The sequence below is a fragment of the Amblyomma americanum genome, chromosome 9, assembly GCF_052857255.1.
Source record: "Amblyomma americanum isolate KBUSLIRL-KWMA chromosome 9, ASM5285725v1, whole genome shotgun sequence".
NCBI lineage: Eukaryota > Metazoa > Arthropoda > Arachnida > Ixodida > Ixodidae > Amblyomma > Amblyomma americanum.
This window is the reverse complement of record NC_135505.1, coordinates 101,008,123-101,069,070: the sequence shown is the minus strand read 5'-3', so window position 1 is coordinate 101,069,070 and position 60,948 is coordinate 101,008,123. Positions and strand designations below refer to the sequence as shown.

The following is a 60,948-nucleotide window of genomic DNA, read 5'->3' as shown; positions in this document are numbered from 1 at the left end:
ACTCATCATAGCACGTCATAGTCTAGCAAAACCTGCACTTGATGCTTTTATGAAACAAGTTCATAGGAATAAGCCGAAGAAATAATAGCGGCCATTGTACAGTTTCGCGTCGATTGAGAAACTTCCAAGAAGCTGCAAGGCGGTGGGAGAGCGATGCTGAATGCAGTGAATGCTAGTTTATTTAGAATTGAGAAAGACAGAAAATTGGTTTCTTTCAAGGAAAGGAAATGTGCAGTAACTGTGTCACATATATCGGTGGACACCCGAACCGCGGCGTAAGGGAAGGGATAAAGGAGGGAGTGAAAGAAGACTGGAAGAAAGAGGTGCCGTAGTAGAGGTCTCCGGAATAATTTAGACCACCTGAGGATCTTTGGCATACTGGCTGACATTGGACAGCACACGGGAGCCTTCTGCGTTTCGCCGCCATTGAAACGCGGCCGCCGCGGTCGGGTTCGAACCCGGGTACTCCGGCTCTGTAGACAGAGCCACCGCGGCGCGTTGCAGAGTTTAATCGCTCTTCAACATCTTGGGGATGCTGGGTGCGCCGACAACGGTATCATAGTTTCAGTCGTTCATAACAGTGTATCATTCAGATCCATGATTATGAAAGCAACACTACGTGAGCATTACAGGCACTACACTACAGTTGGCTAGCACGTCGAAATGCCGCCATGCGTGCACGACGCTCCTTTTTGCAGTATCGTTAGAGTGCAGGGAAGTGTCGAAGGGTGCCCTCAAAAACATATTTCGCGCCAACGATGAAAAAAAAAAAAATCTCTGTGCAATGCCTCCTGAAGAACATGCCAGAAGTGTCAGGGGTTTTTCTGCCCGCCGTAGAGCGCGCGTCCGCCGTACGGCGGCGCTGTCAGATGACCCTCTAGATGACCCTCAATGTAGGACTGAAGCGAGATGAACAATCAGGGGGGAATTTTTACTCAGAAAAGCAATTGGAAGCAGCAGCCAAACAAATCGAGAAAGTAATTTTTGAGGATAGTGAAACAGAATGGACTTATACCAAATTAACTCGATTACTGGAGCTAGAGCTAGCTAAGGTGCGAGTAAAGCTAAAAGGGAAAAGATGCAAACCCAAGAGTTGGTGGGATGAGGAGGTCAAGAGGGCAATAGAAAAGCGCCAGGAAGCGTCCAGGGAGCACAGATATTCCAAGAAGAAGGGGGAACCAAAAACCGGAATTAGACAGAAAATAAGATACCTTCATAAAGTGTAGAAGGGACGCATCCTATTTGATTAATGAGAAAATTAGAAGAAAGGGCGCCCAATGGATGTCAAAAGTAAATAAAAAGGATAGAAAAGCAGTCCAAAAATTCTGGAAACATCTAAATGCAATGAGTAATAAGACTAGGCTAGAACAAAGGTTTATTGTCACAGATGAGGGTATTCGACTAGAAGGGGATGAAGCAATAAAACACATAGGAACAAGGATGACGGAAAAATTTACAGCAAAGCACGTGGTACATAATTTATCGAAGGAGGATAGACCGGTTACAGCAATAGCTTCACTTGAGCAAGGAGAGTGGGAAAGGGCAGAAAAGAAGGTTCCTAGAGGCACATCAACAGGACCAGATGGTATCCCGATTATGTTGATAAAGAAGTTAGGACCAAAATCCAAGTAAACATTAATACAGGTAGTGAACAAAATGATAGTGGATGAGAAAGTCCCCGATGAATGACGATTAAGTAGAATGAACATGATATATAAGGGAAAGGGGGACAAAGCAGACGTAAGTAACTATGGTCCCATAACAGTGACATCTGTGGTTTACAGGGTGGTGATGCAGATTATAAAGTATAGACTGCAGGCTTGGGTGGAGAACGAGGGGGTGTTAGCTAGGGAACTACAGAATGGGTTCCGGAAACAAAGGAGGTTGGAGGACAATCTATTTTCATTGACACAGTGTATAGAAATTGCGGAAAAGGAACACAGGCCCTTATGGCTAGCATTTCTGGATATTAGGGGAGCCTATGACAACGTTACTCAGTAGCATTTGTGGGACATACTGGGCACATTGGATGTGGAAAATGGAATAATTAATCTTTTAAAAGATATATATATAGTGGCAAAAGAGTGCTCATAAAATGGGAAAAAATGTATCAGGGCCTGTAGAGATACAGCGGGCGCTTAGGCAAGGATGTCCTCTGTCCCCTTTGTTGTTCATGTTGTACCTGCAAGGGTTGGAGACCAAGCTAGAGGGGAGCGGGCTGGGCTTCAACCTGTCTTTTTTCAAGCAAGGGGAATGGATTAAACAGACATTACCGGGACTAATATACGCGGATGATATAGTGATAATGGCTGACAACAAGGAAGACCTGCAGAAGTTGTTAGACATATGCAGTACAGAGGGATATAGATTAGGCTTCAAGTATAGTAAGGAAAAATCTGCAGTCATGATATTTAATGAAGAGGGCGGCGAGCATAGAATACAGGAGTTCGTGCTAAAAGTAGTGAATGAGTACAAGTATCTTGGGGTGTGAATAAATAACAGTGCTGAGTATCTGACAGAGCATGAAAAATATGTAATCAATAAAGCTAGTAGGAATGCAGCTGTCATGAAAAATAGGACACTTTGGAATTACCATAGTTATGAGGTGGTAAGAGGGATCTGGAAAGGGGTGATGGTCCCTAGCCTGACCTTCGGTAATGCGGTCCTGTGTATGAGGCCAGATGTTCAAAGAAGGCTAGAAATTAAACAACGGGGAGTAGGGAGGTTAGCTTAGGGAGCACATGGCAATACACCAAATCAGGGGGTACAGGGTGATATGGGATGGGCGTCTTTCGAGAGCAGAGGGGCTAGCAGTAAGATAGCATTTGAGGAACGATTGAGAAAGATGGAGGAAAAGCAGTGGGCTAGGAAAGTTTTCAGATGCCTGTATATAAAGAATGTTGACACGAAGTGGAGAAAGCGAACTAGAAAATTGACCAGCAAATATCTGGGCAGTAGTAAGGGGGCAAATCAGCAATTATCGGTTAAGAAAAAGGCTAAAGAAACAGAGAGAGCTCTGTGGAAAACAGGAATGCTGACGAAATCGGCACTGGGAACATACCGGACCTTTAAACAGGAAATTGTCAAAGAAAATATCTTTGATAATTGTAGGGGAAGCTCTTTGTTGTTTGAGGCCAGGATGGAGTTTTGCTGACTAAGACGTATAGAGTCAGGTACCATGAGATAGACACTTTGTGCATTGCGTGCGGAGAGGAGGAGGAAACGGCTGAAAACTTGATACATATCTGCAAAGGACTTCACCCTACAGAGGAAAGCAGCGGGGCTGACTTACCCAAGGCATTGGGGTTTAGGGAAAGTGGATTTTAAGAGGTTAGAAGTAACCAAGCGAAGGTTATCTGATTGGTGGCTAAAAGCAAGACAGGAATAAAATTTCACAAGACATGGCTAGGTGGCTTGAGCCGCACGATTTAAAGGGTTCAGCCGTATCCATCCATCCATCCATCCATCCATCCTAGCTGGTTCCATCCTTTAGTTAGTAGAAGACAGGTAGTTAGTATTCCTTTATAGGTGATTGGCTTTAGCGGTAGGCAGAATTTTATTTGAGCACGTGGTTGCAAGTGTTTTTTTTTTCTTCTCTAGCATTTTGTGGTAGGAATAATGGAGTGTTGCTAAGATGGTCAAGCAACTGAAGGTTAAATGCAAGGAATGTGAGACGTTGGTGAATCTGAAAGAAACGCGGTTCGAATCTGTAGAGGAAGCCGAAGGCGCAAATTTTATGTGCAAAGGCTGCGTATTAGGTGCACGCCTGGACAGGGCTGACGAAGTAAACACCAGCTTAGAGCTACGTATGGATGCCCTAGAAAAAGAGCTGCAGGTAGAGAGGGCAGAGAAGCGCAAACTCCAAGAGCAGCTTAGTGAGTTGTTGAACGCAAAAATGGCTGACACCGCCAAGCGAAGTGACATTGGCGGACATTCCAGCGCCAGCCATGTGGATGGGGCCTGCGCTGGCATGGACAGCGATAAGGAGTTAGGTCAGGCGGGTTCAGACAGGGACAGCTACGCACACGTGGCAGCTAGGAAGTCTGTTGGAGATGGAGAGAAGGGGAACAAGATAACTTCCAGGAATGAGGTCGCAGCCACAGATAAGAGGCGGCATAATAAACCGGAAGTTAGGATGGAAGAAGCGAGTACCCAAGTACTTATCGGTGGTGACTCAAATATGAGTAGGTGTTAAAGAACTATAATGGAGCGTGTAAAGGGTGATAAGCGGGTAGCAGTCGGGGCATTCCCAGGCAGGAAAATGGACGCAGTACTGAGCGAAACAAAAAAACGAACTTTCTAAGAATGCTGAAGAGCGCAATTTGGTAGTGATAGCGGCGGGACTAAATGATGTCTTGAATGGGGAAGCCGCAAAAGTAGCGGAAAGATTAGCGGAGGGAGTTGATGATTTAAGGGCGATAGCACAGCAAGTCCAGATCGTGGTGTGCACAGTGCTGGAAGTGCAAGGACGGAACGGAGAAATTGCCAAGGACGTTGTGGCTGTTAAACGGGATATATGGAAGTTAAGCGAGGAGAAAGGCTTTGAAGTGGCAGACATAAACAGGGAAGTGCATAGAGCATACTTTGGCGGAGGCTTTACACAAGATGGCATCCACTTTAATAGAAGGCTAGCTAGGAGCCGAGATCGGGTGGCGCCTGGCAGGCCGGGCAGTAGCTTTTTTAGGTGGTCCACTGCGGATCAAGGCATAGGGGTAGGTAGAAGCAAAGTAGAAAGTGTAGCAATGAAGGCTGACGCCAATAAAATGACCACTAGGAGGTCCAGGAAGAAAACTACAAAAAAGAAACACTAGGATCAGGTACATAAACATGCAAGGCGGTAGAAAGAGAGCGAAGTGGTTAGAGATAGAACAGCAGTTGAAGGACGAAGAAGTATAGGTGTATACGCGCTATGCGAGACACATCTCAGGGATCTAGAAGACCCGCCATATATTGATGGCTACGTCTGGGAAGGGAGCAACAGAACAACAACGGAGAGGAAGGGAGGAGGAGTAGGTATGCTGATACCTCGAGGAACAAATTGGAAAAGAATAAAGTCAACTTGCAAAGAACATGTCTGGGTATCGGGTACAATTGCCGGTAAAAGGACATGGCTAGGAGTAGTTTATTTAGGGACAAGGGGCAAATGCAGGCAAGAGAACACGGATCTAGTTAAGTGTCTCAATGACGATATAAAGCAGTTTGGAGAAGGCGCCAATATTATTCTGTTGGGGGACATGAATGGCCACATCGAAGATCTGGATGGATACACAGATTATAACGGGAGGTTGATGCTAGACTTCTGTGAGCGACACAACCTAGTTATTGTAAATAGAGAAACTAAGTGTGAGGGACAAATCACGCGGGAATCCCGTAACAGGCAAACGACCATTGACTACTGCTTAACCTCGCAGGGGATGTATAGCAAGCTCGCAATGATGGAAATAGACGAAGAGGGGAAGTACAGCCTCGGTAGTGATCATAAGCGTATTAGACTAGAGTTTGGAGCCCTGTTCAAAAGAGAAATGAAAGGGAGTCAAACAGAGTGCGGAAAATTAAATGACGAACAAATAGCGCTAATAGCGGCGTGCATAGAGGAAGCAATAGAGACACATCCCATGGAAAAGTGGGATTATAATAAGTTAGAACTCCTCATTAGTACAAAAATAAAACAAGTAAAAGGAGTAAACCACTGGAGAGGAAAGAGGAAGGCACGAAGTTGGTGGAATAAGGAAATTAGAGAGGCCATCGAACAACGACGGTTGGCATCACGGGAACACAGAGAAGCAAAGAAGGCGCAGTTATCTCAAGAGGAAATAGGCCGAAAATGGGAATCTTATCGACAAAAGAAACAGCAAGTGCAGGTCCTCGTCCAGGCTAAAATAAAGCAGTCCTCTGATCGCTGGCTGGCTGAAGTTCGCGATGCAACTAAAGGGGGGCCAAGAAAATTCTGAAACCATATAAGCTGTCTGGGCAAAGCGAATCACAGAAAGCAGGAACAGATTCACGATGCCGAAGGAAAATGTTTAGAGGGAGATGACGCTGTGAACTACATTTCATCGGTTATAGCTGAGTCATTTAAGAAAGACGATAGAGTAATCACCCCAAATGAGGGAGCAACACAGGAACGCACAATAGAAAACAGCGTGGAACTGACGAATCTTAACTGGAAAAAGGCAGAAGCAAATATTTTAAGATGTACGTCAGCAGGGATCGATGAAATTCCAATCAAGCTAATTAATGAACTTGGCCCAAGAGGCAAGGAAACGCTGATAAAAGTATTGGAGGCAGTCATAACGAATCAGCAAATTCCGCACAGCTGGAAACAGAGTAAAATGAATTTGATTTATAAAGGAAAAGGCAATAAGACGAACATAAAATCCTTCCGACCGATTACGATAACATCAGTTACATACAGGCTGGCGATGCAGGCGGTGAAAATAAAAATACAGTCATGGGTAGAAAGTAATAGAATACTCGGAGAACTTCAGAACGGGTTCAGAAGTGATAGGCGCTTAGATGATTGCCTGTTCGTGCTTACCCAGTGCATAGAAATAGCTAAGGCGGAAAACAGACCTCTGTATTTAGCCTTCTTGGGCATAAGCGGTGCATGCGACAACGTGAACAGGGAACTCCTGTGGAACATATTAAAAGGTGAAGGTGTCAGTCATGAGGTAATTATTTTCTACAGGAAATATATCGAGAAAATGAAGTTGAAATAACATGGGAAGGAATTAAGAGTACAACAACTGTCCAGATACACAAAGGATTAAGGCAAGGTTGTCCTCTATCACCGCTGCTGTTCATGCTTTATATGATAAGTATGGAAAGAAGCCTACAAGGAAGCAATCTAGGTTTTGATCTGTCATACACATTAGGCGGAAAGGTTGTTGAGGAACGACTACCGGGTTTAATGTATGCGGACGATATTGTACTGTTAGCAGATAGCCAGGAAGATTTGCAAACTTTGGTGAATTGCTGTGGAGACGAAGGAGACAGTCTAGGTTTCAGTTTTAGCGCAACTAAGTCAGGTGTGATGGTTTTCAACAGCACAACTTATCAGGAGCTTACAATACAAGGCCATGAAATACCCCGAGTGGCCGAATACAAATATCTCGGGGTATGGGTAAACAACGGGCATATGTACACGGAAAAGCACGAACAGTCTCTCATAGCAAAAGGGCGAAGAGATGCCGGGATAATGAAACATAGGGCATTGTGGGGGTACAACAGGTATGAAGTCCTCAGAGGTATTTGGAAAGGAATAATGGTGCCGGGGCTTACTTTCGGGTATGCGGTTCTATGCTTAAGGGCTGAACTTCAGTCGCGATTAGAAGTAAATCAGAGAACTGTCGGAAGACTAGCACTAGGTGCCCACGGAAAAACCACAAACGAGGCCGTACAGGGGGATATGGGCTGGGCAACGTTCGAAGCACGGGAAGCTTAGAGTAAAGTACTATACGAAGAACGCCTGAGGAAATTTGATGATAACCGGTGGGCAGCTAAGGTATTTAAATACCTGTACAGAAAGAGCGTTGACACACAGTGGCGGAAACGAACTAAAAAGCTGGCCAGTAAGTTTTCCAGAGACGAGGAAGGAGAAAGAAAGAGCATTAAACGACAGGTTAAAAACGTCGAAGGTAAAAATTGGATAGACAATGGAAAAGAAGCATAGTGTAGAACTATATCGATGCTCGAAAAGGCAGATCAGGAAGGAAACGTTTTATGATAACTCAAGAGGCAGTGTCCTCCTCTTTGAAGTTAGGTCAGGGTGTCTTAGAACGCGCAGCTACAGAAAAAAATTTAACGAAGAAGATGACACATGTGCTGTGTGTGGTAAACCTGTAGAAACAATAGAACACCTCATCCTAAAATGCAATGGTATCCATCCCGATGTAGATGCAGGCACAGTCACTCTTCCTGAGGCCTTAGGGTTTAGAGATAACAATAGTCATGTAAATAAATCTGCGGTGGAAATTAGCAAAAAGCGATTGGAGGATTGGTGGTACAAAAGCAGAGAGGTGACATAAGTTTTAAAGTGTAGGAAGACGCTTTTTTAAAGGAAATGGCGAATTGTATTAACAACTTACAGCAGAGTAAACAAAAATAAAGGAAAAAAACTGAGCATAGTGGCAATAACCACTGCCCCATTTCAAAGGAGATGCTCCTACCTTCCATCCATCCATCCATCCTAGCAGACGAAACGCAGGCAGCGCATAATTTTCTTGTGACTGCCATTGCAGCAAAAAGTATGCTTTGTAGTGCGCTGTGTCTGATATTGTTTGCGTGGTGTGTTTAGTGTTACCGTTTGACAAGTGACGCGTCGATGACTGCAGTTGCTGGAGGGAGTAGCGAGCGAAAATGCATTGCTGTTGCGTTCCGTTTTGCATGTCCAGTCCGCGAAACAAGAAGCCCGGCGTTTCGTTCCATGAAATTCCTGCCAACTTAGAACTCCGGGAAAGACGGCTAAAGGTAATTTCAAGAAAAAAAAAACTGGGAGACAAACAACATCAAATTGTTCTGCAGTCTGTAGCTTGCATTTCCAGCCAAATAAATATGCTACATATGTAGTTTGACTGCCCACCAAGACAGGGGTGGGTTCTTTTACCCGACGTCAGCGCTCCTAAGACTGTTACAGGGCCTCAAGTAGTTCGTCAATGTCATGCTCAAAGACCGCACGCATCTTCAAGATGTGTCAAGTGGTCTTTGAAGTTTTACAACTGTGTGAATAAAACCGCGGGTTTGCCGGCAGTCCTGACCTGTGAGAACAAGAATAGCGGCCACGGGGAAGCACTACTGTAGATTATATGCATGAAGTTCATCAAACCGTTGCTAACAAACCATGCACTTGACGTAACGGACAAGAACGCAGTTGCGAAGATGTACAAGAAACCTCTTTCCCGAATTCATGAAAGGACAGTTCAGGTGCCGCCGACACAGTGATGGCAGATGCCGGAGTGAGCAAAAATATTTTAGCTTCTTTTTTATTGTATATTTTAACAATGAACACTTACTGCTGCTTGAAACTATATAAGAAACGATTTCCGCCGCCTTCATCGCAACGAAGCATGCCATTTTTCCTTGTAAGTGCGCTCGTGTCTGTGCCTTCAAGCGTAGTTTTTTTTTAATGTTCACAAGTCGCTCGCCATGTCTGATACTCCTCTTGTTTTGAGTTGTCATTTCATCAACGTACGTACGTGCTTGTCATTTGGAGGAATCCGGTCAGTCAGGCCTGCTGTGTTACTCCGAAAGTCACTGTGCGCGTGTGCATCACACAAGAACCTACAGTGAGCTGGGCTTCTTGCAGAAAGAATAGAGAAGAGGGGCATGGGTTTATTTGAAATTTGTCAACGTTATTCAAGGAGTTACCATTCGGCGAAAGCTCGTCGGAAAAAATGACCAGAAACAGCGCAGGCCGGGCCTTCCAAAATCTGCTTCACCCGATCGAAACATCTCTCGCAATGCTCCGCAGCAAGATTGTAACAGACGCGAGCTTCGCAAAGTTCTAAGAACATTAAATATGAGGACTGTGCCCCTGCGGGCCAACGACTCCCCAGGCAGGTTACCGCTACGTCTCCGGCTACCATTCATTGAGCGCCATGCAGTCCTTTCCCACGGGTCACCTGGCTACAGTTGAGAGCTGAGATTATTCCGGACTTCCTCCGGTCCTTATTCTATCTCATGGAATTATTTTCCCTTTTTGTTTGTCTGAAGTAGTTATCTATATTTCTTGCAATTGGCAGCAGTACAATATACAACCATGCATCATGCAGTGCAAATACTTATTTTGCTGCATTTACTTCAAGCACTTGTTGCAATATGAATGTTTCGTACATGTTCCTTTCGTTGTAAATCGTTCAAAAGCTACTGATTATGCAGCAGAAAAAAGGTCCTAACGGCATGATAGAACGGCGTGCAAAGCACGCTTTAAGATTTCGAAATCGAAACTGATGATCCTCTTTCTGTATTATGTGAAGTCAGCCAGACTTCTTAAGCATTTGCTGCACTCTGAGGCATTCAAAAACTTGCTTTTTGTCATTAAAAATAAAAGGTATTTATCAAATCCTGAAAAAGGATGAAACAGCACATGACCAGGCTCCGCGCATCAGAGCCTTCCAGCCATTGAAACCGAAATTGAGGGCATTTTTTAGCGCCGCTTAGCGGCATGGGGTGGTGATCTCGGGGCCCATTGAAATCGAGGAGACGCTTCAGGCATGTTCTTCAGTAGGCATATCTCGGAGCCAAGCCAAGGGAGCAAAGAGGACACCAGCGTTTGAGAGAGAAAGAGAGAGAAAGAAAGAGAGAGAGCACTTTTTCTTCTCATTTTGTTCCTTCTGGCGCATGCGCAATACAGGAGATCGCGCGCTGCCGAAAGCCGCGAGTCGTTTGTCTCTTCAACGGTCCGAAAAGCGATGTCCACGATGTCTATCGCAGAAGCTACAGCCAAATGCACGCTCGTCGGCTTCTGCCCGGAACTCGACTGGAAGCCTCTGAGCTTCGTCAAGCCCATTCCGCCGAACAAGGTGTGCAGCGCCTGCGGTCTGGTGCGCAAAAAGACCGCGTTGCTGCCCTGCGTGCACGTGCTCTGCGACTCCTGCTACGAGCAGTGCGCCCAGGACGGAGTGCACGTTTGTCCGCTCGACGGCTACCAGTGGAACGATGAAGACGACGTCGACTGGAAGGACTTTCCTCTAGTTCAGCTGCTCAGAAGAGAGGTTGGTCGTTAGACTGCATATGCTTTTTGTTTTTGTTCGTTTGACAGGTCGATCTCTGCGCGCCACGTCTTGAGCACCAACTGGGTGCTCACGCGGTACGCGCAATACGCGACTTTCGCGTCCTCAGCTGCGGCGTGCGCTCTCTGCATCATTTACCCGTTCTATTCTTGCGACCCTTTCCCCCCGAGCTTTGAGCAGTGGTCGCAGAAATTAGCGCTCGTATCCCTCGCGTGCCACAGGGAAAGTAATTTAGAGCCCATGTCAAGCAGCGAAACAACAGTCGCTAGCAAGACTGTTTTAGCTGAGCTTGTTTATGTTTTGCCCCGAGTTCAGTCCCCAGCAGAGCAGAGCGCGACCGAGCAGTTTATTTTGATGTTGAAGTAAAAGTCGATTAGTTGATTTTAGTTTATAAACACTTTTAGTTAGCTCTATCATGCACATAATGTCTGTCTTGCTGTACAATCCAGCTGCAGACCGCACCCACGCATACGTCACAGTTATTAAAATGTTAAAAATGTCACCTGGTTTAGTCAAACCGCTCTATAACACAATGCATGGTACTGGGAAATTGTTTCATTATAGAGGTCAGTTTGTTATAACTATTGTGCCCCCTTATGGCTTCACATAGCTTAGGATTACTGTGTTGACGGACACCAAGCTCTATTCCAGATGGGAGCATACAGTTAGTGAAAGAAATCGGCAAGATTTTCACTTTGTTTTTAGCGATATGCAACTAGGGAGACTTGACGTTGTGAAGACCGACAGATTACTGAATCGGAAGGTCCACAATTTAACCTGCCTTGGAGGACATCAGAAAACAGGTTACTAATGTTACTTAGTTAGCTGCTTAATGAAGTTTTGATAATTAACTTTTTGGCTATTACATTTAGGCACCTGCTTGCAGTTAGAAATACGTAGCTGGTCTTCAGTTATAGCCATATCAGTTTTTAGAATTTTGAGAACATGATTACCCTCGGCGCTGTTCTACTGTCACATGAGGTTTTCCTTGTACATGTCAGTTCACATCCCTTTCGGGCAAGCACGGCAATGTTGACTTGCTGGCATCAGTCCTAAACCTAGACATGGTATCATCATTTGAATTCACATTCTCAAATGGGAAATGGAGCTCTTGAATTCAGAAACTAGGAAGTGCTGTCAATCTCGACAACTCTGTGAAAGTGTAGCCCTCCACACACAGTTGCAAGCTGTCCCAGAGCAGTGCTGCCGCGGTGATGGCAACTGGAACTAGGCGTGTCAAGCCAGTTTCAGGCAGTGCAGCAAGCCATGACGGTACAGTACGGTGCAGCTTCTTGATTAGCAATCTAAGGGATTTCACAGGAATATGGCCGCTGCTATTATCACTGGCAGTTTTGCTCATTGAATAATAGTGTCTTTGAACAGCAACTGTCTTTGCTGCTGAACAGTAGGCTGCAGTTTTCCCACCTGACGAAGGCACTTAGCTGGAATACATTTAGCCGCAGTATTTTTTGTTGCATGTTTCCAACTTTTAATTAATGTCGGGTTGCCTAAATTGTTTTTATTATTTAATGGTTTAGAAGATTAAAACATTTTCTTTTCCTTTGTCTTGTATCCTATTTTGCAAGCAACGTGGAGCGCATTTGGCTTACCCGGTAATATGAAACTTGGTTATTTTTCGAAAACCTATCAGCCTAGCCATTGCTTTACCTGGATTAATGTTCAGCATGAAACGAAGTTGCGTAATCTGGTAGTGTTGTAGGCTAATATGGAATAAAATGCAGTAACATATTAAAACCTCTTCGTTACTTCTTTCAATGAATTCTAAGGAGCATAAATAATCTTCCATGTTGTCATCTTCATCTACAACTGCTGCATTGCTTTCTTCCCAGTTTACCTGGATAGCACGATAGCCTATGCTTGTAATTGTATAACTATGTATGCAGCGTGCTCATACGTGGCTGTCATCACTGTGTGAATCTGCAAAGACTTAGGTGCTTTGTCTTAACTAGGTCAGCTGGTATATGAGCCATAAGCCTTATGCGGAATATTTTCACAGTAACTTATGTGCTCTGTCGGGGGCTGTGTTCGTCGTATACTACTCGCGAGGTCTTCTTAATAATTCCACATTGTATATATGCGGCCATGATTATACACTTTAATCCATGTGCTGCATGTAGAATGCAGGCCTTAAATTACATCGGTGCTTCTCTGAGTTCAGGTGAGCTTTGACCTCTATTTCTATCCTGTTCAAGTGTGCTCTCACAGAAGCCCATGCATTCTACTGGTGCTACCTGCTCCATCTACTACTACTTTTTGTTTTTTCTAAGAGCCCCTTTATTACATGCATAACCTATTCAACCACCCACGCGGCCATGCATGTAGTGTACACAATATATGCTGATCTATAGTCTGTGCTTATAAAGATGTGGGTTCTGTTGTTATACAGGTCTGTGTCCTATAGTTCTTGAAATCCGGCTGCGGATGGACGAACGAAAATCTAGCACGTTAATCCTTATTATCCATTGGATTCCATCGCATCAAGGTCTGTGTATTCGTGGAAGTAGTCATCTTGTCCACTACTTGCTCCTCTTCTTTTTCCATGCTCACTCGGATAGCATGGATATCCTAGCATTGTTTGAATGCAACCATGTAAGCAGCATACATAGGCACATAAAGACGTGGGTGCTGTTCAATGCAATTCGCTTCTGGTATTGGCTGTTACCGACGTTCATCTGTACCCATTTGGACAAAAATTACTGCGGATGGGGAGAGCTGAAATCCCGAAAACAGGCACAGGAAAGTATATCTATATATATATGACACAATAATTCAGTTCCTGCATAATAGCGTCAGGACTCAGAGTGACTGGATGCATAAAAGTGAAAATATAACCATATCATTGCACTTTTCGCATTACACCCATCTAGTCAGCTTTTCAGTGCAAAAAAAAAAGTTGTATCCTACTGTCCCTGCACTTAAGCAAGGGATGCAGGAAATTGCATGGCAATTTGCCTTACCAAGAAAAGTTATTAACTTAACCCTTTGAGGACTGACGGTCATTTCTCTTAATATTCTTTTTTTTCCTTTCAGGTCAAGTGTTGGAATGCAGAAAGAGGCTGCCAGCATGTGGCAGCTGCTTCCATGATCACCAAGCATTTCCATAGTGGATGTACACACCACTCTACTTGCTGCCCCAAGTGTTCTACCAGCATCCTTTGCATGGACATGTGCGCCCACCTCAGGTCGGGCACATGCGGCTCGGTGACGAATCCTGCGTTTGAATTCCAAGGGCAGTGTGATCTCAAGGATGAGATTTCGGATCCTAGTTCGGTTCCCGAGGAAGAGAGTGCAGTTCCTAATTCTTTCAGAGAAGCTTTTGAAAAGCAGGCGGGAGAACTTAAGGGCTATCTGGAAAGAATGACTGTTGATATTAGTGCACATGGTGACAAGTTGAATGAAATCTCTCATGGCATGAACACATTTAAGGAAACTCTCGTACAAGAACTGGCAGCTGCAGTACAAAATTCCGAGAGCTTGACAGAAACCATGTGTCAACTCTCAGTGTCAAATGCAGAAATCAAAGAATCATTGACCACACGACGCAGTGATACAGTAAACATTGTTTTCACAGGAATGAACCGTTTAGAAAAAGCACTGAAAGATGAGTTAGTTCATGTAAAAACAGAAACAGCAGGCAAGCTTTTGCAGATTAAAGCTGGACTTGATGAAGCCAAAGCTCAAAGCAATGAAAATGGTCAGAAGACATTGGAGTGCATCACCAAGGTGCTTCAACTCGCAAAGCTGCAAACAATGTGGTGCGAATTTTTCGTGCCAGGTGTGAAGTACCGCCAAGATAAAGCACTGTATGAAGACTGCTGTTGGTATTACAGCAAGAAGGTGTACCTGCGCGGATACTATTTGTCACCAGGCATAGCTTTCAGGAGAGAAGGTGGCACAGTGAAACTGCATATTTGCATACAGCTACACAAAGGTGACATGGACGAAGTTCTTCAGTGGCCATTGGAGTACAAAATGAAGCTGAGTGTTATACATCCGGAAGGAAGTGCTGTACGTAAGATGGAGATTCAACCATTTCGTTCTTCTAGCTTCAACCAAAAGCCCAAAAATGCAAGCAATGGTGGTACTTATTTTCCAGACAAGTTTATTTACCTATCAGATCTCCAAGAAGACGGCTTTGTTGAAGATGACAAGCTGCGTGTTAAGTGGCAGCTGCTGCCTTGAGTTCCACTTGCATCTGCACAGGGACCAAAAAAAGAGACATTGTCTGTGTTTTGCTGGAATAAACTTTTTTTCATTTATAATACTGGAGCTGCTGAAGTAAGCTTCCTGGCTTCTACAATACTTTGCATTTCAAATAGCAGTTACCAAGGTATGCCTTTTACGTCATTCTTGTTTATCTCTTATCAGTGCTATTAAGCATTCTATAATTTGCGACATTGCTCTGAGTATTGGTCAGGAAATATCCGCTTTTATTTGTACACACCCAGTTTCACAGTCGCAGCTGAATGTGGCGTATTGCTGGAAATCTCCGTCGTCATATTGCCGCACTTAGTTTAGCCATCACGCTACCGGCTCCCCCGTGCGGTCTGTCTTTGACCTTTGTCGCGCGCCGGACTTCGTCCTCTTCTGCTCGGTGCTAGGCCCTGCCGGCTACGCTCTGCGCAGTGTGCTCGCCAGGTACTGTTCTGCCAGGGATTGAACGTCCTACCGGCGTCCGTGACATTTTTGGTGGAGGTGCTGGGTACGATCTATGTACGAAGAGGTCCCAGGAACCTCCAGCGCTCAGCCACACCCCCTGGACACGACACCTGTCCACAAGTCAAGCCGCCGCTTGAAAGGCTTAACTCCCGAGTACAATCCCCTCGCCGCGCCATCCCGCAAGATGACCTCTACGGTGGCCAGCCAGACCTTCCAGCAAATTGTGAGTTCGCCACCGCTGCTTCTTCATTCGCCTCGTACGCCCGCGCCGTTTCATGGTGACAAGTTTGAAGATGTGGAGAACTGGTTGGACGGGTATGACAGGGTCTCTGAATTTAATCTGTGGGACGAGGACCGCAAGCTTCGGAACGTCTACTTTGCCCTCCAGGACGCCGCCAAGACGTGGTTCGAAAACCACGAGGGTGCCATCCACACCTGGCAAGACTTCCGGCGCCAGTTGCTGGATACGTTCAGCAGCAACGAGCGGAGGGAGCGTGCTGAATTGGCCCTGCAATCGAGAGCGCAGCAGCCAAACGAGAGCGTGGCGATGTTCGTGGAGGACATGACCCGGCTTTTTAACCGCGCTGATCCTTCGATGTCGGAAGCCAAGAAGGTGCGCCATTTGATGCGGGGCGTCAAGGAGCAATTGTTCGCTGGGCTCGTGCGTGATCCTCCGGCTACAGTCGCCGATTTTGCAAAGGAGGCGGCAGGCATGGAGCGCGCCCTGCAGCAGCGGTTTGCGCACTACGGCCGTTCCTCAAACATCACTGCTGTGGAGTGCCACATGCCGAGGCCCTGGGATGAGAACACCTCCCTCCGAGAGCTCATCAGGAGCATCGTTCGCGAAGAGCTGCAGAAGCTTCGCTCTGTGGAGCAGCCTCCTAGTGTCACCGCCATCTCGGAGGCTGTCCGTGACGAGATACGCCGCACGGTGCAGCCCACTCCACCGCCGCCACCGCCAGCGCCCTATGTGATGACATACAGCGAGACATTGCGAAGTCCTGCGCCACCACCGCCGGCGCTCTACTCTCCTGCCCCTACCGCGCCTTCCCACCGATTCCCGCATACGACAGCGCTGCCAGACGACCGCCCACCCGTCACGAAGGCAAACATGTGGCGAACGCCGAACAACAGGCCCCTGTGCTTCCATTGCGACGAAGCAGGCCACGTCCTTCGTCACTGCCCGTACCGCCGGATTGGCCTGCGCGGCTTTTCGCCCGACGCACCCCTGCCGCGCTATGGTGAACGACCCCGCGAGATCGATCAGTACCAAGCGGCCAACGTCCCACCTGTACCCACTGCCCAACGTCAGTCCAGGTCACCGTCGCCTCGACGGTTTTCTTCACCAGTTCGCCAGTCCTACGTCCGGCAGTCCTCCAGCCCGCGCCGGGAAAACTGAGGACGGCGACCCCCGGAGGTAGGGCCGCCGTCACCGGACATAATGACGAACATCCTCCGCTCACCGACGTTAGCATGCGACCCGACCTCCGAACCCACGCCGCGACGACCTTTCGACGCCCAGAGACGCCTTCGCTTGACGCCTCAATTGGACAATTTGAACGACCCTTAAGTCCGACGACTTTTCGACGAACGGAGACGCCTCCGCTTGACGCCCCAACCCGACCGCGAGAACGATCCCCTAGTCCGACCTCCCTCACACAGCGTTTTTCTGACGGTGACCAAGCTTCGGCTGAAATCTCGGTCATCGTTGATGGCCGCCGCGTGACTGCTCTCGTAGATACCGGCGCCGATTTCTCCGTCATGAGTCGTGGTCTGACGCTTGTCCTGAGGAAAGTACTGACACCTTGGCCTGGAACACACATCCGGACAGCTGGAGGCCATCTGGTGACACCGCTTGGCGTCTGCACCGCTAGAATGGAGATTCGTGGTGTCACCTTCACTGCCTGCTTCGCTGTGTTGGCTCATTGCTTTAAGGAGCTCATCCTCGGGTTAGATTTTCTTCGGGAACACGGTGCGATAATCAACCTCCGCGAACTTGTCGTGTCGTTCTCACCTCATTGTGCCATAGCCGACAGCAGCGAGCCCGACAGGCCTGTTTTTCGCGTGTGTGATGACAATGTCACGCTACCACCACGCTCCAGTTTGTTTATTACGGTGGAATGCTCCAACCCACGCACTCCTCACGGGGTTGCGGAAGGTAACCTGTCGTTACTGCTGAGTCAACAAGTCTGCGTTGCGCGGGGTGTTACTTCCCTCCGCGGACTGCGAACGCAGCTTTTTGTTACGAACTTTAGCGCCGAATACCGCCACTTGCCGCAAGCAACCGCCATAGCCTATTTCGATGAAAGTGACTCAGTCTCCCACTGCGCCTGCTCCCTCAACGATACCCATGCATCGACGTCTGACGCCCCCGTTATGACTGACGTGAACCCCGACCTAACCGCCGATCAGAAACACCGCCTCCACATGATCCTCGACTCTTTTCGTGACTGCTTTGCGACCACTTCTAAAGTTCGACAAACATCGGTCGCTAAACACCGCATTGTAGTGGATGAAGGCGAGAGGCCTATACAACACCACTCCTATCGAGTGTCTGCGAAAGAACGGGAGGTGATTCGGAGGCAGGTTGAGGAAATGCTCCGCGACGAGGTTATCCAGCCGTCAACAAGCCCGTGGGCTTCGCTCGTTGTGCTGGTCGCCAAGAAGGATGGCACTCTCCGATTCTGCGTCGACTATCGTCGCCTCAACAAGATTACTAAAAAAGACGTTTATCCGTTGCCCCGAATTGATGACTCGTTCGATCGCCTGCGTCATGCCCGATACTTTTCCTCTCTTGATCTACGCAGTGGGTACTGGCAGATCGAAGTCGATGAACGTGACCGTGAAAAGACCGCGTTCATAACGCCTGACGGTTTGTAAGAGTTCAAGGTGCTCCCCTTTGGCCTGTGTACCGCTCCTGCCACCTTTCAAATAATGATGGACACTGTCCTGGTTGGCCTCAAATGGCAGTCGTGTCTCGTCTATCTTGATGTGGTTATTTTCGCTGCGACCTACGAAGAACATCTCAAACGCTTGAGTGCAGTATTGACGGCCATCCGATCAGCCGGTCTATCTCTAAAACTCGAAAAATGCCACTTCGCGTACCAACGGCTTAAGTTTTTGGGCCATGTTGTGACACCTGAGGGTGTCAGCCCCGACCCCGACAAGACGGCTGCTGTAGCTGCGTTCCCGACTCCCACTGATAAGCGAGCTGTGCGCCGGTTTCTTGGCCTCTGCGCATATTACCGACGCTTCGTGCAAGACTTCTCCAGGCTGGCTGAGCCTCTCACACGGCTGACAAAAGACGATCAGCCTTTCGTCTGGGCACAGGAACAGCAGGACGCCTTCGAAAAGCTCCGCAAACGCCTCCAAACAACGCCCATTCTTGCCCATTTTGACGAGGAGGCGGATACAGAACTTCACACCGATGCCAGCAACATTGGCCTCGGTGCAGTCCTCGTCCAGTGGCAAGATGGTTTTGCAGGCATGCCACGACGAGCTTCCTTCCGGCCACCTCGGGTTTTCTCGAACGATGGCACGAGTTCGTCACCGTTATTACTGGCCCAGGCTTTCTGCGACTGTCAAGCGTTATGTACGTACTTGCCGCGAGTGTCAACGTCGGAAGAAACCACCTTTCAAGCCGGCTGGCTTGCTCCAACCCATTGCTCCGCCGAGAATTCCTTTCCACCAAGTCGGCATGGACTTACTGGGCCCATTTCCCACGTCATCATTGGGTAACCGGTATATTGTGGTTGCCACCGACTACCTCACCCGGTATTGTGAGACGAAAGCCCTTCCCCGCGCCACTGCTGCTGAAATTGCTGACTTTTTCATCATCAGCATAGTCCTCCGCCATGGCGCCCCTTATGTTGTTTTAACTGACCGAGGCACAGCGTTCACGTCCACGCTTACTCAGGAAGTTATGCGGCTCAGTGGCACAAGTCATCGTAAGACCTCAGCTTACCATCCTCAAACCAACGGCCTAACCGAGCGCCTCAATAAGACTATCGCTGATATGATTTCTATGTACGTCGACGACGACCATAAGAACTGGGACGAAATCCTTCCGTACGTCACGTTTGCCTACAATACTGCCCTTCAAGAGACGACGGGGTTCACGCCATTTCGTTTGGTACACGGTCGTGAAGTCGTGACTGTGTTGGACACGATGTTGTTGCCCGATATTGCCCGCCCATCCGTTGCCGACGCTGATGCATTCGTTCGCCATGCAGAGGCTGCCCGCCGGCTGGCTCGGCAACGAACCTGCGTGCGGCAAGAAGTCGATGCTCACCGCTATAACCTCCGTCACCGCGAAGTCATTTTCCAGCCTGGCGATCAAGTGTGGGTTTGGAGCCCCATCCGTCTGCGCGGTCGCTCCGATAAGCTTTTGCGCCGTTACTTCGGCCCCTACGAGGTACTCCGCCAACTCAGAGACGTTACGTATGAAGTGCGCCCGCAAGAGAGTGTTCGTTCTTCCAGACGCCCGCCGACATCCGAAATTGTGCACGTCGCAAGACTCAAGCCATACCATGCCCGCTAGGACAACTCTCACCAAGTTCGGTGCCTGGGATGCTGTTAACACCAACATGTGGCTCCCCCTCACTGTCAGGCATCGAGTCGATGCCTTTCCAGAGGGGAGGGGCAATGCCGCACTTAGTTTAGCCATCACGCTACCGGCTCCCCCGTGCGGTCTGTCTTCGACCTTTGTCGCGCGCCGGATTTTGTCCTCTTCTGCTCGGTGCTAGGCCCTGCCGGCTACGCTCTGCGCAGTGTGCTCGCCAGGTACTGTTCTGCCAGGGATTGAACGTCCTACTGGCGTCCGTGACAATATGTCGTAGAACTTCCGTGTTCATATACTAAATGAAGGGAAAGCTTTGTATGTGCCTTATTTACTCGCGTATAGGCCGACCTATCCAAAAATTGCGCCATGAACACATGATTTATGCAAGGAAAAGGACCCAAACTGACTGCAAATGCGACGAGGAGGCGTATGAACTCCGCCATCAACTCTGGTGCTAAAGTCGTTTGTTCTGACCGCCACTGAGCCTTCACTCGATATGCGGCGGTTGCAACCCCTGTTACTGAGCAAAGTTTTTGCGCTTCCCATCTCGCGTCACGCAGCTTACTGATGCGAAGAAGGTAGATACAACACCGCACGCAGTGTTTTATATGAGTGAAAAGGGCGTCAGATACTGACGTGCACTCACGCCTAACTCTGCAAGTAATCAAGAAAATATGGCTATTTCGGTTCAGACGCGTCCTCAGCTGCAGCTCAGGACGCGTCTGCACCCCAGTGCAGTGTGAAGACAGACCGCTTGGGGGAGAAATTTGCCGTTGCTGCTTGAAATTCTGCACATTTGGTTCTGTAAAAAGACAGCAGGTGCATCCGAAGAAAGTTTAAAGTGATGTTAAGTGCGCAACAGTATAGCTATTTGGCATTTTATCCTCCACGTATGGCCCAAAAACGCGGGGTCTTACAGATGTTCACATACCTAACGCAACATTAACATTCGCAACTCGTTGACCATGGTAAGTACCAAATACGAAGGAGGCCACTGTCCCTTCACAGTGCAGCCAGTGCAATGGGGAACGGAACAGTCCGTGATAACTTGCAGTCGTGCAGTCCCAGTGACTGCATCACGCTTAAAATACTCTGCAATTAGCGAGAAGGTTACTGTTACTAGCAAAAAGATATGTTCTCTTTCCAGTTCAGTTGTGCTATTTTAGTGACTACGCCTCGCCGCACGCACAGCGCGTAGTGCGCGACCGGCGAAAACCAGTATGGCGCGGCGAGGGCTAAAAGGCGGTGCGGTGTTTTGCGTGGAGATCCCACCTTTTCTAGGTTCCGCGTTATTTAGCGGGGCTGGAGTAATACAGCCATCGGCTTTGATCATGAATGTTAGTTTGCCGGTATCCCTCAAGAGAAAAGTATACAACAGCTTTATCTTAGCGGTGCTCACCTGCGGGCCAGAAACGTGGAGGAAAACGAAAAGGGTTCAACTTAAATTGAGTACCACGCAGAGAGCTATGGAAAGGAAAATGATAGGTGTCGCGTTAAGAGACGGCAAGAGGGCAGTGTGGGTGAGGGAACAAACGTGTGTTGACGACATCCCGTTCGAAATCAAGAGGAAGAAATGGGCTTGGCCAGGGCATGTAGTGTGAAGGCAAGATAACAGCTGGTCCTCAAGGGTAACGGAGTGGATTCCAAGAGAAGGCGAGCGTAGCAGGGGGCGGCAGAAGGTTAGGTGGGTGAATGAGATTAGGTAGTTTACTGGGATAGGATGGCCGCAGCTGGGGAGGAGAAGCCTTTTGCCGTGCAGTGGGCGTAGTCAGGCTGATGATGACCGTTCTACACAACGGTAACGCAGACTAAATGGTTCTTCCATACAGGCTTCTTACCCACAGAAGCACAATCCGTCATGTTGCAAGTTTCTGAATAATATATGCTGGGGTACTGCGAGGTCATTAATTGCATCGCAGGTCAGGACAAAGCATACGAAATGCTCGGACCAGCATTACGCGCCCGTATGCGCACAGTGAAACGCCCTCTCCTGAGCTCCTCGCCCGCAAGGGGCGATCGCTTCCCAGAATGAGGCTGCAACTGTAAATCTAATTATAATTTGTCGTACACATTAGGCGGAAAGGTCGTTGAGCAACGGCTCCCTGGTTTAATGTATCCGTATGATATTGTACTGTTAGCAGATAGCAAAGAAGATTTACCAACACCGGTTTATTGTTGTGGAGACGGAGGAGATTCCCATGTTTCAGTTTTAGCGTAATTAAGTCGGGTGTGATGATTTTCAACGATACAACTGACAATACAGCTTGTATAATATACAAGTCCATGAAATACCCGGAGTAGCCGAATGCAAAAATATGGGGCATGGGTAAACGAAAAACAGATATGCATGGTAAAGCACGAACAGTCTTTGAGGGCAAAAGTGTTAAGTGATGCCGAAATAATGAAACAGGGCATTATGGGGGTACAACAAATGTGAAGTACTGAGAGGTATTTGGAAAGGATAATAGTGCCAGGGCTGACTTTCGAGAACGCGATTATGCGCTTAAGGGCAGAAGTTCAGTCGGGATTAGAAGTAAATCAGATACGTTTTTGAAAATTAGCACTGTGACGTTTTCTTCCCGCGTGGAAAAATTAAGGAGAACACAAGCGAGCAACCAGCCACGCCGACTCCGGAGACAGCTCTGTTTATTTCAGTTCGCGCGCTCCGCAACTGCGCCGCTAGCCGAGAGATGAGGTGCTGTCGCCATCTGTAGATAACCATGTGAAAAAAAAAACTCATTGCCTAAGATCGTTGGTTTGGTACCCATGGGTTGCCAGACGTGATCGCGTCAGATAATGGACCGGCGTTCTTGAGAGACGCTATTGTGGCCGCAGGGCAGTGCACGCACCCGAGAGCGAACCTTGGTGAGCCTCTGTGCGTTCCTCGAACAGACGGGCTTGACGTCCCGTCTGTTCTCCGCCAGGTAGTTACACGCAGTGACCGAACGCTCCGCGAGTTCTACCTTGGACGATTAACAACTGGACGCCCCGCTCCAGTTGTAGTCAACATAGTGCTGTGCGAGTGTGTTTTCATTGCTCCATCATGAACTAATCCCGCGCTTAACCTGTACACATTTCTTATTGTATAAATAATCTGTGTATATTACCTCTCTCCCTATCCTCTCTTCCTGTCCCTTCACCTCTTTCATTTCATTTCTCCTGCCTGCTATCCTTTATTTCCGCTACCCCAGTTCAGGTGCTTCAGTATCGATTGCAGATGCCGGGGCTAGCAAAAATCCTTTCCTTCCGTTTTGTTATTATTTTTCAAGAAATTCCTTCAGCGAAACGGCATAAAGCATGTGCTGGCGCCGCCGTGTCACCCGGCATCAAATGGTGCTGCGGAGCGAGCCATGGAAACTATCAAATCGAAGCTGAAGAAGGCAGTGGGTGGAAGCTTCGGCTGTCAGCTAGCCCGCACCCTTCTGAACTGCAGATCAACGCCGCACGAGACTACTGGATGCTCCCCGGCTGAGTTGATGGTGGAACGCAGACTAAAGACAGCTTTGACTCCATCCTGACACGAGGACCACCGTTCTGAAAAGGTAGCTAAAGCAGAATGTCTCCCACGAGAAGAACGCCCATCCGACGCCGCTTGTGCAGCAAGGGGTTTCTATATACGCACGAAACTTTCGAGACGGTCCGCCATGCGTTCCAGCAAGCAGTGACTGCTACGTCGAGCGACCACATCGCTGATGTCACACTGCGGGGATGGTAGAACCTGGAGGCAGCATCGGGAGCACCTGCGCCTCGATTTCGCCGCACGTTAAGTGCCTCCGACCTCAGTGCCAAAGCCGCAAGCCTGTCCACGGTCGAAGTGCACCTGATCAACAGACCTCAGCGGTGCAACCGCATATGAGCGCCAACTGTGAGGACGGTGCCATACAGCCTGAGGCTCCTCCAAGGGAGGATTCAACACTGAATGTGCCAGATGCTTCGACGCTTTCCACTTGTGAGCCGCAAACACCGCCAGTGCGAAGTGCAAGAGCTAGACGACCCTGTGGCGACTCACGGCGGTATTCGCCGCGAGTCCTGTGTATGGTGCCTTCCCTGTGCGGGTGGGGAGGGGTGTCGTGGTTGACCACTGTGTATCTGTGTTTTTTCAAAGCTTATCTACAGATGGCGACGCGGCCCCATCTCTTGGCTAGCGGCGCAGTTGCGGAGCGCGCAAACTGAAATAATCAGTGTTGTCTGCGGAGTCGGCGTGGCTGCATGGTTGCCCACTTGCGTTCTCTTTGTTCCACGCGAGAACAAAACGTCACAGCTCCTGGAGAAAATGGAGATAAGAAACACCATCATCATCATGAACAGCCTGACTACGCCCACTGCAGGACAAAGGCCTCCCCCATATTTCTCCAATTAACCCGGTCCTGTGCCAGCTGCGCCCACCGTATCTCCGCAAACTTCTTAATCCCAGCCGCACCTAAATTTTTGCCGCAGCCTGCTACACTTGCCTTCTCTTGGAATCCATTCCGTTACTCTTAAGGAATAGCGGTTATCTTGCCTTCGCATTACATGCCCTGCCCACACCCACTTCTTCATCCTGATTTTGACTAGGATGTCGTTAACCTGTGTTTGATCTCTGACTCACTTTGCCATCTTCCTGTCTCAATGTTACACCTCTCATTTTTCTTTACATAGCCCTCTGCGTACGTGGAGGCTAACGAAAAGGGTTCAGCTTAAAAACGCTTGCGAACTCCAACGGGTCTAACAGTGCGGGATTCTCATTTTAGATATTCAAGCAATCACACGTGTGTGCCTCTACTTTAAGTTGCACTTCATTTATATGTATACAAAGCACTGCATTACTGAAATTGAAATTGCCGTTGCATCTATCATTTTCCTTTCCATACCTCGCTGCGTTGTCCTTAAGTTGAACTTTCCGTTAGCCTCCACGTTTCTGCCCCATAAGTGGGTACCGGTAAGATACAGTTGATATATACTTTTCTCTTCTACAACTTTATATACTTTTCCAGGAGAAAGATAGTGGAAGATAAGTTGCGAGCTGGCAGAAACTCCTCTGACCAGTCATCGTCATCAGCAGCAGCATCAGCCTGACTACGCCTACTGCAGGACAAAGGCCTCTCCCATACTTCGCCAATTAACTCGGTCCTTTGCCAGTTGCGCCCACCCTATGCCTGCAGACTTCCTAATCTCATCCGCGCACCTAACCTTCTGGCGCCCCCTGCTACTCTTGCCTTCTCTTGGAATCCACTCCGTTACCCTTAAGGACAAGCGGTTATCTTGCCTTCGCATTACATGCCCTGCCCAAGCCCATTTCTTCCTCTTGGTTTCGACTGGCCATTGTCACGACTAAAACATAGAAGAATGGTGAACACGTGGCGCGATCGAGCCACAAAGAAGTGTCGCACTCCCACGTGAACGAGGAGGGAAAAACGGAGAAAAAGGGTAATGTTTGCTTGCTCTCCCCAAAGATACGCTGTTGGCTGCAATGTGGAAATTTGAATTCAGTTTACTGCTTTCAAATGTGTATCTGCGATGAAATCCGTGCTCACGAGTTTTACCAGTTTGCTGTGCTCATGAATATGAACCTGAACTTTCGCAGATGTTTTTTCTTCAGTCTGCACAGTCTTACGAGTGGTTTTAGAGCGCTAAAATTTTTCGAAGTGCTTGAACACCGTGCAGCTGTTAAGGTATTGGTGTTCTGTAAGTGTTCTCAGTGTTTCGAAAACAAAATCATCTATCATGCATACTGCCACGGTGAAGATCATGCACGTGTTATTTCCGCTCCAGAATAATGCATGTTCCCGGATAACCTCCGCATTTCCGTCGCGTCCGCGCATTAGCGGTTCGAAGCCGCTTTCTGATCGCGGCAATTGACGTTGGCTTACCACGATGCCTAGTAACAACATAGTGCTGGCAGTACTGATCTCTCTCTTCGCACTGGGCCTCGCTAAAGCTGCCGGGGATGTTTCCACGTATCCAGAAAAACGAAGTGACCTTCAGAGTTACCAAGATGCGAGCAGGGTAAGCGCATTCATTTTCCATCCAAGCTGTTTTGCGAGGAAGACAGGCAAGCTGATGCAGACACCATGGTGTCAAGGACACGCTGTGCTGTTTCTATCTCGAGCAGTGACGCGTAGATGATCCGCAGTCTTTCATGTCAAACAGAAACGATGCCACTTTTGTGTGACCTCACTAATAATTCTTTAATTTAGATCATTGCGGCTTAGCAGGAGGCAGGAAATGGGTGCCGTCTAAATAAAGAGGGGTTTGTAGCTTAAAAGGACGCACCAATAACTTTAGGAATTGCTGCAAGTAGAACTGCTAGAAGGCTGTGCAAAAGGAAGTTGCTGCAACGCACTGGAAAAGATTCGTTACATACAACAGCTGAAAAACCAAAGCGTTTCGCCTGTGTTGCAGACTAGAAATCGGCAGTTCCTAAAACAACTGAGACTTGAAAGTGTGCAGTAACACGGAAATTTCAGCTAGTTGGTTCATGTTCGATGCTTTTACCAGCGCTGCGGCAGGCGACCTGGAACAAGAAGAGACGGAAGGACAAGCGCTGAAAGTGTGCTTATGCAATCTTTTTTTTTATGATTCTGATTAAGTCCGCTTCTGCTATCTTTTTTGTTACTCGTTTACAAACCTCACTAGCTGATATAGCGGCCATTATGTCATGGTACTGGCAGTGAAAAGCTGGTCACCCAAAGTCGACAAGGTCGCGCCACACTCTACTATATATAGAGGCATTGGCAAGCATTTCTGACGTTTTTCAACTGAGTAAAACATTCTTGTCAGTTGAAACAACAAGACAATCCTTTCAAAGCTTCTATCATGGGACACGGTCTACTCATGAACAGAAGACTGACGGAAGTCTAATGCGTAGATGAAACATTTTCTCTCAGAGATCAGTCGAAATCAGTGCAAACGTGAAAGTCTGATCAGACCCTTTGTAATATATTAGTTGACCGATTGTTCCATCGCCCCAGTTCACCATGTAGCACCAATTACTGCTTTGTAATGTATTGTTTTCTACGCCGGTAGGGCACGATAGGAGTAAGACGAATTTATTGGAAATGCATTCGTGCATGAGGAACTAATCACAATATCTAACTTGTTGTAACTTATTGCGCACCACGGTCACTCTGAACGTACTCTTCCGACGTCAGTTACAATATCCCCTAAAATGCGTATTATTTCGGAATGAAAATACATTATCTCGAGAAAAATTGGGAGAGGGGTGGGAAGCGGGGCACCGAAGCTCCGCCTTTATGGGCATGACGCGACAACGGCGTCCTGCCCTTGCACGGACACTCTTTCTTTTTCACATAAACGATCAATATGTGAAAGACTACATCACACACATAAAAAGCCCCCCTTTAACCAAGCCGAGCGAACGATCCTGCGTGGCCTAGGATTAGGGTGTTTGACTCGAAACCCAAGGGTCAGGGGTTTGGTTCCCCCAATTGTCCTTCCTGCGTTATTCATTTACTTTACATGTCCTCAAAAAGTTTGAGCCGTGCGAGCTTCTAATCACCAGTTTTCTGTTGTTTAAATCACTTTTCAAATCCGACGCTCCACGTGTGACGTAGCCACCTTCTCGACCAGTACTGACTATTCGGTTACAACAACGGCAACGCCGACGCCGCCTTTTGTGCTAGACGAAACCCTTGCGCTGTCCCGTAGAATTTCTAGTTTATAAGGGTTTAGCGTCCCAAAGCGACTCTGGGATGCCGCAGTGAAGCGCTCCGGAAATTTCAACCACCTGGGGTTCTTTAACTAGCACTGACATCGCTCAGTACACGGGCCTCGAGAATTTCGCCTCCATCGAAATTCGACCGCCACGGCCGGTATCGAACCGGCGTCTTTCGGGTAAGTATAGCCGAGTGCCATAATCACTGATCCACTGCGGTGGCACGTAAAATTTAAATCATCTGAGTCTAAGCCACACTAGAGGACTCACGGAAAGGTAAATAAAGGAAGTAACTAAAGACTGCAGCGAAGTGTATAGTGCTGTTTCAATCTGAGCGCCTTTTTTTCCGCGCGCAGTGTTATCCTGACGTTGGAGAGTGGTACCTCATGTACAGAAACTACTACCACGATCCTGACTTTGGTGGAGCGGCGAAATGCGTGAAGTACCAAAGATACGGCGCGTACGAGAACTTCAGCACGCCGGTCGTCTTGACATTCCCAGAAGGCGCAGTGTAAGCATTTTTATTTTAAACTTTAACGAAACACGTCACGTGCACAAGTGGCACGACTGAACATGTTTGCCTTTCTAAGGGTTGGTGTTATTATAATTAAAGGAGTATAGACACCTAATTTTTGTGGCATGTTTTCTTGTATACAGTGATGCGAAAGACACTATAGTCGGATAGAACTTAAGTCTGCAGTGCAGCTCCGCCCACATTCAGGACCGCCGCACAGAATTACTCCAGGACAAACAAGTAGTCCGTTAAATCTTTTTGTTGCCTTAAGAAGAGCATAATCACAAGTCAAAAATTTTAAGCTTTAGGATTTTGATACCGGCCTCGTCTAATAAAGTCAAACATTAAAAAGCCGATTTCGTTTACTGCTGTGATTGGACAGCGGATTAATACAGTACGCCGCGGACCGGGGACCAATGTTAGCAACTGCTGATTATTTTAGTTGTATCCTACTATACTATGCATGAATCACCACGTACGTGGTATACGCCTACGACCGCTAAATATTTTATAATCAAAGTTTTCTGCCATGCTCTTTCGGTTTAAACAGCCAAATGATGACTCTGACGCCAACGTGTGCTTACAAGTCACGTGATTCATGCAATAACTGTAATATAACCGCTGCCTCTACATTCGTTGTTATTTAGTCTCTTGAGGCAGGCTGGGTAAGCGTTGTAAGTGAATTAAAAGGCGAAGCAGCGATTGTAACGCCGTTTTTTTTTGCGCCATACGCGACCAACAAGCACACGTTGATGCTAGTTGATAGAGTCATCGTGATGAAACCGAAACAGCGCATGAAAGAAATTCGATTATAAATTATTTAGCGGCCGTAGGAGAATACGACGTGGTAATCCATGTATAATAATGCCTTACTCATTATTAAAAAGAAGAAAACACGCGCGCCAAGTTATGTATATATGCTTCTTTGAACATATTCAAATAATATTCACCGTCAAGCGTAACAAAAAAATAACCATTCATGGCAGTTAAATTTGGGCGCTTCTTTTCTACCGGCAGCTTCCTGCAGGAACATCATCGGGAATATCATCTGAAACCGTTGCAGGCGACAGGAATATCATTTCAAGGCTTCTGTTTTTTGCGATCCAGTTGGTTTAAACATCGTGGTTCATTTTTTTTTCGTTGTTCAGATGTAGAGAGCCATAAATATACTCCTGAGGAACGCTCCACTGTTTGGTCGACAAGTGTGTAGAGTCGAATAAGAATCTACGTGAGTCTAAACACTATAGACCAGCTTGCGCATCTCTTCCTTCAGTTGTTCCCCATTTCTGCTAGCTGTTCTTTAACATCCGAATGATGTTCTTAAGGAAGAGCTTTGTTATGAAGGTCGGCGATCCTTCTGAGACAGAATTTACTTATCAGTAGCAAACACGCGCTCTTATTTTCCGCAAGAAACCATTTATGTAATAGGAAAGCAGAGCAGTGACAACGCTATTAAAAATTTTGCTAGAGTACTTTGTCACGTGACCCACAAAGGGGTATCTAGAGGCGCAACTATACGCGCCATTCTATCCTGGACTGATAACACCTGTGTAGATGAGCCATTGTTACAATATACACCGCATATACAGTCTAGTTATAGCCACACATTTTATTCATCCTTTAAAATGTCTTCTTGAATTCCACATGATTAGACTGACGCAATTGGGATGTACCGACATCCGTTAAAAAAAAAGCAGCTTGACTGCGTACGTTTCTTTTTCTACCGTTTCAGGCGTGGACGCTTTTCCATGAGCTCATCTGAATGCTACGCAACTAAATATGTCGTCACATTCGTTCGCGACGACAGTAAGTGCCATATTGTTGCGTTTTTCATATTCGTATGAATAATGTTGTTGTTGTTGTCCTCATGGCACATGCCCACATAGAGGGATTGGTGAGTACGGGAGCGTGTTGGCACTCCTGAGATTCGTCTTCTTTTCAAGGAACGTGCAGTGGTTCATCTGTGGGGCAAAGAAATTACCAGCTTTTCCATCGGGACGGCGCCAAAATATTCCTCGTCAGGTGGCGTGATGTACGGGGCAGGGCGGAAGGGCTGCGGCCATTTTCGGATGAAAAAAAAATGAGCTGTGGTTCAACCCGGCTGAACTAAGTAAGACGAGCGAAAGTTCAGTTGAGCATGGTTAGACATGATTTATCTTTGATTAAACTTTATTAAATATCAGTGGCTCGGCTTGGGACTTTTTGTCCAGTGATCCGCGACGCCACACGCTTTTATATAGCGAACGGCGCGTCACGCGATTTCCGACAGTTGCGAGAGTGCCGCAGCTGTGGCGTAATATTTTTGTAACAGTACTTTAAAATATTCCAATATTCAAATTTTTTGTCTATAAATGCTGGAAACGATCACATGGTTCTGGTTAAAAAACTAAGCAGGGAAGATAGCGTGTAGAAGTGAGTGAGGGTGACGCTCACTGTCCAGGATGGCCGTGCGCTTCGCAAAAAGGCTTGCCTTTTATAACAAGGCAAATACCTTGGCGCGACATATTGGTGTACGGTATTGGTGCAGGAGAAAAAGGCTCCTGCTAGTTGGTGTCAAGGGTAGCTGTTTATGAAAACTGGCGCAAAAAGCATGAGGGCAAAGACCATCGGACAACTAGACGTGGCCCTTCTCCTTCAGGCATGCGATATACACTTCTTTCATAGATATCCTTGCGGGACCTTTCGGGGCACGGCATTGCTCGGTTATTCATTTAATCGGACACGAAAATTAAAAAAACGTTGAAAACAGTCGCAGGCTTTGTGATCGTAGTAATTGCCCTCCAGAAGAGAGTGCGAATGCTTCCGGGCTGAAAATTGTGCAATTCAGCCTGAGAATAGAAAAATCGAAACACAAGGTGTCGCTATCACTTTGACAATCAGTCGAATACAAAAATAAAAATATCAATTTTTTTTTCACATGCCAGTGGCTATAGGCTTGTGCTCATGTTGGCAATGCATGACTCACAGTTGCCACATTCTGGCAATTTGAACGGATAAAGTTTCTCCTTATTATTGTTATGACGCTGCGAGTTGTAGTGAAAGCTTAATAAGAGTGTAATTTTGCTATATATTCTGCACACATAAGAGTTAAATGTGATATAACTTGGAGCAGCAAGCTCATTGCTTCTGTGCGTGTCAGGAACGATGTGCAGTCAAGGAACACTCACGCACATCAAGACATTTAGAGTTCTGTCGTTAAGTAAGCTCTTGAGCCAATGAACTTGAATGCTATCTAAAAGGAAAATGTTTTTGTTGTTTTGTCACGCTGAGAAAATATATATGTTATTTGCTTTCAGAAAGTACTGCATCGCTGATGTTTTATATAATATACACGGACTGTGAGATCTGCTCTATCCTTCGTCATCCATATGCTGGTAATGGTGAGTGTGCTTTTGCTAGTTCAGTAGGCACTAGGACCGTCTGCTACTAAACAAATGTTTCTTGCTCAAAACAGCGTGTGATAGTATTTTCCGAACTCATTGTTAAACTATAACACGTTTCAAATACATTCCATGCTGATTTTACTCACGTTGGCATCTATACTTCCAGGAAGAAAGGCTATTTTTAAGATTTTCTAGTATGATTGTTCCTAGATGGATTATAGAATAGACGTGTACTCTTGATATATGCTGTATAGAGGAGGAGGAGAAGTACTTTAATGGAATATATACTGTATGGTAAATCGCAAGATGTGAACCGGCATAACTGGCCTCCTGAAAGCGGATACTGTCTTTTTAGTAATTGTTAATAATTTTTAGCCTTTGTTACCCGCGGCTAAATTTTGATGTCACGCAGCGCTGACCGCACGCGATAGTTTTTGCTGCCAGTAATCGCTGGAAATGCGCAGGTTACGGTTGTTCGTATTGGCGCCGCGTTAGCACGATGGACCAGACGGACGACTGCTGCAAATTCATCTACGACCAGAACTGTGGCACGTCGCCGAAGTACCGAATGTACGACACTTCATGCCCGCTTTAGGCACGGAAGCGCCCTGCGATGGAGACGACGCCTGCCTTGCTTGGATGGATTCTTGTCAGAAATATATGTTGTTGACTGAATGCAATGTGCTCTACGGTGCATGCAGTTACTGCAGTTCTGCAAAAATGCATGCGAAAAATGCGAAAAATTAACATTTGAATGTACTCACGGCTAAAATAGTCTGTTACTGCAATTCTGCTAAGATTCATGCGAAAAATGCAAAAAAATAGCATTTGACTGTACTAAACGCCAAAGGACTCCTTTGCGATGCAATGTTGTGCCGTTTTGATTTGCCGACATTTTTTTTCCATATTATGCTGGCGAACGTGATGCAAATAAAAAATGGAAACGTAACATGCCTCTACTTGAATGGCTCTTTACGGAGTATTCAAGTATCATTATTTAAAATATTAAAGCTGATGTCCTGCTGGGGCAAGAGCTATGGCGCTCAGTATGTAGAAATGAATAAAAGACAAATACAGTCACGAAAGTTTGAATCGTTGAATAAATGTGACATGCTGTGAAAATTCTAGAATTTCCGTTACGATGCCGTATATTTATTTTTCGCCTAGTCTAGCCCTGGTCTAGTGGTGATACACTTAGCGTCACGCGTTGCCAATATGTGGATTGTTACAAATTTGTCACCAAGCAGCTCCAATGACAAAGCACTGCCAATGTGCCTTGCTGTGCCACAATGGCCAGAGGTTTTCACGGCGTCATGATCCTAGTCGCTGTAAGCGACTGGAACACCTTCAGTGGCAGAAATAAGGCCTGTGTGCCATGACCCGATGCAGAACTACGTGGAACTTCTTTAGAAAAAGGAAAGCAGTCGTAATTCGCAGCTTAAATATGAGTGAATTGTGTCCAAAATGGCGGCGCGGAACGTAGTGCTCTTCGCAACGCAAGCAACGTCGTTTTTTTTAAATGTTACGTGCGACTTCAGGCTGCAATGAACTGCTGGACATTGTCACTGGTAGTTCTTATGAGCAAATGTCGCAATAGAGAAATTAATTTGCGCGTGACTGAAAATATTTGCTGCACGCGTCTAGGGCCTATTCGCAACGCTGAATATGCTTGAAACAATTAAAAATAAAACAATATCTGTCGCAAAGTAATTGTTCTGAGAGGAGAGCCCAAATCAAGGCACACATATACAAACATTCAATAAAGTAGTAGGATTTATTAAATAATAAAAAAGCAAGGAAAAGATTTTTGCTATCCCCGGCATCTGCCATCTACACTGAAGCACCTGAGCTGGGGCAGCGGAAATAAAGTATAGCAGGCAGAATGGAGAAATTAAATGGAAGAGGTGAGGGCACAGGAAGAGATGATAGGGGGTTCAATAAACCCAGATCACGAAATCAAACAAGCCGGCCCTGGGCAACAAGAATACACTGTGGAAGTGCATTAAAAAAAGATCTACACAATGATAAACAGAGTTTTCGACTTGGACTAATGTTTTAAGTGATATCCCTCAATGTGTTTTGAATTTGTATAAAGGAAGCAGTTACTCATTAGCACCACTCAAACGCAGCCATGCGGTTACAAAGGAAAGCTATATGCACAGCTCCACAAAAACTTCGTAGTTAAAAAAAATTGTCCTGGTCCGGGGTTCGAACCCGGGTCTAGCGCCTGTCTTGAGCAGTCGCTCTCCCAACTGAACTAACCGGGAAGGCTGTAGCAGATAGTAGGGAGAGAGCGAATTGATCAACAACTTGAAGTGGGAACAGTGTTTGATGTTTCTAGGGGAATCCCCCAAGGTGTAGATCTGTATTAAGGGCGTAATTACCAATTAGCATTCATCCAAGCGTAGCCGTGTAAGAGAAAAGCTATACAGTTTTTACAGAAACATCGTCAGCTTTTTAGCCGTATGGCTGCGCTTGGAAGGATGCTAAAGAGTAATTACTCTCTTATAATAATTTACCACCATACGTATTCAGGATCAGTCCCATGGAAAAAAGATCAAAATGCGTTCAGAAACATCAACAGCCCATTGTACATCTGTTCGCGGTCTTAAAAAGGGTGCTCTTTTTTGGCGCATGTTTTTTTTCTCCCTTGAGCATATTTATTGAATTGAGAAGCCAATGGCCATTCGAGTGAATAGTGTGAACTTTTCGTTTTCACGTCATGCAGCAGTAAAAGAAGAGTACATTTAATGAAAAACTTTATGAGATTTTGAAGCAAATACCATGCTAGGTAGCTAGCTCCACGAGAACCCGAATGTTACATTTTGCGAAATGGGCGAATATCTTTGAGTTCCGTTTGAAAAGTGAACTTTACCTACGTGCATATCCTGCTGGAAATGTGAGCTGTTCACGTTAGCTTCAAGGTAACCAGCACCTGGCGGGAAATAGCCAAGCACAATGCCTTAACTAAGCCTGGCGGAAAAGGTTAGAATACATGTAGCGACAAGTCTGAAACCTTCCGCCGTGATTACCACCAGGAGTGTTTGCTTTCATAGCAGCGGGCTTAGGCCACCTGGTGCTCAAGAGTGCTCAACGACTGGTTAATTGATTGAATGATCGATCGAGCGATCGATCGATCTTTACGTGCCAAAAGGACATTACTCTTTCGAGATTTTAACGTGCACCAAAATATCAGCACAGAGTAGGGTCGGCTTGCATCTCATTGCGTGTTGACAAAACTGAAGCCTCCGCAACGCAACCCGCGAGCTTTGCTGGACGCCGCAGCCACTGAACCAGCACAAGCAGTGAACAGCAAAAAACCTTGGGCCTTCTTAAAGAACCACATTCTTAAAGAAGAAGATGCGATAGCAATTGGAAGTTGACCCACCTCCAAATATTCCAAAGGTCCTTCCGAATATTCCCACGAAATGGATTAATGCGGATTATTGGGTAGATTAAGGTGTATAAGTAGGAATTAGTGGTTGATTTAGGCAGATCGGTGTCGATTAATTGGTGGATTAAAGTTTAAGAGTGAGTCGGGTTGGTAAAATGCCATATGATATTCGAATGGAACGTACTGGAACATTCTAGTTCTCAGATTTTCAAAGTTGGTGGTGCTGATGACCTCACAACACTCTCGACCAATCAGGGAATTTCGTTGCTGAGAAACCGGGTGGCTTTTGCAAGACGACAACCTAAACGCTATCGCATTAAAGCAGCAAAGACCAGCAGGAGATTAGCATAAGGGGTCGACCAGCAGCAATGCAAGAGCATGCTGTGCGCCATATATAAGGGCAAAAACCGATCGCTGTTACTCCTGACTGCCACCCTAATTTTTCTGCCTCTCCAACATCCCTTGTAGGCAAATTTCAGCAGGCTGCGGTTACGATTTTAAAAGGCCCGTTATAAATTGCCGTAACAAGCAAGTACTGAGCTCCTCCAGCAAAGGTAACCTGGCGTTTATCCCTTTTTTTAAACGTACTGCGCATGGCCTGCTAAAAGCTCAGTGATTCGGAGCAGTGTGTTTATTTCCGGTGTTCTGAAAAATAAAATAGCTCTGAATAGAGGAAATTAGGGTCGCCAGAGGAAGGCTTGCCATGCATGTGTAGCGAGTGCTTTACGAAGCGTGTGACTCAGCTGATGGGTTGTAAGAAGAATGTTGTGTACTACGTTCCCTTTTCGTATCGCCGGATACAAGTCAAGAAAAAAGCGGCTTTTGCCGTTAAAGGACCCCGTTCCAGCCAATGGCGGCGGCCGATTCTTATTACCCTGCTGGCCTGACAATGCAGGGAGTATTAGATGAAAAAGCATAGTCCCCTCCCTTCACGGTCACGCTACTCACGCTAGAAGCGTCATAAGAATCGGCCGCCGCCATTGGCTGGAAGGGGGTTCTCTGATGGAGAAATTAAAGCTGCTTTTTTCGGGACTTGTATTGGACTATAGTAGAGTGTGTAATCCGCTTTATCTGACCGCTGTGTTAATACACGCAGGACTCTTTTAGTCAGACGTCTACATGTTCATAATTGTGACTGTGACGTTTTGTTAAGTCATGCCACAATCACTTTCATGCGGGTGAAAATAGTCTAAGAACACCGCATTGCAGAATAGGCTTAAGGAAAAACCAGTCAACCTTTCGAATCACCATCAGGGATGGAACAGGCGTGTTAATTTTTCCTCTTTCATTTCTCTTTTTCTCCTATTTTTCCGCATGTATATGTAGTTGATGATTTTTTGGCAAGCCTGCGGCACTTATATATTCGACCTTTCGAACTTATTACGCTCTGTTCTTATCCAACGCTACTGATAGGTGCATGTCTTTGTAACCTTTCGTCTCTTGCATTGTCGTCCGATTCCTATATGGTTACGCTGCTGTCTTCTAATACAGATAGTGCAGTTTCAAATCTCAATAAAATTTTCCTCTGCTATACTTAAACAGGCTTCCATTTTATCAGTCACGTTAAGCATACTCGTTAAACTCAATTAAGACGACGATTGACGCATTTCCTGCATACGTACAAGATCAGCAACATTTGACACAAGTGAGATAAGATCACTGGAAATCCTGTAATAACGTTGCTCTTCCATACACCTGACAGTTAGAAAAATAAAATAGTTGCCATGACGAGTACCTGAAGTCGCGGTTTATGACGCCCGTTTGAACGAAATTACTTCCTGTTGTCAACTTTTCGACAACCCCCGTGTCTATGATTTAAAAGGTAGAAGGAATTTCCGGCGGGAACTCCTTATCGCGGACGTGTTGCCAAACGACTGCGACTCCCTCGTGCCAGTTACCTATTTCTTTTTTTTTCGCACACGTCATTACCAAGTCTTTTCGACGTTAGTTACAATTGTGAAGAGATAATCTGGCTGGTTTTTTTTTAGGATATCTCTTGCGCTTAATGTAGCATAGCTTAACGCACTTAAAGGCACAGACATCACAGGATGCTACTGATCCACATTAAGTTGGGGTACATACAAGCTTCAGAAGATGCTACTGGGGTACACTAAGTTGGGGTACATTGAGAGATATTAGCCTTCTGAGAGTGCAATGTATCGTTTTAGGCGAGAACAAACGATGGATAAACCAAAAAATATGCATAACAGCTAAAGACATATAATTACGCCTTTCGCTGATACGGGCTTAAGTGAAATACAGAAGTATTCTAAAAAGGTCTACGCAAAGTAGGTAAAATACATGAAAATTCATCCTCAACGCACGAAGAAATGATAGAAACAAGAAAAAGGCTGCAGTTATTCCTCTCAACAATAAGGTATCCTGCACGGAGGTCCACGATTAAAACATTTTTTTCTTCGAGCTTTGAAACCTTCGCATACTGAGTGATATGTTTATAGTAAAGTCTCCTGTTCTTGCGGTGGGTCGTAAGAAAAGGTTGTTCACCGCTAAGTGACAGTGGCGTAGAACATCGCCCTTTTCTTTCTGTATGACATCATCATCTTCAGCAGCAGCAGGCTGACTACGCGCACTGCAGGGCAAAGGCCTCTCCCTTATTGCCAGCTGCGGCTACCGTACCTCACAAACTTCTTGCATGCTGAATGGAATGCGCGGGGTTAAGTGGTCGTTGCTAGACGATCGCTCGAAGACAATCGAAACAACGATCGAAAAGGCTACGCATGGCTACCCGAGGGCTTGCTCTTTTAAGTTTTCTTACTCTAGTTTGTTACTGCTTTGCCGGTCTAGCAAGAATGCAACAACAATGATAACTTACTAACAGATTTATAAGCGGACTTTCTTACTCTGAGAGCTTCCATAGTCTCCCTTTCTTTCTGCGCTCATTCTTCTTGGGGTGTCACAACACTATGGATCCTTACCAACTCGGCTAAATTTCCACTCTCTTGCAACTTCGAGAGGATCACAGGACGGAAAGCTGCTGCTGCTGCTTGTTTACAGAGCATCCTTGTGGTAGAGCATCCGCCTGGCGTTCGGGAGGTGCTTTCGATTCCCGGAACCACCGTGTATACCTAATGGTTTTCTGATAGGTGCAAAGTTTCTCCCGGTCTGGTGCTCGGCATTTTTGGCATGAAAGAACAGTGTCTTGGACCAAACTGTTGCGCTGACAGTGACTCGTTCCACCATCAAACAAATTAAATTCGCATTGTGCGGTATAGCCCACTTGTGTCCTCGTGTTTGAACGCTCGCTTTGGTGTGGGGAGGTCGGGCGCTCTATCCATGTGGCCGCCGGTCCCCACAGCCGCTCCGTCCCTTGTGAATAGGCAGTGTTCTGGCCTAGCGCTCGCCGCTCCAGTGGAGCACCGCATGGGAAAGGTAGCTGAAGGTCTAAATTCCCGTCGACTGTGGACAACAAACGACATCAAAGTGGTGGAACCCGTGATCAAACCCGCCACGTACAGATTGGGACCTACGGTATGCAACGTTCGTTTCGTTTTTGTTTTGAACGATGATGATAAAGACTGTTTATGACGCAAGGGCATCGGCCAAAGAGCGCCATGCAAAAAATACTCACTTCCCAATTATTTCCCTCGAAAGAAGCCAAGCACCAGGTCAGGGGAATGCTTGTAACCATTGTTTCACGGGTAGGTACCCGGCGGCAGCGGAATTAGTGTTAGCAGGTGATGATGTCTTCACCAGAAGTGACATCACTTCCTCTCTAGTAACGTAGTAACGCTCTAGTAACGGGTGCACTTTAATATTCTGGAATTGCGAAGAAAGCTGGTATATCATTGGCTGCTATCACACAGAACACGTTGCAACATCTGCGCTCTAAACACAGTCGCAGCATACATGTTTACACAGATGGCTCAGTTAACCAGTTTCGAGGGGTCTGTGGTGAACCCGGCCGGGTCCATCTTGATAAAGCTGCAGATGACCTACCAAATTTCCTCAAATGGTGCGGAACTAGCTGCCCTTTGGGCTGCTGTTCAGTTCATCAGCCATGAACCTGCACATGAATAGTCAGTTTTAACTGATCCCAAAGCAGGCCTTCAAGGCCTGCAGCCTGCTCTACGCCGCGGGTCGCATGCGTAACTAACTGGTTGCAGAGACTAGCGAGGTGTTCAACTTCGCCGTATCTAAAGGTCATGACATCATTTTTCAATGGCTGCCAGGACATTGCGGTATCAAAGGAAACACGCGGACAAGGCAGCCCGATCTGCCCCCAAAGTCTGACTTCAAGTCTCTATTCTTACATCAAGAGTTGAGGCAGTGAGTGAGCTACGTAGGTTGGCGCTGAAGCTCACACTTGCTGCGTGGAACACGGGCCAGTTTTTCAACCGTTCCCTTGGAGAACTATAGACCCTGTGCTAAGCCTTCGTCTTCCCCACAACATACCGCATCGCGAAGTAACCTTGCTGTGGCCTCTATAGCTCGGTGTTGTTTTTACAAACCAATACACATTCTGGATTGGGATAGCCGACAGCCCTGCTTGTGAAAGATGTTGCTGTGAGGAGACAATTGTACAAGCTCCTGTATGAGTGCCCTCCTTTGGCGACCGAAAGACATACGCTGCGCTATGCTCCACACCACCCCGATCCTCGCCCTTTAACAGAGGATAAGATCCTGGGACCGGGGCCACAGCACTAGACTGCCCTCAAGGCCTACAGGTCACTGCTTTGCTACCTGAGAGCGACTGGCTTAATGCACCAATTGTGACTGTGCCTCTCGCCTCTTCTCTATTTCCTTTCTCAATCCCATCATCCCCTTTCCCCAGTGCAGGGTAGCCAACCGAACACCCTTCAATTTCAATTTATTTATTCAGCACTACTTCATAGTGCTGGGAGCGTGGCAAAAAAACCAACAAAATCTCCGCCTTGACGGGAACCGCGCCCCCGTTACAAATATCAGTGTTAACATTGATTAACATTTCTTCTGGTTGACATCCTTGCCTTCCCTCTTCCCAGAGAAAAAGGGGAAGAGGGAAGACGAAAAAGGGGTGGGAGACGACGGGTGGGGGACTGTGGAAAGGGGTTACGACATGTCACACTGTGATTGCTGGATTGCAACACGATACCCGCTCGCGCTGTCTGAACTGGTCAGCGACAGCGGCTGCCCCGTCCGCAGGGAACACTAATGCTAACGCATTCTTTGCTGCATGATACGCATTGGCCCTGTGTGAATTCTTCTACGACCAATCTAAAATGCTCTTAAGCAAGCATGCGGGCAGCACGCATTTATATAGAAGGATTGATATTGATACGGGAATAAAAGAAGAGGCGGAGAGCGAGCGCGAGCGGCGAGCGCGCGGCTCTAGCACGAGGGAGATAGAACGAGAAAGCTTGGCCGCCGCCGGTCGTGCTTCGCCGGCTCTCCTCCATACTGCTGCTATATTTCTCTGGGCGGGCCCGTGGCCACCCCGTGGCATCCCACACCGTAACATTTGGTGGCAGCGGTGGGATCATGCCGCTCACCCGCTCCCGGAATCAAGCACCCGACGTGCCAGACGACAGGAGTCCACCACTAGCCGATAGCGCCGACAACGCGGCGGCCGGCGCCGCTAGACCTAGGCGCTCGGAGGGGCTCGGCTCTTCGCAGCAGCCGGACGCCGGTGTTGAGCGCCTCCTGGATACAGTCACCCAACGGATGGACGCATGGGAGGCCCGTCTGACTGCCCAGGCTGGGGAGATGGAAGCTCTCCGGCGCGAACTCCGTCGCCTGGTGCCAGCCGAGCCGAGCACAGGTCAGGTGCCTTTGGGCGTCCCCGCCGCCGCTGTTTACGGCTCTGCCGTCGCTGGGCCTGCGGTCGTGGCCGCCAATGGCGTGCTCGGCGCGGGTGCGTCCTCGCCGCAGTGTTCGTTGGACGTTGTGGAATTGCCCACATTTGACGGCACCATCTCGTGGGATGCTTACCGCATCCAGCTGGACGGTATTGCGGCGGCGAGAGGCTGGGACGAGCAAATGAAGGCATGGATGCTCGTTGCAAAACTGAGGGGCCGCGCCACCGAGCTGCTGCAGAACGTGCCGCCCGACCAGCTGGGCTCTTACACTGTTCTGGCGGGCCTCCTCGCCGACCACTATGGTGCCTCAGGTCAACCCCGTGTGCAGTACCACCGCCTGCGAGCCCGCCGTCAAGAGCCCGGGGAGACGTACCAGGACCTCGCCGCCGCCATTGAGCGCCTGGCTCTGCAGTCGCTGCCGGGAGCGCCTCAGAACGCCGTGGCCCTGGTCGGCACCGAGGCGTTTGTCGACGCCATCCGCTTGGTCCGCTCTGGCCGTCCTGATTCCGTCCGCGCCGCCATGGCGCTCGCCATCGAGGCGGAATTGACTTTGCTGGCCACGCGGGGGTCGCCACCGTCTGCCGAGCGCAGCGTCCGGGTGCAGGCTCCTCGGTCCGCAGCCCCAACTGCGGCCTCTATCCGACGCCTGCGTAACGACGTCCGCATGACCTGCTTCCGCTGCGGCCTGCGGGGACACTACGCGAGGGACTGTGCCGGCCCTCCAACGTCGGGAAACGATTTGGCGGATTTGGCGAAGTCCGTCCCCACACTCCTTCGTTCTCCGCGTCCCCTCCTTTCGTCGGCTCCGATTACCACTGATGCTCCTTACGTGCTCGTCGACGTCGCCCTGCTTGACCGGCACGTAAAGGCCTTGGTTGACACTGGAGCGGCTGTCAATGTACTGCACAAATCGTTTGTTGCTAACGCGCCCCACCTGCTTCTGCCAGCCGCCAAAACCCGGCTCTTAGCTTTTAACGGCACCCCTGTGGAGCAAGTCGGACGTGTCGTCGTCAACCTGACAGCACTCGGAAATACCATCTCCACCGAGTTTGTTGTCGCAGACAGCCCTATTTGGCCAGTGGTCCTCGGGTGCGGGTGGTGCCAGCAAGCCGGAGTCGTCCTTAATTTTACTAGAACCAAACCACGGGCGAGCCGAACTCTCTGTGGGCCGGGCTGGCTTAGCCGGGTTTCCAGCCTCGGTGTCGCCCTGTGGCAGTCCCTGGTGTCGGCGACCAAGCGTGCCTCAGCATCTCTGCGTGACCTCGCGACGAAGTGGCCGTGTCGAGTCAAGCCGTTCGACGTCACTACCGTGACTGTGGCGTCCGCCGTGACCCTGCCACCGGGTGCGGCAACGTGGGTGTATGCCAAGCTTGACAGTCCGGTCACAGCAGACGTGCTGTTCGAACCCATCCGGTGTTCAGCTCCAGCCCGTCAGATGACCTCCCCTCGAAGCCTTCTGCCTGTGCTCATAGGAGAGGCCCACGTATTTATACTCAACACCAGCAGCGTACCTCTCGCGCTGACTCCCGGCACGCAATTGGGTACAGCCTCAGTTTTGGACCCCGGGTCACCAGTGGCGTCTCTGCAACCTGAAGCCCCGCCTCGCCACCCTCCAGCGCCGGCGATCCTATCATGGGAAGAATTTAACTTTGGACCCAGCCTGACCTGCGCGGAGCTCGCCTCTCTGAAGACCTTGCTGCTCGAGCATCGCAGTTGCCTTGCTCTCAGCGCCGGTGAACTCGGGTGCACTTCCTGGGCTCAACACCGGATCAACACCGAAAACCGCGGGCCCGTTCATCACCAACCTCGCCGTGTAGCGCCAGCCGAACGGAGAGTCATCCAGCAGCACGTGTGCGACATGCTTGACCAGGGAATCATTGCCCCTTCTTGTAGCCCTTGGTCCTCCCCTGTCGTCCTTGTGCGCAAGAAGGATGGAACACTCCGCTTCTTCGTTGACTATCGGAAGCTAAATGCTATTACTAATTGCGACGTGTACCCGCTGCCTCGCCTCGACGATGCGCTTGACCGTCTGAAGGGGGCCCGTTATTTTTCCACGCTAGATCTGCTCTCGGGCTACTGGCAGGTGCCTGTTCACCCCGATGATGCGGAAAAGACGGCTTTCGTGACTCCCGACGGCCTTTACCAGTTCAACCGTATGCCCTTCGGTCTCTCGAACGCTCCAGCCACCTTCCAGCGTCTCATGGACCGAGTCTTAGGCCATTTGAAGTGGACTATGGCGTTGGTCTACCTGGATGACGTAATTGTCTACGCGGCTACATTTGAAGAACACCAGAGACGCCTCAAACTCGTCCTCGAAGCCCTTACCTCTGCTGGGTTTCGCTTAAAACCAAAAAAATGTTTCTTCGGTTTCGCGGAGGTGACGTACTTGGGTCACGTTGTGAGCCGGCATGGCATCCGTCCCGACCCTGAAAAGCTAAAAGCGCTTACAGCTTACGAAGCTCCAACCACCGCCAAGGAGCTCAAAAGTTTCCTTGGATTTGCTTCGTATTTCCGTCGTTTCATTCCGGACTTTGCCAAGCGCAGCGCTCCACTGACCGCCCTGCTGAAGAAGAATGCACCGTGGAGTTGGACGCAGGCCCAACAGCACGCGTTTCTTGACGTCAAGCACGCCCTCCTCGAGCCTCCTACATTGGCCCATTACGACGAATCGGCCCCCATCGTCCTCCACACGGATGCCAGCCAAGATGGGCTCGGCGCTGTCCTCCTGCAAGAAGACGAGTCTGGTGACCACAAAGTCCTAGCTTATGCCAGCCGCCAGCTTTCCGACGTTGAGCGCCGCCGCCACTCTTCAGAACTCGAGTGCCTCGCCGTTGTCTGGGCCGTCGAGAAGTTCCGTCCCTACCTGTACGGCCGTCACTTCACCATAGTCACGGACAATAGCGCTCTCACTTGGCTGCAGTCCGCTAAACATTTGAATGCCAAGATTGCACGCTGGTCCCTGCAACTTCAAGAGTACAATTTCACAATAGTGCATCGGCGCGGCTCTGCCCATCAAGATGCCGATTTCCTTTCTCGCCACCCTTGTTCCGTGACGGCTTTGACGGACCTGAGGACTGCACAAACGCAAGATCCCGCCATTGCTGCCATAATCCACTCCCTTGGCACCGCCGCCGGCGCAGGCCTCCGCCAACTACGCCGGGTCTATCGAATGAAGGACGACCTCTTGTGTCATGTGAAGCGGCTCCGTGATCGACCACCCGTCTGGTTGCCAGTTGTGCCGGCAACACTGCGGTCGCAAATCTTGCGCGGCTTACACGACGCTCCCACGGCTGGTCACCTTGGTCGCGGCAAGACCTACGCACGAGTGTCGGAGCGGTTTTGGTGGCCTAATATGTCCAGAGATGTCAAGGAACACGTGGCGTCCTGCCAGACATGCCAGTACAGAAAACCGTCCACAGGTGTAACCAAGCCACCCCCGCAGGCTTTTTCGCCACCAAGTTCACCTTTCGAGCTGGTTGGACTGGATCATTTGGGCCCGTTTCCGAAGACGCGTGCCGGCAACCGGTATGTTCTGGTTGCGATCGACTACTTCTCCAAGTGGGTCGAAGCACTGCCCGTTCCAGACACGTCGTCCGCTCATGCCGTCGCGTTTGTGGAACAGCATCTCGTTCTTCGGCACGGTGTTCCCCGGCGCCTCATCACGGACCGTGGGAGCTGCTTTATGTCCCATGAATTCGAGCGAGCCCTCCGCTCCTTCGGCATTGCGCATTCCACTACATCCGTCAATCATCCGCAGTGCAATGGCCTCGTGGAGCGTGTTAACCGTACCCTCACGGATATACTCGCATCCTACGTCGCTCCGTCCCACACAAACTGGGATCGTTTTGTTTCTGCTGCAGCTTTTGCAGTCAACACTGCAGCGCAAGAAACAACGCATGTGACGCCGTTCTCAGTCGTCTATGGCAGAACGCCCTCCATCCCTCTCGACGCGCAGTTGGGCCTTCCCCATCCCACTGCGTCACCAACTGAATCTGCTCAACGACTTCATTCCGCCCGCCTCGACGCCCAGCGCAACCTCCTCACGGCTCACGCGCGTGTGCAAGCGGCCAACGCGGCAGCACCACCACATCCCCCCTTCCGGCCCGGTGACTTGGTCCTCGTTCGCCGCACCATCCGTGCGACTGGCCGTGCCGCAAAGCTCTTGCCCCGATACCGCGGCCCTTACCGTGTCGTTGCCCGACTCGGCCCCGTGACATACCGCCTCGAAGACCTGCCAGAGCATCGACCATGCGGTGTGCACCACATTTTCCCAGAGCATGTTTCAAACATGAAGCGATATGTCTACGGCGCCTGCGGTGACTCCGACTTAGCTACCGGGTCCTCATCAGTGCCGTCGTCGCCTGCTGGCTCCATGCCTTCCCCACGCAATGCAGTCCCATAAACGGATCGCCGCTCAATATGCATAAAACTCCCTGAAGTTAGCCTAACCGGTGTGGGACCTTCTTCGGCGACTGCAGACACCTTCGCCCAGCTCACACACTTCGAATTCAACGAAGAGTGTGACCGTTTCCTATCTGCGAGCCCACATTAAATCGCCCCAGGAAACCCTGCATCAAAGCTCGGCCTGACTTCTTCGCCCCCCCCCCCCCCCCCCCCCCGGTGGAAAGGTGATACGGGAATAAAAGAAGAGGCGGAGAGCGAGCGCGAGCGGCGAGCGCGCGGCTCTAGCACGAGGGAGATAGAACGAGAAAGCTTGGCCGCCGCCGGTCGTGCTTCGCCGGCTCTCCTCCGTACTGCTGCTATATTTCTCTGGGCGGGCCCGTGGCCACCCCGTGGCATCCCACACCGTAACAATATTTAGGAACTGAAGTTTTGCCGCCAGAGCACAGAATAAAACGTGGTAACGAAGGAAACGTGCCAGCGAGGATCTGCCTCGTGCACGCTCGGACGGTTGTCTTCTCACGGAAACGTCACGGCGACGGACAACGTGATCGTCTATGATCACGGGGGCCATGGGACCGGGCCGACCCCTGTCACTCTCGGATGTTTTATGCTCACAGTGACGTCACGGCGCAAAGCTCCGCGGGCGGCTCTGATCAAGTGTTGCGGCTTGTGCACACCAGCACCAAGCCAAGGGACGCAGCTTGAGTAATAAGCGAATAGCTGAGCTGTAAAAGCTAAGTTTCGAGGTGGGTGTGCAATCCAATCCAGGGCAAATGAACACATATGCCGTGGCAGCAGGCAGTGCTCGTAACTCGCGAGAGGAACTGACAGTAGTCTTTCCAGAGCAATCCAGCTTCATGATGAACCCGGGCGCGCTCAGCTGAAAGTGCTGCGCTGGTCCACAATAGGTGTCGGACATCACACACTGACGCAATCGCTGCACAGTAGAGCACTGCTCGGACGTGAATTAAACCCACCTTTAACACTTGTGGTGAAGCAATCGGGCGCTCCAGTCCGGCTGTTAGTATACAGTGTGCCGGTCCTAACACACAGTGACAAGACAGAACACGCGTGCCGCTTCTATTTAGGGTGTTTCACCTAAGACTTTAAACAGTTTTTAAAAATAGGCTTTTTGGGGTAGAAAAGCGATTTTTTCGGCAAAGCATTGTCAGTGGTGTACACATCAGAATAGAGCTAAGATGTGCTAACTAGCAGGCTGGTTAACTAATGTTGAATAGTTAACTTTTTAACTATTACTGTTAGACTAATTGATTACTGAGAGGCGTGTAGCCTATCGTAAGTAATATCCATATCAGATTTTAGAATTTCGAAAACGCGCTTGCTTCGGTGCTCAGACGCAACAAATTTTGGCTACATCGGGCCCAAATACATGCGCTTTCGAGAAGCTTGCAGGCAAAGCACCGTTCCATTGCGCCGAACTCGTCAAAATAGCTAAAAGAGCAAAAGCTATTAAGCCTAACTAAACGCAGTGTGTTTTGCTTCTAGCAACAACAGCCAGTGAAGCAGTTCTCTAGCTTTTGGTCAGTTGTATTTTCTTCTATTTGCCTAGGTTTTCCTCTTGGAACACACAAAAAAAGCTCGCAGTGCAATAGGCGAGCCCGTGTGCTGTGCAATGTCAGTGCGCGTTAAAGATACCCAAGTGGTCGAAATTATTCCGGAGCTCTCCACTACGGCACCATTCTTACTTTCTTCGTTCACTCCTTGCTTATCCCTTCCCTAACGGCGCGTGTCCGGTATCCGCCGATATGTGAGGCAGATACTGCACCATTTCCTTTCCTTAAAAACCAATTTTCCAATTTTACGGGACGCCTCTTTTACGGCATCTCTCTCTTCCTTTAGGCCCTCCTTTATTCCTTCCCTGACGGCGCGGTTCAGGTGTCCGCCGATATGTGAGACAGATACTGCGCCATTTCCTTTCGCCCAAAACCAATTTTTAAGTTCAATTTTTTCACCCATCCTTTGTATCAATAATTACGGAAAAAAATACTCTTCAAACCAGCGGTTCAGGTGTCAGCCGAGATGTGAGACAGATACTGCGCCATTTCCTTCCCCCCAACAACCAATTTTCATTTAATTTTCAAACCAGCGTTGATGTGCTTTGGGCGTATTGTCAGTAGATGGCGCCACTGCTTATACACGTGCGCCCGAGGGGCGCTGCGACACGCAAACCATAGCGAACTAGAGTATGATGCAAACTAAATGTTTCATGTTAGCGCCATTTACTGCGTACGCAACGACGTAGTGATCGACGCGTACGCAAGCTTACTGCGTACGCCTAACTAAACGCGCCTAACACCACAGACACTCTTCCGCCGCGGTGATTCACACAGAAACAGCGTCTTATTTTTTTTAACGCGCTCCAGACGGATAATTGGCCTGTAGAGGTGGAATAATATTAAAACCACTTTAATTTGTGAGACTAGCGCGCGGAACCAAATATGTGCCGACAGGGTAGTGAACGCCGCAGGACATGAACGCGAACACCGGACGGTGGACGAGAAGCAGCGGATACAGCCAGCGACTGTCGCCCCGGCAACCAGTTTAGATAAGAGTGCTTTCTGCGGAGCCGGAACGAAATCCGTGCTTGGAGCGACCAGTAAACGTAAAGGTTTGCGTGCAGGGGACACAAACTGAGCATTTTCCAGACCGCTTCGTCCGCTGCTGGGCTCTGTGGCGATGATCGATAACCTCGCCCGGAAATTTAAAGTTATGATGGGGGAGAAGAGAGAAATTCTCCTCACCCTTACGATATTTTCAGCGCGGGAAATGCTATATGAGCAGCATTGCAAGGTCCCGAAGCAGGCGGGGTGGTCTAGCAACTTTGAGGAAGAGCGGTATGTATTTGAACTTTCTTAGTACCACAGGCATCTAGGCTTTCGCTCGAGTCTATTCGTTGGCGTCAAGTCCAAAAGATGCCGGCATTGTGTTCCTAGAAGTTGCGTAAATGGACAAAAATGACCTGCAAGTTAAACTTATTTTTTCGTGTAATTTCTACGTTTCTATGAAATGATAGTTTTGACTAGTATGAAAGCAAAAAATGAGACTTCTTATTATCCACATTCACGAAGGAAAAGTAAGATGTCAATATTTTCGCTGTAATTTTTTACAATTTCCACCACGTGGTTAGCAGATGAAATACCCCAATTCCTTCGAAGATCCTTGCAGTGCTCAGTGTTTGCAAAGTTGGGATGAGGCGAAATGCATGCTGCAGAGAATGGCAGGGTCAATCAGCTCGTAGCAAACGTGAAAGAAACGCCCCTCTTTTTCCCTCTTTGATGCCACATAGACAACCGCCGGTTCGCAACTTTTTGTAGCATATTGGAATGGGGCACGACGGTGCTATACAGTTAGCGTGGAGCGCCTCGATAAGCTGTCGATAAGGCGGCGTGTCAGTGTCGTTGTCGTCGGTATTACACGTAGGGCTGTATTGGTTATTGAACAATAGCGTCCGATGTCGCACCTGCTCCAGTGTGCGTTGCTAAAAGGCGAAGGCAGCTCGCTTGACGGTAATCTGGCTCTCTATGTAGCTTCAGCTCGGCGTGTTAATCTGATAGAAGGCTGAGGAGTTTAACGTCCCACAGCGACTCAGGCTATGAGGGACGCCGTAGCGGAGGGCTCCTGGAATTTCGACTGCCTGGGGATCTTTAACGTGCACTGACATCGCTCAGTACGCGGCCACAGTATGTACTACATACACTTCGCCTCCACCGAAATGCGACCGCCGCGGCCGGCATCGTACCCGCGTCTTTCGGGCCAGCAGCCGAGCCCCATAACCACTGAGCCACCGTGGCGGCTTTATTAAACTTATGTCGCACGTCGAGTTATCAAACTGACATTATTTGTAATGCTGTTATATTTTTTGTCTTCATACTGTTTTTATACCAGGTGGTTCAGGGAAGCCTGCCAGTATGATTTAAAATTAGGTTTTTTGAGGCACCAGACGACTTCATTGACATTAGTAATGCCGCGAATCTGTGTACTGTTTGTTCATTCTTCAAAGCTGCCGAAGCGTGGCTTTATCGCTTTGTTTTCAAGACGCGTCCAGATTTATATCGATTGATCGCATCTAGGCGTAGCTGATTCTATGTTGTTCCAGAATTGTGTAACTTTGCACGCTTTATCTAGAAAGTTCGCCATTAGCTTTAAATTTAGCATGAGCGCAAAGCGACTCTTCCCAGCGCCCGTTACTCCGTGGCGCATATGTCGCGTGACTCTCTCTTTCATGCATGGCCTGGACCAGCGAACAGCATTGAGCACCGCAGCGCAGGCGGGAGAGTGAATGTCACGTGACACATGCGCCAGCCGTGGAGTGGCGTGCGCTGTGGGGCGTCGCTTTGCCCTCGCTAAAGCTACACGTGTTATCCAAAATCTGTTGGGCCACAACGCCGACGGAAATCGAGTTTTCGAAATTCTAAAAACTGAGACGGCTATTGCTAACAGCCAGCTACAACTCATTAAATTTCTACCATGCGTCTTACTTATTAGATAACAGTTAAATATAAGACATTACTTAACCAGTTTGGTAACATGATTCACCTGCAACACCTAGTATACTGAGCTAAGAGCATGTAATACGCTTACCGCATCACGGATCTGAACTGGGTCAATTTTGAGAAATTAAACGATGGGAAGTGAGAATTCTTTGCAAAAGGAGTTAGACATCAAGGATCTTATAATTTGTCGGATCCTGAACAGAAACGTCTGGGCATAGAACAGCTTCAGTCTTCAATCAACCAAGTGATCAGGCAGGCTTTCGCAAAGGATACTAGACAGTACACCATATTCACAGCATCTTAAAATGGAAGAGAAATGCGCAGAATATAACGAACCCCTATAAATAAAGCCTTCACTGGTTACGAGAAAGCATTTCACTCAGTGAGAACCTCAGCAACTATGCAGGCATTGTGGAATCAGGCTGTAGAAGAGTCTTATGTGAAAATACTGGAAGATATCTATAACAACTGCACAGCTACATAGTGCTCCATAAAGGCATTAATAAAATTCCAATAAGCAAGGGCGTCAGGTAGGGAGACACAATCTCGCCAATGCTACCCAGCGTCTGTTTACAGGAGGCGTTCCGTGGTCTGGATTGGGAACAGTTGGGAATAAGAGTTAATGGAGGATACTTAAGTAATTTGCTATTCGCTAATGACATCGATTTGCTAAGTCACTCGGGATTTTCAGTGCAAACCATGATCAATGAGTAAACAGGCTAAGCAGTACGGTGGGTCTAAAGATTAGCATGCAGGAAACCAACCTAATATTCAACACTACAGCAAGGGAACTGAAGTTCACAATTGGCAGCTAGAGCCTGGGAGTTGTGAAGGAATACGTCTACTTAGGGCAGGTAGTGACAGCTTATCCGTATCATGAGAGGGAAATAACTAGAAGGATAAGAATGGGGTGGAGCGCATATGGCGGGTTCTCTCAGATCATGAATAGCAGGTTACCAATATCCCTCAATATAAGAGTGTACAACAGCTGTATCTTACCGGTACTCACCTATGGGCAGAAACATGGAGGCTAACGGAAAGAGTTCAGCTTAAGTTAAGGACAACACAGCGAGCCATGGAAAGAAAAATGATAGGTGTAACCTTAAGAGACCGGAAGCGAGCAGAGTGGGTGAGGGAACAAACGCTTGTTAATAAACACCCTAGTCGAAATCGAGAGGAAGAAATAGGCTTGGGGAGGGCATGTAATGCGAAGACAAGACAACCGCTGGTCCTTGGGGGTAGCGCAGTGAGTTCCAAGAGAAGGCAAGCGCAGCAGGGGGCGGCAGAAAGTTAGGTGGGCGGATGAGATTAAAGGAGCCCGGAAACACATTTTCAATGCATTGTTTCGCCTGTTGGTTGCATAGAATGAGTTATAGTGATGCTATTAGCATCGGTCGTACCGCGTATACTGCGTTTTTTAATATTTTAATTAAGCTCGCAAAAACTAATTCGTGACGATGACGGTGTCACCACACAGTGGCGGTTTTTAGCAGCGGATATGACATCACTTAGTGGGAGCATGATGATTGGGCAAAGAGTAAATATACTGCAAATTGTGTTTATAACTAGAGATACGCTTCGTCAAGTATTTGTGTTTTATATTACATTAACAAAACCAACTTGTATGCCCTAGATAAAAGCACTGTGGAGCAAGTAAAACAAAAATATACCACCAGAGGCTCTGGCTACTTTTTTGCATCGAAGGACTTTGCGCCTCTCTGTAAACATCCTGCGACCTAGCACTCAACACTTATGGCTACTCTCTATGTATCTGAGAGCGGCTTTGCGGAATCGATCCGATCGAGCTATTGCACTCTATAAGCGTTTGTTTCGGTCCCAAGGAAGGATGCGTTCGTTTCACATTTAGCAGGCAGTGCGCATCGTCAGCTTGTGGAGGATCACCGGGCGGCGGCGCCAGATGGCGCCACGTTCCGGTCAACAGCGCGCGCTCCTTGCTCGCCGTGACAAACCAGCGCGCTAGGAGCGACGGGCGATGGCAGGCGGTAAGCAGTAGCGATACGCCCTATGCTAAATGTGTCTGATGTCTTGCGCAGGCTGTCACACCGTCGCAGTATCTCGCGCTCGAGTTCGGATCCATAAGTAAGGGAACGTCACTGATCAGTGTTTCCTTCTGCGCCATCGACGTGACGATGAAGCATCGCTGGGTCAGCTGGGCGTTCACATGGTTGTTGTAACCATACAAACGGCGCTGCCAGTCTTGGCATGAACGAGTTACGAAGAACAGGCTACCATGGAGTGCAAACTTCCGCCACGTGCTCAGATAGGCTGGTTTGGTTGGTCGCACTAAGTGTCGTCATGGGGAGAGTGAAATGGGAATGGGAAGCGGCGCGAAAATAGAGTACAGGGCAGCGTTTTGTTTGCTTGTATTTTGAAATTTCTTCATTGAATAACTCCCGTTTCTATGCATCGATTCTCGTAATTCTTTTTGAGTCAGCATCTGTGTGACGTAAAGAATCTATCTGAAGTGTAAGCGGCATTCGTTCAAGCAGTGTTCAAGTGGCATCCGTTCAAGCCCCTTTAAGATGCCTGCGTGGATCGGGTGGCCGCAGCTGGCAAATGACAGGGTTAATGGAGAGACATAGTAGAAGCTTTTCCATATGGAGTGGGTCTAGTCGGGCTGATGATCATGATGATAATAGACAGAGAAGTTATATGAAACCGCAGAATAGATTACCATATAACGCGAAGGTCACCTCTTACTCCTTCTTTGTATCCCTTGCAGGTGAAGTGTTGGAACGCCGATAACGGTTGTCAGAGTGTGACAGATGCGTCAACTATCTCCCAGCACTTCCAGCGTGAATGTGCGCACCATACCATTTGCTGCCCCAAGTGCGCGGCACGCGTTCTTTGCAGCGATATATGCATGCATCTTAGATCTTGCACTTGCAAAACTCCGACGCCTCACGCAACCGGATGCGACGTGCCAGCAAGAACTGTGGAGGAAGCAGCGTTTCTGACTTCTTTCAAAGCAGTCTTTGAAACGCAAGCCGATGAAATTGCAGCATACCTTAAGCCAATGGCTCTTAATATTTCCACCCTTGGTGACCGACTCAGTGAAATTTCTCACTGCATAAACAGTTTCAAGGAAACGCTGCGACAAGAACTAGAGTCAGGACGAAGAGAAAATGGTGACAGGTTCACAAAACGCGTGCATGAAATCGCCGCCTCAAACGAGGAACTCAAAGAGCGTTTGACCATATCGAGTGACAGCTTGGAGAAAACAGTGAAAGATGGATCGAGCGTAACTTTAGACAGGCTGCTGCAGATTTCAGCTGCCGTAGAACAAGTCAGAGCTGAAGCGAAGGAAAACAGTGAAAAGACCTTGGGCTGCGTTAACAAAGTCCTTCAGTACGTACAACTGCAATCAGCGAGTTGCCAGTTTTTTGTGAAAGGTGTGAAAGCCTCGAGTGAAAAAGCGCGGAAGGAAGAGCACGCCGAGTATTACAGCGAGCAGGTGTACCTCCGCGGATATTGCATGTCTCCTGGAATTTTATTTTAAAAAATAAGGAACTTGGAGTTGTACTGCACGCGGAGTACATTCTGCGCAAGGGTCACATGGACGACGTTGTCCAATGGCCGTTTGAGCAAACAATCAGGCTAACCGTCATGCATCCAAAAGAAAGGGCCGAGCATGTTCTAGATTGCACACCATATCGGTCTGTGACAGCTAATCAAAAGCCATCTGTGTCTAATGTCCAATATGGTTATCTCACTTCCTACATTAAACTCGACGATCTGATCAGTGAGGGATACGTGCAAGATGACCAGCTGCGGGTTAAGTGGGACGTGCTACCATGAATTGCACTGAAAGCTTAAAAGGAAGGAACACCGAGTCACGTCCTTTGACCAGCTGTGCGCTGAGAAAATGTTTTACTGGGTTGTGCAGCTGACATAAAAAGTTCGGGTAAAGCTTTGGCTGCAGCGTATTGCGAAGTGGCAAAGTGTTCGTCATCACATGTCTCTTCCCTTCTTTATTTGTTGTCTTTTGCGCTGCGTGTGCGTTAATGTGATTTGCCGGAAAATGTTTGCTCTACTTATTTTCCTTGTTTGCTGTCGTTTCAAAAAAAAAATATTCGTCTCTTCTGCTTTGGAACATCAACAACATTTCGAAAGACAAAAAAGGAAAATAGAGGTAATAAATAAATGCCACGGATTTCTAACAGCGTGCTTCTACACGATTTTGTTTTCCTTCGGGAAAGTACATCCCCATTCCCTTGAGACGAAGAGAGCCTCTAGCCATCGGACTAAAGAATAATACTAACGTTTCCAACTTAATTTTACAGATAAGCAGTTTTTAGGCTATGTTGTCAACGAGAACAGGGAGCGTTTCTGGTAAAATGCTCAAAATTGCTAAAAGCGGCTGGTCCAAATAGGACAAAACAACCTCAAGAAATGACTGCCAGTCGCGGGTGGAGTCAGTAACCTGTGCTAATTGGCGAGCTAATTAAACATGGTTAACAAACGACATTTTTGGCGGAGTTTGGTGACTATAACCCCAATGGCGAATTCATAGCCACACACAAGAGGATGCTGTCTCAGTTTCCGGAACAGAGAAAACATTGTTCTCTGAAGCCTAGCAACGGGAGTAAATCTAGTGTTTTCTTCCGCACGAAACCGGAGCACAACATTTCGGGTGCGCAGGGCGTACCGTACAAAGTCAGCGTCCGCTTGTCGAATCACGTGCGGCATTGTATCTTGGCATGTTTTTTTTTTCATTTCTTTCATTGCGCCAAATACAAAGGACGCATAGTTAGCGGAGACTGCCCCCCCCCCCCCCCCTTTTTTTTTCTACAAGCGCCGAAAGTTTTGCCCAGAAGTCGTCCCACTGCTTCCACGCAGGCTTGGTAGGAGAACGACTGGACAATTTCTTCCGAGGAGGGTGCCACCACAATGGTGGGTGTGTTAGGCAAACGCTTAAATTACTTGTGCTTAACTTTTCGGGTGTGCTGCAGATAACCAACCAGAAAGTAGAACAGAACATGCTACGGGTGGTCATGGAATCAAGAACATTCGCATGCTTGCACTTTCTCTTAAATTCAGGCGAATATTAGTTTCCTCCGCGTTCACCTTTATATTCCCTTAGGCGAATAACAAAAATTACTTACATTCACTCTGACCTCTGTGAATGGTGGCATCGTATATAGGACTTGATGTCCCGAAGGTACACATACGCTATCCGAGGCACGATTGTTTACGCCTGCAGATTAAATTATTTAACGTTACTTAAGTAACGTCACGTTAATGTAAAGTAAGTAAACTAAGCACGTTAAGTAGCTTCAAGTTACTTGAAGCAGTGTAAGCGCACGTTAAGTGTAAGCGCACTTAACGTGCTAACGTGCACTTACACCGCATGACACAATGATGTCCTTCCGTCACAATTCAGGCTCTGCGGCCTGGGTTTGCGACGGCCTCCTTATGATCAGCAGCCGAGTGCCATAGCCACCAGACCACCGGACTCTCAGTAGACAGCCCTTTGACGATTCACACCACAACCGCCTCATCTCGCGACCTTTCATTCGCTGATAGTACCAATTTTCGCCGCACTGACTACTCACCACCCCACAGTTAAATCAGGAAAGTATCCCTTTTCACTTTGCATGCAGTACGAGTAGCTTGGCGCAAAAAGTGCAAGGTAGACTAGTGAACTAAAAGTTAATTTAAGCTAAGTTATGGCATTTGCATCCTGAAGCAACGCCTGGCTTTCGAAGGGCGTTCTAGTAAAGGGCTACTGGTTAATTAAACATGAAAGAAATACAAAGACGCCAGTTTGCTCTGGCGTCTTTGCATTTCGCTTCCATTGAAATAAAGTCGCCGCGGCGGAATTCGAACCGGAGACCTTGGGATCAGCAGCAGAAAGCCAAATCCACTGAGCCATCGCGGCGGGTTTAATGAAGCGATAAAAAAATGTGACACAATAAAAACGACAAACACCGCCTGAATAAGATTCAGAGTGGTGAGAACGCACAAAATACAACTGCAGTATTAGTACACAGTCAGTAGGGTTACGTTTGAAATTCAATAACTACCTAATTTCGGTCACTTTATGTGATTATGGAAAAAAACTGAAGCATCTAAGTAGCTGAAAACATGATGCCGTCTAGTGTTCAGTTGTACGAGAAAGTCACGGAATTTCGATGAGAAAAAAATGATTGGGAATATAAGCAGGAATTGTATTTCGCATTTAATGAACGTTTGAAAGTTCGAACTCACAAACGCCTTTGCAGGAAACAGTCGCTTGACTTAGTCGTTATGATAAGGTACTTTCCTGCGTTTTAATGGTGACAGCGGAGAAAAGAGAACTAATTAGGTTATAGTACGTATACTGTATGTTCTAGTGTATATATATATATATATATATATATATATATACATATATATACGCAGCCGTCGAGTCTGAAAGTCCGGGATGCGAGAGGGCAGGGATCCCCGAAGAATTCGACTAGCGGCCTAGCTCTCAGGTCGTCAAGCTGCATCTGTTAAGCTTCGCTTCGTCGGCGCAAGTTTGTCGTAACAAGCAGTCGTCAAAGCGCTCATTTCGCTGTTTCAGTGACGTCACCACAGCGTGACATTACGTAGCCCCAACGCACAAATACGCAAGAGGATACTGTCTCATGTGTTCAAGCGTGTGTAGTGGAAGTCTTGCTATACCTACAGCACTGAGTACGGATTACATGTCTCTGCACCGACAAATACAAGTTCCAAGGCGAAGACGTCGAGAAAAGCTACCCTGCAAAAGAGCTGTTCAGAAGAGAGGTAAGCGAGAATTGGGAAAAAAAGCGGGTACGTTTTCGTCAACACACTAATGTGGTTCTCATCTGGCTGGTGCGAAAATCTTTTCCATGTCGAAACAACTCGGGCAACGCAAAAGACTACGTGTCTGTCTGGTCTCGGAAGGCAGGTGAGGTCGGACCAGGGACCTGGCCACATCGAGGCCGGAGTGTGACTCACTAAGCACTACCACGCTATGCTATACAGCTGAGGCGAAATTCCAGAAGAGGCAATGAGGGCAATGTGAAGTTGGTTTGTATCGACGAGGTAAGGGTTCGAATCAAGAGATCGCTGTCACCCAAATCAGAGCTTTTACAGGTTCGAATAAAAAGTGGTAGGTTTTAACGGGCTGCAACCGAGCAGACGTGCGGAAGCATGTGTTTAGCTTGGTTGGTTGATGTTTTTGCATATTGCCGTGGGTTCGAAAACCCAGTCGTGGAAATACTTATTTTGAAGCCGCGCTTCGCGTGACACTAAGTTTTACCTTTACCGAGTTAGAGGACATGCATGGCTATAATACCCCTGTCACACGGGCACTTTCGATCCTCATTGAGCTCGATCTGCATCGAGATTTTCGAGCACGCTCGAAACATCCGGCGCTACACGGGCATTTTCAATGCTCATTGAGAAGTTTCCCTCATGTGTGTTAGGTGGCGCCAAATGTTCTACCGACAGCCATAACATGGCGATGTCCGGCAACACTGTGCAGTCGGGGGCAGCGGCAGCCAAATCCGTAGCCAAATCGGTACATTGCGTATCTGCGCTAGGTTTTTGTGGCGCACCTCTGCTGCTGTGCGATGCAACCCGAGGGTCCGCAACGCCTCCGCGATTTCTGCATAGACTGCGGCGTTTCTCTTATGGCGCCGCAAATTATTTAGGCGGTCCTGCCAGCAGTCGATGGGAGCGGCTGTCTCGCGCTCGCTCCAATTTCCGCGCCGACGAGCAGGAGGGCGCCATATTTGTTTACACTGGCTGCGTTCCAATACTCCCAAGTAGACGGCTACTTAGACGTCTAGCCGGACAGCCGCCATCTTGGGACGCGTTCCATTTCTCGGCGAAGCAGTCTTATGAGACTGCTTCGCCGAAGTCCACATCGATGCAGGCTAACTTGCTGTCTAAAGATGGCGGAGCTGATGTACGCGGATGAGCGAGTCTTGCTCTTGCGGGTGTCGGACTGTGCACGGAGTATAGGAAAGGAAAAATGTGAGTCATTCCATTATGTTATTTGGTACGCAAACTAGTGGCTAATTAATCTTCGTGGACGTGTGATTCCTAGCAGTGAATCACGCAGGAGAAAATCGTGCAGTTGAGAGCTTTGCTAAAGCAGCGGACTCTGTAAGTCTGTTTACGTGATCCGGCATCTTAATTAGCACCTTGATTTTAGAGAATACTCGTCGCGGTCGTTGGTTTCCTCGACGGGCGTTAAGACGGCTGGCGTCACGGTTAACAAATGTGTTCTTCTGTTGCTGTATTAGTTGCACCAACTCTTTAGCGTGCATTCTTTTTTATCTTTACACTCTCAGAACAAATACACCGGCATGTTGCGAATTGATTTTAGTCTTTGCAGGATTAAAGATCGCTGCTGTATTTAGGTCTCTCGCTGTCTCCGAGTGCCTCGTACGGCAGACAGCAGGTTTAATGTCACGTATGTGTTTTCCTGTTGCAGTGTATATTAGCCGTATCGCATTTTGCGCATATTGATTACAGTATTTCGTATTCTTTCTTATGTTTACAGGACCGTCTGGACGAGCACGTTCGAGGAGCATGTACAGTTTAGCATCAATAATAAAAGAATAATCGCATATCACTTTAGCGTCGTCTTCGGAGAGCGGTCCCGTCTGCTACAAGTAGACTGACCGATAGGCACATCCACCAGTCCGGTTTACGCGCAAAGTCATTGCAGAAGAAATGTGTAAACTTGTTGAAAACACGTTTTTAATTATTGTTATTGCTCAGTTTGTGAAATATATTAGTACAACTGTTCATAAGCTTTAGTTACATTATTACGCCGTGAGGCGGCGTGAGCAGTAGACAAGTTCCAATACATGGACATGTAGACTGCTTCCTAGACGTCACACTAGACGTCTTGTTAGACGTCTAGAGTATTGGAACGCAGCCACTGACGGCGAAGCTTGGAGCGTGGTGTAGAGATTATTTTCAAATGTTTGCATATAAGCAGGCATAGTACCTGAAAAGTGTTCTGTATTACATTTTAATCAATTACAACAACAACAATTGTGCTTTGGTTTTGTTAACTTGTGTTTATTTTTATAGCTTCATGAGAGCGAAAGTGTTCTCGATTGTGCTTGGAACCTCAAGCACTCTTGAGGAATCGGCATCGAGTCAAGCAGGATCGAGCTCGATTGCGCTTGAAAGTGGCCGTGTGACAACCGTCGATCTGCATTGAGTTCGATGAGCATTGACTCAATGAGGATCGAAAGTGCCCGTGTGACAGGGGTATAAGTCGCATCACAGCTAAGCCTTTCAGCCTAACCTTGTGGAATAATATCCAGCCTAACCTCCGGAATAATGTCGACCACCTGGGGATCTTTAACGTGCGCTGACACCGCACAGGACACGGGCGCCTTTTGCGTTTGTCATGTCCGTTACTTTATAAATGATTTGCCACAACAGGTAATTTAATCAGCAACCGCACAACAGGCTTTGGTGACGATCAGTGTACATGATGTAATCATTCGCCCGATTGCAAGATCGAACATAATTAAATCATTTGAAATCGGCCAATAGCTGTGCAGGGGCTGAAAAAAAAACAATGGCATGACTATACGTCGTGAAGCACCGCCTAGCAAAAGAAAAAAAAAGACGCGTAAAAAATTACGTGGCGCGTCCTCCCGCGCACGTTGAGAGAGAGAGAGACACTAAAATACAGTGTATACGATATAGGACAAAGGTACGGCGAGATATTCTGTCACGTTGCCGAGCGCGATATAATCAGCCTAGGATCAACAGAACAAGTAGCGATTGCTTTGAAGCTACAGTTGCATCATGGTGCGATGTGATAAGACCAGACAAAATGAGAAATGCTCCGGACAGCAAATGAAAAAAAAAGAAAGAAAAGCTGTTCTCGGGAAGAAAATATTATCGAGACATCGACACGAGCACATTACTTCCTGCATAACTTTCTTCCTGAAAATTTGTTACATCTTGTTAAAACCCATCATCTGCACTCCACGAATTAACGGCAAAATTTGTGCGCGTTAAAATTGAGATAGAAATTGACAAGGTAACAAAATTGTAGCAGCTAACTCTTCGCCGATAAGAAAATCACGAAAAAACCATCAGTCTGGGCGGGATGACATTCATACATTTCCTATATTTGCCCGTTTTCCAATACACGTAGCAAATGCGCGTGCACTGGGCGAGATGCCACTGCCCCGCCTGACCCGATCTCGTACACGCAAACATCGGCTTGTCGCCTACGCGAGATTTTAAAGGAACAGAACTTAATGACAATAGGGCGACACTTCGAGGCTGAACAAGAGCCCAAACGATGCGCACGCTCTATGCATGAGGAGAGTGAATCAGGGTGAGCGGCAGGAGATAACACAGAAATAACCTTTTTCTCTCTTTCATTCCATGTTTCACGTTCGTCAGTGATTCCACGCAAGATTAGATCGTTCCGTCTCGATCTACCTTCAAGATCGTCTAGGCGAGACTGTAGAACAGCCTGTTGGGAGATGAGATCTTCTTCGGAAGTTTGGATGGTCGGAAGGCTTTGCTCAAAGACATCTGTGGTGCTTATTTTATTATCGAAGGCTTGTAGCCGGCCAAATATGTCTAAACACTTATTTTCAATGTTTTCCTGGCTTGTCTTGATTTGTTTAATGTCAGCCCGAAGTTCCTCTTGGTTTTTACCAAATTCTAGTGTACGCTCATTGATGTCTTTGAGCATCTGATACATAGCGTCCGACTCATCCGCATTATCAGTCGTTGAGCGAAGCTTGGGGCCAGGATTGGTCTCAGTATCTCCAGAACAAATCAACAATCGCACTACATCAAAGCAATCTCTCATTAAATTACAGAGGGTATGTGAGCATGGGAGCAGGACCAGAAAACGATTGTCGGATTTTTTAGCCTATAAAGAAGAGCGTCTACACACCTGCAGTGAGAACAGAAGAACCGTGTTGGCCATGCTGTCGCAGTGGCAGCTCCCATGCTCGCTCACGCTGGCAAAATAATCTTTCGCAAATCTTTCGCTGGCAACATAATCTAACAATGCAGGTGCTGGAGCCGGAAGCATATGAGACGTTGCCGTTGAAAGTTCATCATTCAAGCTAACTGAGCGCACATACAATAATTAGCGCCTCGTGCGCGAAGCAAGCGAAAATACTTCGTTCTATTAACGGCGTGAAAAGAAGGCTGCATGAGTTCACGAACAAGCAAGCCGGCAGCCTTGCAGCAGCAGTCAGCCCAGGCGACTGCAGCGCCACCGCCACCACTCTGCAACCGTCGACGCATGCCGCCTAACCGCAATCTATGGCGTGTGCCGGCTCCTGAACGCATTAGCCG

At 47.9% G+C, this 60,948-nt stretch overlaps 2 protein-coding genes across 3 annotated transcripts; both read left to right on the top strand.

Moving 5' to 3' along the window:
• Positions 1–10,313: 10,313 nt before the first annotated feature.
• Positions 10,314–20,287, top strand: LOC144103883 (uncharacterized). Of its 2 annotated transcripts, none has more exons than XM_077636592.1 (2): positions 10,314–10,712; positions 13,782–20,287. In XM_077636592.1, the coding sequence occupies exon 2, from the start codon at positions 15,463–15,465 to the stop codon at positions 16,807–16,809; it is 1,347 nt and encodes a 448-aa protein (XP_077492718.1). In that variant the 5' UTR covers positions 10,314–10,712; positions 13,782–15,462; the 3' UTR covers positions 16,810–20,287. The 2 variants fall into 2 exon arrangements, with proteins under 2 accessions (XP_077492718.1, XP_077492717.1); XM_077636591.1 differs by having other exon boundaries at positions 10,317–10,712; positions 13,782–15,019.
• Positions 20,288–27,932: 7,645 nt separating this feature from the next.
• On the top strand, positions 27,933–32,395 carry LOC144105240 (uncharacterized). Its single transcript, XM_077638385.1, has 4 exons — positions 27,933–28,136; positions 29,872–29,945; positions 31,436–31,519; positions 31,987–32,395. The coding sequence occupies exons 1-4, from the start codon at positions 28,012–28,014 to the stop codon at positions 32,115–32,117; spliced, it is 414 nt and encodes a 137-aa protein (XP_077494511.1). The 5' UTR covers positions 27,933–28,011; the 3' UTR covers positions 32,118–32,395.
• The last annotated feature ends 28,553 nt before the right edge of the window (positions 32,396–60,948 follow it).

Coding starts and splice junctions, on each gene's coding strand:
- LOC144103883 (XM_077636591.1), top strand. CDS start 10,410: ATGTCCACGATGTCTATCGCAGAAGCTACAGCCAAATGCACGCTCGTC. Junction 10,713..13,781: donor TTCAGCTGCTCAGAAGAGAG/GTTGGTCGTTAG, acceptor TTTTCCTTTCAG/GTCAAGTGTTGGAATGCAGA.
- LOC144105240 (XM_077638385.1), top strand. CDS start 28,012: ATGTACAGAAACTACTACCACGATCCTGACTTTGGTGGAGCGGCGAAA. Junction 29,946..31,435: donor CACATTCGTTCGCGACGACA/GTAAGTGCCATA, acceptor ATTTGCTTTCAG/AAAGTACTGCATCGCTGATG. Junction 31,520..31,986: donor TCATCCATATGCTGGTAATG/GTGAGTGTGCTT, acceptor GGAAATGCGCAG/GTTACGGTTGTTCGTATTGG.